Source organism: Centroberyx gerrardi, chromosome 7 (assembly GCF_048128805.1).
Source record: "Centroberyx gerrardi isolate f3 chromosome 7, fCenGer3.hap1.cur.20231027, whole genome shotgun sequence".
Lineage (NCBI taxonomy): Eukaryota > Metazoa > Chordata > Actinopteri > Beryciformes > Berycidae > Centroberyx > Centroberyx gerrardi.
The window spans coordinates 7024028-7095792 of record NC_136003.1 but is presented as its reverse complement, the minus strand read 5'-3'; the positions used below and the strand labels follow the sequence as shown (position 1 = coordinate 7095792).

The window sequence follows — 71765 nt, the reverse complement described above, 5'->3', positions numbered from 1 at the left end:
TAAAAATACTTTTCATCGCTGATCTTCATTTGAGTTCTACTATATGTGCTTCTTCTTCTTGTTAATCACTTAAAGGCACTTCCTGGCAGTGTTCCCTCATTGTGCTATTTTTGATCCGATTCTAATTGATTGATGGATTTTTTGCTCTCTTGCTGTATTGATAGCTCTGAGGTCCTGCAGATTACCTGAACTTTAAAACAATCCCTCACTTTTAATGAATATCAGCATAGTTCAATATATAATTAAACAAACTTAATATGTAATATCTGTTTACAGACTCTCTGAACAACAGCAACAACAACAACAACAACAAAATGTAGCTGCAAACAGCCATAAGTGGGGTCCAAGCCTATGGGGCGAATGATTTGACAGTGAGAATATAAGCTTGATTCATCATTTTGGAAAAATTCTGCTCCAGAATTTACGGTCTCTGAGGTACAGATCATTTTAAGGCAGAAGAAGAAGAAGTGAAAATTGCTTGTCGTCGCTAGTTTCAAGCTCACTGCCTGTTTTGACAAACTCACTGATATTACAGCTTACACCCTAACCTAGCATCTAGGCTAAGCTGATGACAACATCACACAGACAAAAATCAAGAAAAGCCAAGGCAACCTGCATGTCACTTCTTGCTTTCTGAAGGGAGAAAGCAAGAAGTGTTGTGTCACTTCTTGCTTTCTGCCTTCACAACACTGTTGAGTAAGTAAAACTCCTATGAGCTGGGGACCGCAGCTTCTGCTGTGTTTGGAATTGTTATTTTTAAAACAGGAGCTGCAGCTTCCCACTGTCCTCAGTCCAACCTGATCAAAAAGATCTCATTAAATTGTTTTTATTTTTTGAAATGTACTTTTTTTTTTTCCTTTTGACAGTCAGTACCATCTGACTTTCTGCCCCAAGAGTAGCATTCCTTCATTATATAGATTAAAGTCAGAAGACAAGATGGCAGACAGAGATGAAAACCAGAAAAGCAGACAGGAAAGCAAACCGCTATTCGGTAAGTATTACTATTCATACCCAATACCATGAGAGACTGATGGGGCTCATTCATAAAACTGGGGTAACAGTAGGCTATGGCGGCGCGCAAACAGTGACCCGGTAATTTGACCTAATTCATAAATACACCACTGCTGTGAATACTGTGACGGAGCTACATATCCTCAGCTGCTGCCGGGTGACAAGCAATCAAAACCAACATGCTAATTAGGCTTTACATGTAACACCTGTCCACACCTGTGTGTCAGTGCAATGGACTGCACAGATATGTTACCTTCCTCCTCAGTCACTCCTACTGCTGTAATTGCAATGCTGACCATGATAAACCGAATGTTTATGATGTCACTTACAGAAATTATAAATTGACCATAGGTGGTGATCTGATCATGATTTATTTATCTTACAGCGTTTTGATATAGGGACATTGGCAGCATGAGCTGCGTTTCTCTTCCTCTTCTCAGCTACACTCCAGCAGCTGCTAAAAAGTTTATGGGATGTGTGTGTGGTCATCTTCTCTTTTTTATCATGATAAACTGAAACATGCTATTAGAAAGTGGCGTTTAACCGCAAACAGAGCGGTAATTAATAGGCTAATTGCAAAGTCAGTGTGTGAGTCATATTTATTAAACATTTCCATGTTTCCAATGATAATTAGGCTAATACCCTGGGACTTTATCTATTGATTTGTTAATAGACTAATTAGAATTTGTTTTCATTAATTTCTACAATATACCGTCTGATTAGATCAGGTGGTAGCCTATTTTTTATAGCACGGTATGCTTTTTTGAATTGCTTTAATATGTAGGCTAAATGATCAAAAGGGGTATTACGGGGAAAACGGTAACGCTAATAAAGCCCCGGTAATTTACGTTTATGAATGAGAAAACGTGACGGTAACTGCCCCTAACGTCACGCTAAACTTGCCGGTAAGTTTTATGAATGAGCCCCTCTGATTGTCTTACATTTTCATGTCTCTCTCTCTCTCTCTCTCTCTCTCTCTCTCTCTCTCTCTCTCTCTCTCTCTCTCTCTCTCTCTCTCTCTCTCTCTCTCACTCTCTCTCTCTCCATTTAACAAATACAATATATGTATCTTTGTTTTATTGACAGACAAGTTGAGAAAGAGATGTTTTGTGCTGTTTGGGTCCAGAGGAGCAGGGAAGAGTTCAACCAGAGGAAACACTCCACTCAGCAGAGAGGAGGTAAAGTTAGAAGGAACTGCTCAGCGTATGAAGAGACACAAAGACACAGAAATAAACCAAGTCATTGGATTTGATGCTGCAGGAGTTCCCGAGCCATCTTTGAAGTCAGGTGGTTATAGACGCAGCATGCACCTCCCCATAAACTGTGAGTATAATATTCTGAACTACAATCCTAGGAAGGTATAACTAATTACAACACATCTGAGATATAGAAAGAATATATATAAATACTGTATATCAAAAGATGAAAGAAAAGAAGTCTGCACAGTTAGCTAATTAGGGCATCAAGTCTAAAAAAAGACATTGAAGGATAAGTTCAGTCAGAGACACTTACGTCAAAGGAGTTGGACCATTATAGCACTAATGGTTATACAGTTGTATTTGGCAGAAAAAAGACTCTGCTCTTGAGGAAGCTCCCCAATGAATCCAAGCAGCATGCGAGAGATTCTGCGGGGAGCGCAATAAACCCCCCAAGGCATAATAGACATATCATTAATAATAATAAACCAACATAAAACCAGACACAATTCGGAGATAGCTTGCACAAGCATCTTGTGAACAGATAATAACAGGAGGAGGTTGGCGGTGCGATGCTCCATTTCTGCGATTTTGGACCTATATATATTTTTTCTCTTACATACCTGTAGTACCCACAGACAATATTGACTCCAGAGTCAGCTGTCAGTTGAAATGGTGAGCTCCACTGCTAGGCCTCTTGCTGCTAACAATGAGTCCAAATGGAGTTTGTCAAAATATCTAAAAAGCCCAACATTTATAGGCTCCTTTAGGGGAGCTGAGAGTAAACAGAGAAGTTGCGAAATACATAGGCTAACTTAAAATTAGGAAAACAAGTACTACAGGTATGTAAGAGACAAATTACATATAGGTCCAAACTCAAACTCCTTTAAGAAAAGACATTAGCTGAGCTGAGGTTCTTTTAATTTGACATGGTGTATAAAACAAATAATTTGATGGTGTTTTACATTTCTCATTTGCATGCTGGAATGAAAAACAGTGTAAACATCCCCTGCTGTTCTATTTTCCACAGTTGACGGAGATGGCAGAACTGACTCCAGGTCCATGAGCTCAGGATATAGGTCCCTGTAGCACGGATAGGCATACAAAGAAAGTCATCACGGTACTCTTACAGTGGTGAAAACGTTCCCAGGCCAGTTATCACTTGGTCATCTCATGTTGTATGAAAGCATTAAAATCCGTTATACTGTAAAGATTGCACATACAAAATCACGCCTGTGTATTATCTAGTTATACTTTGTGTATGGCAAACCCACTCTATTTCCTTTAAGTTTTAGCACTCCCACCCGATTTATTACTTATTGTGCTAGTTTTATTTTGTCTCTTACTTTGCACTACTTCATTGTCTTCTTGTTGTTCTTGTTGTTTTCTTGTGTTCTTGTTTTTTTGCTTTATTCTCTGTTTACCTTTTTGATCTAGTTCACAATGCTGATGACACTGACAGACTAAGAATTTCATTGCCAGCTAACAATTGCTGCTGCGCTGTACTGTTACTGTACATTTGACAAATAAGCTTTGATTTAATTTGAAGATTTTTCTTACTGTTGACTACTTTATTGTTGTAGCTATTTGGCAATTGTTCATTAATAATAATAAATGATAATTGCAAGCACTACTTCAGTTACCACAATGTTTCTTTTCAACATTTTTCAGGTATAAAAAACTGATTTGTCACTGACATTCACTTCAATTCATTCTGTCTCAATTCGATTAGACGGTTTAATAAAAACACATAATACACATAAATAATAAAACACATAAACAAAACACAATAAAAAACACATAATATAAAACACCTAACAAATAACCACAATGTAGGCCATGCCATCAATTATTGGCATGGCCAATTGTGTCAGAATAGATAATTTCAGTTCAAATTCAGTTTAAACACAATATTTACCATTATATATTGACCCATACTGGATGATATCTTTATATAACTGATACATGATACAAGTCAAGGTCATATAACAATGCAATAGCGGTGGTATATGATAGAAAAATAGTGAGGTCACTGAATTATGCAGAGAAAATCGTTAAAAATGTTTTGTAGTTGCGCATCACCGCCCCTAGATGTCACTGAGCCTTCAGTCCCTTCCAGTCTGAGTTTCCCAGGATGCTTTTCACCCCCCCATACACAATGAGTCACAACTAGGGACAGTTCTACAGCATGGACAACACAGTTCTACTTTCTTGATGTTCTTTTTGGAGTTGCATTACAACACATTTTACTGAAGGAAAAGCAGTTGGGGTATGATGAAATTTGTCATACTTGATCTCTGTTAACTATGACTATAGTTCTGATTGGTTAAAATATTTTCCTTTGATTAATAGGTTGCATAGGGCACGGCTTTAGCAATTTTATCCATAATCTATGGGTTAAAGTTCCCATATGTGTGACTGTATGCTATGCACTTTGCAATGTCGTTATGGAATTGATTAATCTATTTGAGTTCATTTTATATTTACTGAAATGCATATGATTTGTTAACATGAATTACATTTTTAGGACAGCGTATAGGCCTATTATAGTAAAAGCTACATTCCTATGGTAGTTTTTTATAATCAATATTGTATTTTTTAGGTAACAAGTTAGTTATATATAAAGATATGTTCTGTAGATGGATTTAGAAAAGAAATGCATTATTTAAGATGAGAGCTGAAAATGTTCTGTCTCCATGTCATGAGAATGTGTGTTTTACCTTGTTATTAAAAGGAATATCGCAGAAAACCTCTTGTTCTAACTGCAGATTTTTGACAAGTGACCCGCAGCATATTAATTTCTTTCCCACGGAAAGCTGCGGGACCAGTATGAACACTCTAGTACAATATGTTGACAAAACAACATCTCTATACACCGGTAAATCAGATAGGCTTAAAGACACCAGGACAATTCAGAAATGAATAGGCAAGTTGTCAGTCACAGAAAGCAACACTAAAATTGACTAAACTTTCTAGCACTCATTGCGAATCAGCAAATCCGACCCATCAGGTACCACAAGCAGGTTAAACCAGACTAATCATTTGCAAATACTATTTGACCCAATGTAGGTCTGCACTCCACCTGACCAACTTTCTTGACAAAGCTGACACTTCCAACCAGTCACAATCCCAATCCCAAAGTAGCAGGAAGGATGATGATTAGGGGCTTCTATGACTGCTACCACTTAAGCTGCAAGAGTCACAAAGTGAAGAGGTCACTTTCAAAATGAGAAATCCATTTTTAAAAAGGTGACACCTTCTTACAAGGGCTCTGTTTCCAATCCACAGTGATATGGTAAAGTGATACTACAGCTTTTTCCCCAAACAACAGGATCGTCAGCGTGATCTAACCGGTTAGCCCAGAAGCTGTGTTGTTCACAGAGGGAACAGTATACAGCAGCAGACGCTTAGGTAACACTTCTCATTTGTCCTCATGCTTCATTAAGACGAAAGGTATGTAACCATTTGCTTAAATAAATCAGCACATCAGTGTTTTTAACCAGTAATCCAGAAGTGTCTTTTCAAACACAGGTAATATACTGTATAATGAGCCCAGATCACATTTTTTGGAGTAATCCACCCAGCTGTAATTATGATATTTGAAATCTATTATAATTGTCTTTCAGATGTAAAAGTGACCAGAAGAACTGATGCGAAGAGAAGCATGCGCAGTCATGATGGCATCACAACCTGGTCAGTTTGAGCTAAGAAAATACATTTTACATGAATTATCATTGTAAGTTATATGTCATAACAAGTAATAATTCCATAATGACACAGATCATTTGTTTCATTGACAGATTCAGAGACCAAAGACTTGAGGATTGTGCTGCTGGGGTGGAGAGGAGCAGGGAAGAGTTCGTCGGGAAACACCATCCTGGGCGGACAGGAGTTCGGCTTTGGGAGAACAGCTCAGTGTGTGAAGAGACAGGGGGAAGTAGCAGGGAGGTGGGTCACTGTGGTTGACACTCCAGGATGGTGGAAAAGTGCCACTATTGACGAAACGACTGAGCTTGTTAAACAGGAGCTTGTCTGCTGTGCATCTCTTTGCCCCCCGGAGCCTCACGCTTTCCTTATAATGGTTCGGATGGACGCTTCTTTCCTGAGCGAGCATAAGACCTCGATGAAGGAACACATGGGGCTTCTCAGTGAGAGAGTCTGGAGTCACGCCGTAGTGCTGTTCACCTGTGGGGACCAGCTGGGAGACAAAACCATTGATCAGTACATTGAGAGTGAAGGGGAGGCCCTCCGGTGGCTTGTTGGGAAATGTGGGAACAGGTATCACGTCTTCAACAAGAACAGAGGTGATGGCGCTCAGGTCACAGAGCTGCTGGAGAAGATAGAGGAGATGGTCGCCGGAAACGGAGGAAGACATTATGAAGCTGACGAAAAACTCATCCAGCATGTGGAGGAAATGAGGACAGCAGAGAGGGACAGAGCAGAGCAAAGACTGGTAAACGTGCAGACAGAGAGGCAAAGACTGAGATCCATAATGCGTGAGTAATTTCAATCTATAGCAGTGATTCTCAACCTTTTTCATATGAAGGACCAGTAACCACATTAGAGCCACGAACCCCCATTTGATGAGATTTGTCTCTCAAACCCAAATCTGAGAATATTTTCATTGTTAGATATGATTTTGTCTAGAATTTCATGACTGTCTGTAGGTAGAGAGATATCAGTGAAACTATGATCAAAATAGCCTTTCTTCTATATTCTCTAATTGTGTTAACTTCTTGTATATGAAATAATGCTGAAGTTTAACAATTCATCAATTTGCTGAGGACCCCCTGGAACCCCCTCAAGGACCCCTGGTGGTCCCCGGACCCCACGTTGAGAACCACTGATCTATTGGAATCTACAAAGACTTAGGTGATCAATGGGTTCATTGGCAGGGCAGCAGATTGGTTAAGGAGGGTCAATAGTCAAATGTTTACTGTTTGTCTGTTGTCCAATACTGTGAAAGTATCCCTGAGCAAGGGACTCAAAGGAGCATTAAGTAATCTATGACCTGTATCAACCTCTATTGGCAACCCGTAGGAATTGCAACAACATCAGTTGAACCTATCTCCTCCTACACAAGTCTCAGCCTCCTTCACCCTTCCCATCCCTTTGAATGACAGTGACCTATAATTGATATAAAGTCACATCTTCACAACAGAGAGCAGTAAGCTAGCTAATTAAAGCAGAGATCCAACAGAAACATCTAGTGGTGAGGTAAGGGTTAGGGTTATCATCATGCAAAATACTGGAATAATAATACTGCTTTGTCGTTTGCTTTTTTGGCTTGAGAACAAGACTTTTATAGCCTTCAGAGCTGAAATGTCTTGCAACACCGGTCTGTCGCTCGTAGCACTGTCCTCCATCATTGAGCAGTTGAAAAAGTGTTTGGGCTGATGAGCGGGGAGTTTTTGTCCCAAAACAGCGTATGGGCCAGAAATCTCAACACCTGGCGAAATAATCATTTAGTCACTGGTATTGATCAATAACCCTATGAACCCCCCAGTTATGGTCATTTTGTACTATGGGGCAGTAAAAATCTTACTCATTGCTCCTTTAAACCCCATGTATATGTGCACCAACCTGCTTCAAGGGCTAGTAATTGACACTAGCTAACTAGCTAAAAATATTGTGGAATCATACAATGGACAGTTGCAATATCGCCCTTGTGGTTAGGTCTGTTCTTGTAACCGTGCATAGGGATTACACATTACCTTGAAATGGTCAAATGAGAAAAAAAGTACGTATGATTTTCTTCCCAGTTGCACAGAAGAAATATACAACATCAAACCTTTTTGTTTCTCCCTCAGGCCGCTCCTGCCGTCTTTCAAAGCTGAGGATTGTTCTGCTAGGACACAGAACAGCAGGCAAGAGCAGCTCAGGAAACACCATCCTGGGCATGGAGGAATTCACGTCAGGGAGAACGACTCAATGCGGGGTGAAACGAAGACAAACAGCTGGCAGGAAGATCACTGTGGTGGACAGTCCAGGATGGTGGGCGAACGCCTCAGCGGAAGACACCAGCGAGCTTGTCAAACAGGAGATTGTGTCTAGTGTGTCTCTGTGTCCCCCAGGACCCCACGCTCTGTTGCTGGTCCTTCGAGCTGACATCGCTTTCCCAAATCAGTTTGCGGGAGCCATACTTGAACACCTGAGTCTTATCAACGAGCGAGTGTGGGATCACACTATTGTGCTGTTCACTAAAGGAGACTATCTGGGAGACAGAACCATTGAGCAGTACATTGAGAGTGAAGGGGAAGCCCTCCGGTGGTTAATTGAGAGTTGCGGGAACAGGTATCATGTCTTCAACAACAAGAACAGGGGTGATGGCTCTCAGGTCATAGAGCTGCTGGAGAAGATAGAGGAGATGGTGGCTGCAAATGGACGAAGGCATTATGAGATAGGTAGAGAGATGTCACAAATGGTGAATATGAAATGGAGAACAAGGAAGGAAAAAGCAAAATGGAAAAAGACCGTAATGAAGAAGTGCAACACAACCCTTCCTGGTCCGTTGAAAGGTATGCTTCAGTTTTCCTCCCCAGCAGTGAATATGCAGCAAAACTACAAGCGTCATTTTTTGAAGTGTATACAAAAGTGGAGACACTCATCACTGCTGAAGATATCCTCTGTGATCCATTGGTAACTTTGAAATCTTTACTTGTCTCCAGCATGAGCCCAACTACTGGATGACAGCATGTGTCAAACGTGTGTGTGTAGAAATATGCAGATGACACACTGACTTTCATTTCATTTTAGTTCCTGTTGCCGTCTCACCATCAAGAATGTCATTAGTATTTGTTTCAATGGGGAGTTTTAGTATCACATACAATACTATTGAGGCATGTACATCTTGCTGACAAAAAAAATTAGGATAAGACGGGTATGTCGGTTTGCCGTTATTGGCCTTTTATTAAACGTTGGAAGTTTATCAGATAGTCATGCGGTCTACTGCCAACAAGATGGAGGTTCTTCTCTGACCACAGCTACATAGAACTTCTATTAAACCTGCCATGATTTTTTTCTTTGCATCTTTTATTCATTCACTTAATTTTTCAGTAATGTTTTTGTAATTAATTCTTCACTTAGAGGTAGTAACCTGTATCCTAGAGTCCCCCTGACACTGAATAGGTGTGGTGGGTCATCCTGACATAAACAGCTGCTAACCCTACAAGAATTTCATTAGTCTGGGTTTCAGTGGAAAGTTTTGGTGTCACATGATGGTCTAAATGCGGTTTCAGGCTTTTTCATGCTTCCAAGAAAAACACTGAACACTTGTAATTTTGTAATTATAACGATATTGAATATTGGCATTAATATCAGCAGCTTCAATACAAAAATATTAGCATGGGTATCAGACTTCAAAAACCCATATTGGTCGAACCCCAGAAACAATGGCACATTATATGTGTCAACATGTCAGTATGTGCAATAAAGCATTTACTAATGTTATTAACTTTTTTCTCTTCTCTTCTTCTCATCTTTTCTCTGTCTCTGTCACTGTTTATGTCTCTTTCTCTCTCACTCTATGCTTTCTCTTAGAGCTGATAATTGTGCTGCTGGGACACAGAGGATCTGGGAAGAGCTCGTCGGGGAACACCATCCTGGGAAGAGAGGGATTTGCATCAGGGACAGCAGCTGGAAGTGTGAAGCTGCAGGGCGAAGCAGCGGGGAGGCTGGTCACCGTGGTCGACACTCCAGGATGGTGCATGTCTCTCTCTGCTGCACCCGTCTGTGAAGAGGTTCAGCTGGAGATTGCGAGCAGCGCGTCTCTGAGTCCACACGCTTTCCTTCTGTTTATCCGTGTTGACGTGTCGTTCAACGAGAGCATGGAGACGACAGTGGAGAAACATCTGCTTCCTCTCACCGAAAGAGACTGGAGTCGCATGGTAGTGGTGTTCACACATGGAGACTGCCTGGGAGACAGAACCGTTGAGCAGTATGTTGAGAGTGAAGGGGAGGCCCTCAAGTTTCTGGTTGGGAAATGCGGGAACAGGTATCATGTCTTCAACAACAAGAACAGGGGTGATGGTGCTCAGGTAACAGAGCTGCTGGAGAAGATAGAGGAGATGGTGGCAAGAAACATGGATTTGCCACTTTTCAATGCATCAAACTTGCCACAGGGTAAGTGATTAATTCATACAGGAGTTCACAAATTGAGAATGAGTGCATAGATAAATAGTGTAAGGGTAAGTTACATGTTGTTCAATCAGTGCCAAAATGCATTATCAAAATTGGACAAGTGGAGGGGAAGTTACGGCCTTTCAAAGTTAGAAATGTTTACCTTTAATTATAGCACTCCCACTCTTACAAAAAGGTCACATGTGAAAACATGTAAATTCAAAGCACATGTGCTTTTTGGACACATGTTGGTTTGCATATATGTGAAATTTCCCTATGTGAAAATGACATTTGCACCTGTGAATTGTTTGTATGTAACGGCGGGAGAAAACATGGAAAAAAAAAGTTCTTATGTGGAAAAAAAAAACTGAAGCTGAAGCTGAAGTAGTAAGTAAAGTAAGTAGTAAGTAAAAACTGTCACGTGATGTCAGGATACAATGTGAAAAAAAATGACACATGTGCTTTGAATTCACATGTGGGTTTTCACATGTGCATTTTTGTAAGGGATAGGCCAGTGTCATGTTTTTAAACACTGGAACACAATGCAAAGTTGCATCATCCCTCCAAGTATAGTCAAAATCAGACCAGTGGTGTCTGGGATATCACCTGAGATAGCATGTTTGGCGGCAACTCAAGAGGTTGTCAAGCTTGTGAGGTCACCAAATAATTTTTTGGACATTAGAAAATTACTCATCATCATCATTACCAGTAGCAGGAAATAAAACATATATTGTAATTTTGTCTTCACAGGCAGTGGAGATGGCCTCTTCTTCATCACCCCTGCATCTCAAACCTCCCATATGCAATCCAGCCGTGGAGACCCCTCTGACTCTGAGCCCAGAGCATCTCACTGTTCGGGAAGCAGAAACCATGGCAGTAATGCAGAGCCTGGGAGGAGCTTTGGACCAAGGTGGAATCGCCTGCCAAAAATCCTCTGTTTCAGAAAATCCATGGATGATTCAGAGATCCTCCTAGATGAGAAATGAAGGACATGTTTAGTTTAATTAGAAATTCTCAAGACGTAATCTGCTAGTTTCTTGTTTTCTGATTTTGGCGACACCTTTGTTGCTAAGCTGTCATTGCTGTGGTGTTTCTGCACTGCACTTCCCAGAGATCACCTGTCAGTCAAATAGTGTGTCCAATACTGTGATGTCTTCTCCCTTGGATTTTCTGTTGATGCAGTTTGAGTTTCTCTTTTCTTTGTCTGTTCAGCCATGGTGGCTATCACTGCTCATGCTAACCACCAAGTTCTTCTTCTGTTTATTCCAAATAAACTGCTGTACAAACTTCCTTGGTACCAGAACATTTTTCTCGGGAAAGACCTACCCAACTGTTTAGAACAGCAAATGTAAAATGTAAAACTGGCTATAGGTTCAATCAGTATTGTGTTATATGAATTGATGATAGAGAGTAGCCAGATGATATTTCCCTGGTAAGACCTACCAATTAGAACAGCAAATGCAAAAGTTTTCATGAACTGGCTATAGGTTCAATCATTATTGTGATCAAATCAACATTTATTTATATGAAAATTAACAGATTATTACATCAGTGAGGTGAGGGGATGAGAGCCTGCAGGCGGTCTGGCATGAGACACAGTCTTATAACCCTAACCCGGTAAACGCAGGTCGGTCCCCGTTAATATATCAGCTGTCACTGAAAAATGACAGCGGATATATAGATTAGGTACGTAGCCTATTCTGAAAAGAAGGGAGTGTAGACCATGGTGTACACTAGACATTACAAGCAAAACATGACAAGAAATTGATATTTCGAAACATTTGTTTGTGTGGGGCATTAAATGGAGGGTAAAATATTGATTAACCAGTAAAATAGTTAGACGCAAGGTTGAATTTTATATATTTGTAACAGATAACGTAATAAATTGTATTAAATAATCTCAACATTTGTTTGGATGATCAATTCGTGAACTAATGATAAGTATATGCCTAAAATGTGTTAACTGTTTTGTGGTCGACGAAATTATTGTTTATACTGGTAGGGCACATGTGAAGGTTGTCCACATTAAAATATTGTCACTCTAGGTGACGCAATATTTTTGTAATGAGGAAAAAACTAAAAAGTGCTACAATCGCCCCAGATCTCCCTTACTGTCGCAGTCACATTGCAATCAAACTATTTGATCACAGTGTTTCAGACACAGCAAGATAACTGATGAAAGAGGGTGCAGTGATGGGCCAAAATGGGGTCTTTTGCTGATTATAACATTATTTCAAATAAGATGTAGTCATGCTAAGTGACATACAACAATGTTTATTAATTAGTATACACATTTGTTTTTTTGATTGTAGTGATCAAGTGCCCAGAACTTGGAAGTGTGATGCTCGGACCCAAGGGAGCTGGAAAGAGTTCATCAGGGAACACCATCCTGGGCAGAGAGACGTTTAGGCTCGGGAGAACTACCCAGAGTGTGAAGAGACAGGGAGAAGTAACAGGGAGGCAGGTTGTTGTGGTCGACACTCCGGAATGGTGGGTGAACGTGTCTGCCACGCACACTCCTGTGCTGGTCAAGCAAGAGATGTTTTATGGCGTATCTCTCTGCCCCCAAGGACCCAACGTGCTCCTCTTGGTTCTACAAATAGACTTCAATCTGAAGGAAGTTGTTGGGAAAGCTTTTATTGCTTTTGTTCAGTGAGAGGGTTTGGAAGAATAGCATTGTGTTGTTCACCAAAGGAGAATGTCTGGGAGACAAAACCATTGAGCAGTACATTGAGAGTGAAGGGGAGGCCCTCCAGGAGCTTCTTGAGAAATGCGGGAACAGGTATCATGTCTTCAACAACCAGGAACAGAGAGGTGGTACTCAGGTCACAGAGCTGCTGGAGAAGATAGAGGAGATGGCAGGAAATGTAGGACAGCATTTTGAGATCCATAGAATGGTTGCACAGGAATTAGAAGAAAGGAAGAGAACAAGCGAGAGAGCACAAAAGAGACGGATGAATGTGAAGAAACAGAGAACAACGCTCAAGTCACCAGAGGGTAGGGAATCATTTGACATAAGTTACCCCTTCTACCAATGCAATTTTCAACATCGGTATGTCATTGTCAGAATAAGTGCAATACCTTGGTATAATTACTGTAAAGAAATGAGACCACGATCCACTGCTAGTGCCTCTCAAAATTAAGACCACATTTCCTGTGAACTCCCCTGCTTCCTGTCGCAATGAGGATGTTGCTACTTCCTCCATTTGTGCTGAAAGAACAGCACCCATTTCCTGTTTCCTGCTATGAAGTAATCCAGGAAATTTCCCATGAAATCCAGCAGCCAGTCTTCTCTGTAGTGGTCTCATTTGTTTACAGAAATTATACCGATGTCTCAAAAATAATAGGGGTAATGATTTCTTGATGTTAAAATGCTACATGTAGCATCTTTAATATCAATTTTGAAAGTGTAAACATGCGTCTACTAGTGTCATTGAAGTCTTTTCTCATCCTTTCTTTCAGAGCTGAGGCTAGTGCTGCTGGGATGGAAAACAGCAGGGAAGAGTTCATCAGGAAACACCATCCTGGACAGCGAAGTGTTCAAGTTAGGGACCACATCTCGGTGTGTGAAGAGGCAAGGTAGAATGGCAGGAAGGCGGGTCACGGTGATTGACACTCCAGGATGGTGGAGAGATGTCCCTTCTGTCTACACTCCTGAGCTTGTTAAACAGGAGATCGTTCGTAGCGTGTCTTTATGCTCCCCAGGGCCGCACGTCCTACTCCTTGTCGTCTGTGCAGACATGTCTTTCCCTGCTGGGTACAAGGAAGCTGTAAAGAAACACCTGTGTCTTCTCGGTGAGAGAGCGTGGCGTCACACCATAGTGCTGTTCACCTGTGGCAACTGTTTGGGTAGCGCAACCATTGAGCAGTACATTGAGAGTGAAGGGGGGGACCTTCGATGGCTCATTGAGAAATGCGGGAGCAGGTATCATGTCTTCAACAACAAGAGCAGGGGTGATGGCTCTCAGGTCACAGAGCTGCTGGAGAAGATAGAGGAGATGGTGGCAGGAAACAGAGGAAGACATTATATGGTGGACAGAAAGGTGATTAAGGAGACTAGGGCAGAGCAGAACAAACCTAACGATAGAGTGATGGAGGTGCAGAGACAAAGAGACGGAAACCCGAGGGCAGCAGTACTGAGGATGGTACTGCTGGGGTACGGACATGCAGGGAAGAGTTCCTCTGGGAACACAATACTCGGCAGAAAGGAGTTCAGTGGCAGGACAGCTCAGTGTGTGACGGGACAGGGACACGTGGCAGGGAGACAGGTCACAGTAGTCGACACTCCAGGATGGTGGATGTCTCTCTTTTTCAGCCAGGCACCAGATGAACAAAAAAGAAAAGTCATACTGAGCGGTGCGTCTCTGTTTCCCGCGGAGCCCCACGCTCTCCTCCTGGTGTTACGATTAGACTTGTTGTTTACAGAGAAAGAGAGGAAAGACCTAGAGGCGCACGTTCGTCCCCTCGGTGACGCGGTGTGGAACGGCTGCATGGTGTTGTTCACTTACGGGGACTTTCTGGGTGACAGATCCATTGAGCATTACATTGAGAGTGAGGGAAGGGCCCTCCAGTGGCTTGTTGGGAAATGCGGGAACAGGTATCACGTCTTCAACAACAAGAGCAAGGGTGATGGCTCTCAGGTGACAGAGCTGCTGGAGAAGATAGAGGGGATGGTGGCTGGGCAGCCACTTGGACATGCACAAAGCATTGAAATTCCTCTTAACAGTAAGTATCTGCAATTCTTCAATGCTGTTGGATGAAAACCTTGTATCTCCAAAATGTCAACTTTTCAGGAACTAAGAAAAACAGCCTTGTTTTTAGCTTGATGGCAATGCATTTTTGAGTTTATCCAGTGGGTTCTGAAAGGGACTCACAAGCCCAAGAGGTGGGAGAATTTTCTCAACCCATAATGGAGCATGTAATCCTTCAATTTAAGTGAAAACGTGAAAATCATCAAAATTGGAGTTACAAGGTTTTTAGTTTTTTTAAAACACTTTATTTATAGATTTTCAGTTTACAAAAGAAAAGAGTTACAAGGGTTTTACACAAGAGCAGCAAAATTGTATTTTTTAAAGGGTAGTAGGTCTGGTAGTAGGTTACTGGATCCTCTATATTTTAAAAATATTCAGTAAGGACTTCCAGGTAATGTTCGTTTTCCCAAAAGGACTCTTCATGTACTGTTGATATTTGGCCACTAGATGGCCTATTTTACATGAGTGGTTCAGAAGCATTTGAAGAGTTGAACACCATGAATTCCCCACCACAGCAATCTATGAAGTTAACAACACTGACCTATTATTACTAAGAAATTGTAATTCTTTCTCTGCAGTGAGTGGAGACAGCCCATTGTTGACAAGACCTGCTCAGGGATCCCAAAAGTCATCGTCTGACTCCTCCACATCATCGCTGAGTTCTTCTGGTTATGGCACACAGAGTACTGTCTCTGAAGGAAGCTCTGGATCAAGATGGATAAACTTACAAAAATTCTTTCAGTGCAAAACAACAGACCCCCTCTTAGAAGATTACACATGAAATAGTGTGAACAAAAAAAATCTGTAATAATTATCCATCACTTTCACGAATACTTGTAATTCAGGCATTTATCATAATGTACAGCAACAATGAACATATAACAGACGTCCCTTTGTATAACAGACGTCCCTGTAACCTATAATTGCTGATACAGTTTGGTTTCTGATCTGCTGAGTGGGCTGTTCCAAGCCAGCAGAGTGTGTTGATTCATTAGCCTGTTAGTTGCAGGAATGTAAAGAGAATGTAAAGAGAGCAGTAATGGCAGTAGAGTAATGTTGGGAACAAGGGATAAGCCGATGTGTAGGTCTAGTGGAGTGGAAGCACACACTCAACCCTGTAACATTTAGAAGAATTGGGCTTCTGTATGAATGCTCACCTTGGGTTATGGCACAAAGGATACATAAAATCCTGTGTGGCCTATAGGTAAATGCTGGTGAATATGTGTAACCTTCCTTTGCTTTATGTACATGTTTTCCAGGGTTGTTGCATTTATGTCAGGCACAAGGGTAGCCTACTTCAGTTACTTGCTTATGAATTTGTAATCAGCTGTTTCTTTTGTACAGACTGCATTAACAATTGATAAAACTTTTTTCTCTGTTGCTTCTATTATCGTGAACAACCTTGTGATCAGAGCAGGAGAATTGAAGCAATAGTAATTACTGGAAATGGAAAACCCTGTAATAAAGTTTTAAAACTACAGATGTGTCTTGATGACTTTTGCATTTCTACAAAGTTTTAATACATTTGCATAGGCGTTTGGTACAACATATGTAGGCCTAGGATACTGTAGGCTAAATGAAAAGCCCTCACTACAGGTTCAGTGCAGTCATGATCATGGGGTTTTTGGGTTTATACAGTCAGAGACACAGCTGTGTCCTTTACCAATCGGCTGTAAGCTAAATTTTACCCTGAAAATACAGCATAGCTAACATATTTTAAGTTGGAATTAATTTAATTGATTTAGTTTGGCAAGAGCTTTGGTTGAACCAGATATTTTAAGAGATGGTTTAACGACACATAAATACTACACACTCCGATACAGTAGGTGGCAGTGTGCATCTAAAAAAAAGTTGGTTTGCGATCCACCATAAAACTCAGAGAAGAAGAACAAGAGTGACGTAATTTCCGTAATGTAACTGCCACAAACAGGAAGAAAACATCCAGCTGTCAAAGATAGCAAAGGAGGGCTAGCTTAGGTTAGCTTAGGTGTCTAGCATTGGCACAGTAATGAAATGGTCTTGTGAGTAGAGAATAAACTTGTGTCTTATCATGGTGTGTCCGGAGTAGTGACTGTATCAATCGATACGCAAGGAATATCATTTCCTCGACGTTCCTCTGGTCCGAGTGCTGAAACAAGGTACGCTAGCTTAGCAACAGAACATTAGCTAACGTTAACGCTAGCCACCGAGTAAGCTAATTAGCTAGCAGTCAGCTACAGCACTCAACAAGCAGCTACTGTACCAAATCCCTGCATTTTCTCAAGCAAACTGTGTCAGCATTATTTGTGATTGTTAAAGTGTGGTTACACCTACAGGTAGTATGCTGTTGACATAAACAACAGCAGGAGCAACAACAACATCACCACCAACTGTTCAGCAGAAGAGCAAACAATAACGTTTGTGTTTTAACGTGCAGTTAAAACACAAACGTGCAGTTGTACAGCATCAATTGGCGATTTTAATGATTAAGATATAGTTCTGGCTGAATTAGCGTATTGTTGTTTATTCAACAATGATAAATTTAAGCTTGTGCTCGTCGATTAACAGTTTATTAGCTAGAGAAACAGATATATCAACAGTTGAACATGATTTGATATTCTCTACAGACTTGTCAGACTTGTCCACCGTATCTGTTTTCATTTTGCTTTCATTTTCGCTATGAATTAAATTTAGTGCAATAGGAAACCTACACAGGAGATCGCATCAATGACCTATGTGGTCTTCCCTACATTACTCAGCAAGCATTTGTCTTTATCTAATTTACTATTGGGTCCCATAATGTATTTATGAATGAAGCTGTGGCGCCTTCCACGCTGTTGCTGTTCAACAGTTTAAAGTCAAATTTGATCTCCAATTGATTCCTGTGGGTGTGAATGGCTGACAGGATGCCTTCACTGCATTCAGGGAGGACTTGGTTTTAAAAGTCTTAAAGTTTCTTTCAGTATGGTCTCTTATTGGTTTCTTTATATGAGAATGACTGATGTGCCTCCTGTAGCTCTCAATGTAGACTCACCATTGGTCCGTCGCTTGACAGAAACCCGTGTGTGCTCTCTGTTGGTTCTGCAGGTGTGAATGACTGACGTGGTGCCTCCCACTGCTCTCAGCGAAGTCCAGCTCCGGCTCCTCTGCCACGATGACATAGAGAGCGTCAAGCTGCTCTGCGGCGATTGGTTCCCAATCGAGTGAGCATCACTCCCTCCATGAATTACTTCAACTCACAATTTAATGTTTCTCATGCAGTTAATGAGGTTCTTTTGGTCCAGTGTGGCTCAAATGATAGAACGTGGCACTAACACTACCAGGGTTTGGGGTTTCCCACTGGGACACAATAAAAATATATGCACTAGGGATGGGATGACATGGTTATCTCATGGTACAATTTGATATGTGATATGGGGTTCACAATTTGATACAACCATGATACGAACGATGTACTGAATGAATGTTCAATGACAACAATGTGTGACTGTGCAGAATTATGTTTATTTCTGAGCCACAATTCTTTCTAGCAATGCCATTGGCTTGCTAGAATGTGAACAATTTACAGATGTTTAATTTAAAATGTCATTACAAAGAGCAAATAATATAATTTGGAAGGAGAGCTTGTGAAATTGTGATGGTCAAGCCGTCTAATTTGTGATTACTACAGCAGAATAAAATGGAGCTAATATTGCGATTTTCATTTTTTTAAAATTAAAAAAAAAAAAAAAATTTCTGCCTCATGATACGTATTGTCACAGTTTTGTATCGCGATATATTGAATTTCAATATATCGTCTCATCCCTAATAGGCACTGATAGCACTGCAAGTTTCTTTGGATAAACAGAGTATATAGATTATCATCTGTATTAGTGATAGTCCCTAGTTCCTACACTGACATCTCTGACCTTTGGCTCCAGGTACCCAGACTCATGGTATCAGGATATCACCTCCAACAAGAAGTTCTTCTCCCTGGCTGCCACCTTCAAAGGAGGCATCGTGGGAATGATTGTGGCCGAGATCAAAGGCCGGACCAAAGTACACAAAGAGGTACGATGTCCAGGCCACACATAGACATTGAGATTGTACACTGTGTATGCCAGAAATGCCCTCACAGTGGTGGAAAGGTGAGGACATTTTGTTAGCCATCACTTTGAAAAGGAGACATTTTGGAGTTAGTGTTTGAGTTGAAGTTTAAAGTTTGTTCGAGGTTGTTGTCTGTGCCCATGTGTCACTGACTGCGCTTTAGTGTAGTTTATCTCTGCTCACTCAGCTGCCATTTGAAAAAAAACGTCTTAAATGGAACACTGACATTCCAGATTCTGTTTTTAGTCTGCTAATTAGACAGAACCAGATGCCCTTGATTGAGTTAGACTCTACCAGGAGACAGGAGAAAGAAAGGAAGGAAGAAAGAAAGAATAACAGGGTGTTGAGGTGAGACATGAAAGTACTGAAAAGGGAATTGGAGAGGGGAAGGAAGAAAAGAGAGAAGGGTGACGGGGTGGTGAAGCGTGGGAAAATACTGAAAGAAGAGATGAGGGGTAAAAGAAGGAATGAAACGTGTAGAGGAAGGAGAGCGGAGAATGGAGGAAAGGATGGGGCAAGAGAAAGAGGTAGATACTGGAAGGAGAAAGGGTTCAAACTTCAGAAGAGAGGATGAAGAAATGGAGGGAGATGAACAGATTGAAATTGTTTAGGAGAGGAGGATGGAGAGTGGACAGATGACAGAGAGGGGAAGAGAAAGACGAGGAGATAGAAATGAAGATTGAAAGAAGAAAAGTGAAGGGGCAAAGGGAGAGACTGAAAATGTTTGTTGAAAATGCTTTTAGATGTGAATGAGTTCTAGACTTTTCTCTCCTTTGTTCATTAATGTCCACTTGTTGGTGTGAAAATAGGGTAGACCTGTTTGTATTGGCTGTGGTCAGCTGGTTTGCATTGCCATCTTAGTCGGACCTTGTAAACCAAGCCGCTCCCTGAAACCTGAGAATGCCTATAGTCTGCAGCTTCTCCCCATGCTGCTTAAACCCAGTGGATATCAGTGTTTTCTTGTTCCTTCATTAATGCTCAGCAGTGTACTAAACCTGTAGCTTACCTCACATTTACTGTGTCCCCCTAGGATCTCTTAAGTGCCCCACTGAGAACATTCGTGGTCACTTTACAGGAATCTTTACAGAAGCACAAGACTTAAACACTTTATACTTCAATACTTGAAGCATACAGGCTTTTGGGACGTCACATGTTTCTGTGTATGGGATGGATTGATAACTAAATTGGCATTTTATTATGGTGTCCTGTTAATTCTTTGGAAAATTGTCTGCTTGGGACCTATTTGGAAGATAACGATGACAAGCAGCACATGTAATGGCCTGTATTTTGAATGCTTACTATTTTCAAATGTGTGTATTGGTTAGTTAGTGGGTACGAGTCAACTTGAAAAATGGTGTGAAAACTGCATTAGAAACAGTGGTGATATTGAAGTCTGATATTCGCTGTTTTCAGTGTAACAACTGGTTGACACTAGCTTGAATGTGGTTAGTGTTGAGAACTCCTGGTGGCATGTGATCACACTATAGTATTACCTCAAAGTCTAAAGATTATTATTATAATAGATGGTAGATAAATCATAGGTTTAGAGGTTTGTTCCTATACTGGAGTATAATCCTTCCTTACTTACCTTTATCTTTCTTTCTTTCTTTTTTTAATGTCATTTCATTAGACAAATTCTGTCTTGCTTTTGCTTATATTTTTAATTTGTAATGTTTGAACATTTAGCTTTTGCTTGTAAATGTTTTAATCCATTTATTTTATGTAAAGCCCTTTGAGTTGCATTCTATATGTGAATGGTGCTATAAAATTTTTATTATTATAGTATAAAGTTATTACTATTAAAGGTATAATACCTTGCAGTGTGTTTACCCTGAGGTGGTGTTTTAACTATTTTGGGAAAAGTCACACTCAATTCTATTTGAGCAACAAGATGCTTGGCAGTTAGTGGAATTTGATTTATTACGCTTGACAGGTACTTGAAATAAGTGCAAAAAACAAATCACTTATCGCTTTGGGCTTTAGTTTTCATGAAGGGTTCTCTCTGTATGGAGGCTTTGTCTGGTATCAAAGCTTCATTTCCCTTTGGCAGAGCATTTACATTTTTGAACACACCTCCCCAGTGGGCAATTTGCACAGGCGAACACCGTGGCTGTAATGGGCAGTTCCCAGAGGGAGGTATAGATTATGATTGTTGTTAGTAAGCTAGGGCGCATTCACACCAAGCGTGTTTGGAGCGGTTTATTCGAACTCTGGAGTGTTTACTGCTTTTGTTCGGGTTGTTTGGGCAGGTGAGAACAATGCCATTCGAACCGAGATGCCTGAAAATGCAGGTCTCTGTCCTCCTCCAAGAGAACTGCAGTGCGGTTTGTTAGGAGTGAAAATGTAATCCAAACCCCTCCAAACTACAGGAATCAACCCCAAATGCAAGGTTTTATGGGTATAAAGAGACAGATGTTGGCATCTATTAGCCAGCAGTTACTCATGCATGGAAAGCCTAGCATAACAAAATGAACCACAGGCAGGTCAAGCCGCAGTCTCCTGTGTTGAAGGTAAACTACAGAGCGAATCAAAGTGCGCAGACAAGTCCATCGTGCTTACCTAAGGTTACAGGGATCAGATTTATTTTGACTCCCCTCACCACTAAAATTTCACCAAAACTCTGTCTAATAAACGAGCTACGTGACTTTTGTTTACAAGCTGTGGTTCGTTTGTAACTGGGCAGTGTGGGCAGTGTTTTTCCACTATGGTTTGGACCACAGAAAACTAACTGTTGGTGTGATCGCACCCTTAGTCTATCAGCCATTTTGACACCTCTGTGCCATCGCTTGGAGTTATTTTTTCTCTTCCTGTTTGGCTTGTAAAATAATCTATTGTAATTTCCTAGAAAACATCGGAATCCACTATCCATAATTGTCTCTGTCTCTCTGTCTCTGCCTCTGTCTGTCTGTGTGTGTTAGGATGGAGACATCCTGGCCTCCAGTTTCCCAGTGGACACACAGGTAGCCTACATCCTCAGCCTGGGAGTGGTCAAAGAGTTCAGGAAACATGGCATAGGTACTGCTCGCCTCCCACCGACTCACCAACCCCACAAACACACACACACACACGCGCACACACACACACACACACACACACGCCTTCTGTTATCCTATAACAATGATTTTCAGGAAGCCTCCACTTGATGTGATGTTCTTTTTCCTCTCGGTGCCTGATCCTATTTTTAACAGCCAAACACATACTGACTCTTATGGAGTTGTAGCTCCCTACCTGCTGCTCTCTTCCCCCCTCTCTCTTCATTTGCTCTTGCCATTTTCTTTTTTTACTTTGTCATTCTTCCCTCTCTTTCTCCCCGTTCACTGTTTGAAGAAGCACATCGCAAAACCACGGCAACACTTTTCACCAAAACACTCCCTGACTGACACACTCCCTCTCTTCCATACCAATTTGTCTCTCTTGCTCTTTCTCTTCCAGTTTCTCTTTCCCTCCCTCTCTCGGCTGGCTTTTCGTCAAGGCATTTTATTGTTGGACCGTTTGAAGAGCACATCACGACCACAGCCCACACTTTCTCTTTCTCTCATCTACCCTTCCCCACCCTCCCTCCATCCCTCCCTCTCTTTATTGAATGAATACACCTTGACCGCAGTGCAGGTCCTGCAAGACCATCTGCCTTCCTCAGCACAAATAACGCTGATTGGCTTTTTCTGTTCACCGTCTTCCTTCCTCTGCTCCTTTCTCTCTCCTCCTCTCTCTCGCGTATTTCCTTCAGACTCTCTGTTGCTGGACAGCTTGAAGAAGCAGATCTTGACCACAGCCTTGGGCACCGTAACGCTGTCTAGTCTCTCTCACCAACTCTGTATCTGTTGAGCTCAGTGTGTCCTTTACATTCATTTTGATGCAGTGGCTCTTCCAAGCTGGATTTTTGAAAAAATCCAGACACAAGGAGCATTCATCATCTGGCCTTGTTGCTCATCCTGCCCCCTAATAATATCAATTACCATTGCAGTTAGAGCACAAATGTCTATATAAATATTAGGGTTTGACTGAGTTTTTGGCTGATACCGATATTTTTAGACTCAAGTCGCTGATAGCCGAAAATTTTCATGACAAAAAAGTACCGGAATTTTATTCTTGTCAGCATGGAAAAGCCTCTAAAACAGCATTTAGACCTTCATGGGACACTAAAACTCTCCACTGAAACCCAGACTAATGAAATCCTTATAGGCGGTTCAGCAGCACCTTAAAGAAGGGTGACCCACCATACCTGTACTATGGCAGGGGGAACTGTGGGACACACTACTGCCTTTAAGTGAAGAATTACTACATGAAAAACATAATTGCACGATCAAATCTATCAAATTTTATTGCAAGTCTTACAGACTCATATCAGCAGTGGACGACATGACTGGCCGGTGTCAGATATTTAATAAAAGGCCAATATCGGCCCGATATATCTGCAAACCTATATATCGGTCCAACCCTGATAAATATCCAAATAAGAGCCATTCTTAACCTGCAAAACCTACGAGAACTGATCCTGGTATCGGCTCGGGGCGAACGTCTGTCTCAGAACCAAAATTACCCACCACATCTAAAAGAGTTCTGCAAGAAGCACTGCTCTAGCTCTCATCCCATCTTCTCTCCCTCCATTCTTCTCTCTCCCTTCTCTCCCTCTACTGCTGGACAGACTGAAGGAAACATCTCGACCATGACCTAGGACACTGTAAATCTGTCTGCCTACTCTCTCTCTCCGTCACTAACTCTCCTCTCTCTCTCCACCCCGCCACCCAGGCTCTCTACTGCTGGACAGTTTGAAGGAGCACATCTCTACGACAGCCCAGGACCACTGTAAGGCCATCTACCTACACGTCCTCACCACCAACAACACTGCCATCCACTTCTACGAGAACAGGGACTTCAGGCAGCACCACTACCTGCCCTACTACTACTCCATACGAGGCGTCCTCAAAGACGGATTCACATACGTGCTCTATATCAACGGCGGCCATCCGCCCTGGACAATATTATATCCTTTTGGGGCAAGGGGGATAGGAAGGTGTGTGTTTAAGACGGAAGGTCTAGGTGTCGGGTGTTCGTGTGTGTGTGTGTGTGTCTTCTCTGTGCCTGTTGCGTTTTACCTTAACTCCCTGTCCCACTGACTATATCCAGCACATTGGTTCGGCCCTGGCCAGCCTGAGCCCCTGCTCCATCCCACAGCGGCTGTACCGACAGGCCCAGTCCCTGCTGCGCTCTCTGCTGCCCTGGTCCAACATCGCCTCCAAGACCGGCATACAGTACAGCAGAACAATGTGACACAGCATGGTAGGTGGCGAGTGAGAGGTGTGTGTGTGTGTGTGGGAGAGAGGGAGTGTGTACATACTATCCTTTCCTATTTTAGTCTGGGAAGTGTGTGTTCATGTGTTCTTGTCTGTCTTAATGGATATCTGATTCTCTTTCACTCTCTCTCTCTTTGTCTTCTCTGTCTCTGTTTCAGGAGTGCAGTCTTATGTTTCTCATCAGTCTTCCCCTGTACGCACCAGGATACTCACACACACTCACACTCACATTCTCTCTTACACACACACACACACTGGGAACCCGATAGAGACTAAAGGTTCGAGCCCTGCCTATCTTCCTGTCTACCTACTACCTGTCCACCACTGTCACAGAGACTATGTATACTGTTTGTATATGACATATATTAAGCTAATATATAAATTTCTCCATATGTATGTATGTATATTCTATGCTGTTAGTAGGCCTAGGTTCGACTACTCCCCCCTCCCGATCCCCATCCTCTTGCCCTCTCAATGTGTAGACTGAATCGTCCAGACTGAATCCAGATTCAGAGTCAATTCCAGTTTGTGAAACATCAACTCAGGAACGAGTTAATTAAAATTGGATTGAGAATTGAGTACTTTTAATAGCGTAGTACCGTAGAATAAAGATAAGTATACACAGGAAACTTCTAGAAGCAATGTAGATGGGCAATATATTCAGTAGCAACAGCCATTTCCAAATGGGAAGAAATCATAATCTGAAATTAAATTGCCAAGTGCAATAAATTTACTGGAAACTGTCTTGGTGACATCGGTGCAGAGACATATGGACAATTTAGAGAATATGACACAGTACTTACTGAGACACGTGGTACAAAGACAGCAGGACCTCACCTACTGTGCATAAATCTATAAAAGTGTTATGGAAACTCAGCAAAATGGCCTTTCTACATTGTGTCAAAATGTTGCCCATGTATCATTCATATAAGAGCAAGGGAGAGTAGTTTGAGTCCTGATTTAGAGGGTTTTAATGGTAATTGGCTCCAGCGCTGGCAGTCTGCTCCACGGCTGTAATGTTGCTGCTAATGTAGAGAAATATCCATCGGTTTGTCCAGGTTTTTAAATAACGGCCCAGATTAGATTTTTATGTCTGCCTGTTTGTAATAGAGAAGAGAGGAAAGGTAGTAACGCTCCCAACAGGAGGGTCATACTCCTTGTGTGTGTGTGTGTGTGTGTGTGTCTGTCTGTTTGCAAGAAAGCGAATGTGTGTATGTGTGTACAGGATCTGAAATTAACGCCCACCGAGTGCCAATGCTGGTAAAATTTGTCTTCACCCATCACACTGGCCGGTAAAATTTTCATACGGTAACAGTGAGGGGGCAAGTTTTATATGAACACACAGTACTTGATTCTACAGGTGAAATAGCACTGAACACTTAGGGTGACATAGTCTATGAAAAATGAATATTAATTACTTGGCCGTTGGCAAGCGAGCCAAAAAGTTAATTTCGGGCACCGTTTATACACTAAACTTGTTGCATACATGAGTGTGTGTGTGTTCTTTCATTTGAGTGAATGTAAGAAATGAGTCTGTCCGTCAAGCTGCCCCTGGAGCATTTTATAATTTCATACATAAACCCAAGCCTTGTTTTCCTTTCACGATATGCCATGGTTTCAGTTGTCACGTCCTCAGTACATTTCAAAAGGCTTCCGTTGTGTCCTTACCACCGAAAACCTCAAGGTGCCACATGGGCACATTCACAGCATGAGTGTCCTGCTGAAACTATGCATCTCCAAACAGCACATTTTGCCATTTAGACTCATACATTTTTAATACTGAGCGCATGTGCAGTGGCTTTGCTCGGTCCCAGGATCATGAGCGTTTTCTGCACACGGTGAAAACGATGTCCAAAAAAATGTTGAAATTGGAGATGCAGGGTTTTTGCAGGACATTGCAAGGAGAATTGTGAGCTTTTTCTTTTTTGTCTAAAGGAATTGAGATCAAAGACTTCAGAGATCCAGCCGTAGTAAAATAGCTTCTGAACAGGAGAAGGGGCAGTGCGGTGAATCCTACAGGAGTAATGAATGTAGTACCGATGCAGACAGGTCCCTCCACAGATCTCATGGGGTTTGTGTTGTAATACCGCAGTGGGTTCACGCTGTTAGTACACCGCCTATCTGTGTCTTATCAGGCTGCACACAATGGTTTCTCAATATTTTAAGTAGCAGGGGGAATCGAACCTGTGACCTTTTTTGTGTAATGGGAATGTCACTCACCATATATACACACCTCCATAGAAGTTCAGGAGCAGTCAGCCTCCGATGTTTAGCTGCCCTGGGGATCCACTGACACCACCAGATCCAGGCTTTATCCTCCAGTTAGCTGCAAACAGGCAAAATTACTTCTCAAAAATGATGACGAACACAGAATGAAAATGAATGTATCTACTTTGTGGTATATCCGACTGTTTTTGTAGATTTGGTAGAACTTTTAGACTAGATTTTCATATTGAAGAGATGAATATGGTTCCCCAAAGCAGCCAGTATTGGTGGTTGACAATTTATGAACTCCTGTAGAGTTCTGTGCACTACAAAAAAAGAAAATGTTCCACTGTGCTTTGAGAAACCAGTCCCTGATCTAACCTGTGTAGTAGTGTGGTATTTCTTAACCAGAGCCAAATAGGCTAGAATTATACATAAGGATAGAAAAGCTAATTTTACCTGTTATGTCGGCTGTTTTCAGCAATGAAAAGCTCACACTGGGTTGACATACTTTTCTTTTTTTCAGTGCTAATCCAGCATTTAGTACTGCAGAATTCTCTTAATATTTCCTCTTTAGGAAAGGAGCAACAGTGCAGCAAGTATGTAAAGTGGAACTTCCCATTGCAGCCCAAAACAAACAGGGATGTAAGTAGTGTAAATAAGACAGATAATAGATTATATGTACTCTTTGTCAATGGGAGGATGAATAGATGGTTTTTAAAACCAATGTTTTTGGTTGATTTCTCTGGTTTAACATACTGGGGTTTTTTTTATTTTGTCTTTTTTTAAAAGCCCTGTTCTCTTTTTAAGTTTGTGGGGGCAGGAAAGTTACTTTGTATGCTGAAGGTGTCTTTTCATAATTATGGAAGAGGATTAGGGCCACATGTAAAAGAATTTGAGTTTAATTCTGAGAATAAAGTCAGAATTCTGAGATTCTGAGAATAGTCAGAATTCTGACTTTTTTTTCAGAATTCTGAGATTAATCTCAGAACTCAAATACATTTTTTACATGTGGCCCTAATTCTCTTCTGCACACAATACTATCAGAATCTTGTTCATATTTTTTGTCTTTTACTGTAAGGGAATGTTTGTTTTAAGATGACGGATTTGTACACTCCATCGCAGACATTTCAAAATTGTGTTCCAATTAAGTTTGGAGAGGACTAAGTTCTTTTTTTCTAATACAAAGCTCATCCTAATAATACAAAAAAAGAATTCAAATGTGAACAGTGCGTCTTTACTGCTTAATGCCACAGATCCCAGATCGTCATGAATGCATTTCCTACTGATAGCCGCTCATAGATTTCACCGTAGAATCAGACTGAGCAGAGCATGGATTCTTTTACAAACTTGTATGCTGTGATCTCCAAAGGCATGGTTTCTTAAACTGTGGATCAGAACACAAAACGAGCTGTGGGTCCACATCTGTCGGCATGATAAAGAAAAGCAGCGTGTTTAAATGAGCCCATGGGTGTACGACTGAAACTTTCCCTTTGGGCTCAAGTTTTAAACAATTTAGAGAGTTATCTGATGATTATTATTCTTCTCCACTCTGCATGCTCTGAGCCAGCACATTTACTACCAAATATATGGAAAGTGAAGAGTGTGTCTGCATCGAGGTAGTTCATTGAAGCCAGGCACTCCGGCTACTTTGTTTTGGCATAGAGATTAAACCAGGGCAGATGTCATCTTCCTTATCGGCACAAATTATTCTCCGCATCTCCCGTTTTAGCTGTAAATCTGCAGGACAATTAGGAGATGATCATTTCTCACCAACCCCCTTTGTGTGTTAAGTTTGTCCTCTCACTGTCTCTGGGTGTCCTGTAATACAAAGTCAACATCAGTATATGTTTGTTGTACATAGTAGAATTCCAGGTTTTTACAAAATGTGATGTTGCAAAGGGGTAATGTGTGTAATCAGCACATTACATTGGGTTGACAATGAAAACTTGAACCCATGTTCAGTTCCCATTCCTTACAATAGAACTCAAATAAAAAAAAAAAAAGTGTTATGTTGCCCTCTGCCGACCATGTGAAGAGGTGCTTCACATTAACTCTGTCATATCCCAGCTGTCCTCTCCTAGCCCATGCATTCTTCTGAGTTTCACATACTTTTAATTATGTTTATTTATTCTCGTCGATTTTTAAATGCATAACAATAGTGGTTCATATTTTCTTTTTTTTAAGAATCATCCTTTTGTTTTTCTATGAGAAGACTTGATTGTTCACACATGCTTGATTATGTGTACATGTACCACACACACACACACACACACACACACACACACACACACACACACACACCAAAATGTTTGTCTTGAAGGCAGAAGAAAATAAACACATTTTTGAAATAACTGCTGGATTTTGTGTGTGTGATGGGGAGTTTTGTTCATATGAAACTGCGTATTAATTCATCATGCAATTGTTCCCTCTTGAATTTCTCTGGTAATTTGCATCTCATGCAAATTAAGGACCACATTCTCACATATTTACACCTGCTGAACAGACATAAATTATATTGAGGTTACTGTTACTCTTACTTAGACAGTTTCTCATCCACTTGTAGGGTTTTAAATGATCATGACTGACAGTAATGATGATTCACTATGTTCAGGTGAAATAAAGAAACTAATGTGAATCTATGCTGATGCCAAAAGGAACTAAGCTATAGTACATTTTAGAAAGGTACTATAAACTATATATAATATCCAATAGGAATATTATAGTGATAAAAAAAATACCATAAAGTATGATAAACTCACCATTGAGTACCACAGACACACTATAAGTCAACATAAGAATATGATAGGAATATTGCTGCCCTCTGTATTTGACAGGTTAAAACGATGTGTGATGTGTTTTAGCCCCATTTTCATTGAAAAGTGAGGGAAATCCCTTTGCGGAGTGAGGTCTTTTGTAAGAGTTACGGTATCTGTGCTTTCTTTGGGATTGAGGGCGCACTGCGGAGTCAGTTGCGGTAAAGGACACCCCCCCCCCCCCTCCCTGCGTGACGTCACCCCTTGATGGGTAGGTCACGCCCATTCAGAGCGAGAGCGAGTGAGCGAGAGAGAGACTGAATCCCACTCACATCCTACAACTTGAGGAAAAACAACTGAACAAAACTCTACTCAAAGTTTTTTTGTAACGTATATTTTACCGCTTTCTTCTTCGGCTCGAGAGGAACATTTGTCGTGAACTTGGGGGGAAAAGGTGAGTGATGCGCCGCACACTTCAAAGCCTGCATGCAAACACCATTCATGAACCAAGTGCATCAACAAACAGACATAATGTGGGATGTGCTCAGTGAATGCCATACAGTTGCTTGCTAGGTGTTTTGTAGGTTGTGGCCGCAGTAAAAGACCGTTAAATTCGAATTGAAAATACTAATTACCATTACTACATCACTACAACATTACCATATGAGTTGAACGTTTGTGTAACTGGTCATCACTTGGGTGGCATAATAGTTTATTCATATTAAGTCCAGGACAATATATTTTTGAGTCAAAAGGTTGCTCCCACAGCAGTCTTTTGGTTTCTTTTTGGTTTGACTTATTACTAGTGTTAAAGTTGACTGGTTTCCTGCATTGAGGAAAGTAAGTAACTCTTTCCTTTCCATTACGGATTGTATTTTCCTGGCAGAAGTTGGTGTTCATCATTTCCAGTGGGAGGGGAGAGGGAGCTAACATGAGCCCACAAACTGGGAAGCCTGAGAAAGTGTGTGTGTACTGCCTGTGTCATCCAATTACCTCTTCTCACAAGTCCGTGTGTGTGAAAGAGAGAGGGAGGAAGGGAGGGAGAGACTTGAAAAGGTTTTCTCAAAACACAAACCCTCATTTTGAGCTAATGAAGAGCTGGAAGAAAAGCTTCGTGGGTGTGTTGCCAAAGAGCCAAGGAGCTCCAGGATGTTGCCAGTATCTATCAGCAGCACATTAAGTCTTGGGAGGGTGTGTGGGTGTGTGGGTGTATCCGTTAACCACAGAGGAGAGGTGGAGGTGGAGAGAAAGACCTTGTTTTTGCTGCTGGGTGATTTGAGCTGGTTTAGGCCTGTTGTTGGTTGAAATAGAAAACATCAGCTGATGTGATGGGGAAGGGGTGTATGTGTGTGTGTGTGTGTGTGTGTGTGTGTGTGTTTGTGTTTGTGTGTGTGTCTGATAAAAAGTCCCGGATTTGTAATGAAGGGCAGTGACTGTATATGTGTACCTTGACACATTTTCACTCAGGATGTGGCTGGCTGTAAAAAGTCAAGGTTTTTTTCCACTTCAGAAGTGATTGCAGCTAAACTGAGGTTAGGAAGTAGTTGTTGTTCAGTGTGACACAGCCAGTCACATATGAAAGAAAGAACAGATGGATTGACAGACTGAACTAGGTTGTTATCCACAAGTCATTCCCCAGTTTGTCACAGCATGTTTTGGCTTGTTCGGGGATGCGCAGAGCCTGATAAGACCTTCTGTCAGTAAGTTCCAGGCCTTTTGTATCCATAGTTCACAAGCTCAACAGGATCTAGGCTTGCATTGACGTTTACATTTCAGGCATTTAGCTGACACTTTAATCCAGAGCGCCTGATTGTGAATGAAGCAGTAGCTTAGTAGTGAAGCTTACATCCACGTTAACTAGGGGTGTCACGATTCTCCAAATCCATGATTCGATTTGACTTTCGATTTTAAGGTCACGATTTGATTCGATTTTCGATTTAAACTTTTTTTTTTTTCAGCACTGACGGCTATACCATTGTTAGACTATCAAGTCTTGATTTGTAAAGATCAACAGATCATTGGTTTTATGCCCTGACAACTGTCATTTACATTTTTAAATTCTTCTTTAAAAAGATGGTATCAAGTGTGATATAACTGCCATATTTTTTTTTTGGAATGTACCACACTAAGGCCATATGGTCAAATTTTTTTCAAAGTTTTTCCATTTAAAAAAACACAACTTGCCCTTTAATTTGTTAGCCTACCAAATACATGGCAAGGTGATTCAGGGCGTCCTTACTTCAGTGTCAACATTCACAGTATGACAACAAAACAGATCCTTCCTATCTTGGCTAACGATAAGCTTTCAAAATACATACAAAACCTCCAGCGATTCAGCCCACACAGTAATAAGATCAGACAATAATAGTCGCCAAACAAATATGGAAAAAGTCGCCAAACTTATATGGATAAAAGTCACTGCAACCCGACCAGTCCTCCTACTGACTCTTCGGCGCACTGCCTCCTGGAAAACAGCGTCCGTCTCGGGCGGTGAGAGCCAGGTAGGTCCCGCTGTTTAGTGAAGGTGATCTTGTGTCTTGTTTTATCGAGCAAGAACAAGCGATTTCCATCAAAAGACTTCAACTCACAATGTCTTTGTAACTTTCCACTACATACGGCGGGTCAGGTTCTGTCTCACAGCACAATCTGACAGCTTCCAGAAGGTTTTAAAAGCGTGACGCTTAGCCGGCGAAGCCATTTTTACCGGTGGAGGACGACTAAACCCGGGGAAAATCAAACGTCTCAGTGTCACCAGATATACAGTATTTTCCCGTTCCGGTTCATTTTATGACAACTTGAAGTATATATAAAACAAAGCTGATAACTTGATTTTCAGTTTTTGGCACATTTTAAATGATTTAAAAATGACGGGAGCTCTAGGGCGCTATAGTGAAATATAGAACGGGCGCTCTCTAGCAGCTACGCTGTGTCGTCATTGAAATGTTTTTTTTTCTTCAGACAAGTAGGCAGGGGTGGAGAGAAAAAAACACTGGGAGAATCGTGAACCTGCTTGTGATTTCAAAGGTCGAAATCGAACTCTCATTTCGATCGATTTTCGATTTAGAATCGAAATCGTGACACCCCTAACATTAACACACAAACAGTGTTGCAGTTGGGGATGCAGCTTGCATATCTGGGTCCATTTTGTTGTTTGGTGGTGTGTTTTTCTTCTTCCCACGGATAACTGGCCAATCATAGACAACGTGACGTCACATTGAGATATTTCCAGCAGCTACAGCAGCTTGATAGTAGAAAATATTTCAGCGATATAAAACATCAGCGGTAAACGTCAGGTTTTGGTGTCAGTCAGACAGCAGCCTCAATAGGGGTCGAGAGAGATGCCTCAATGTTAAAACTAGCTAGTTATATTTATACACCCATACACCCATCTTTGATTGAAAGCAACAAGTTCACGCAAATTTACTTTTTTGGGTTCACCAAAAAAGGGTAAAAACCAAAGAGCCCAGGCATTTTATGTAAAAATTGTTTCTATGTTCTTAAAGTGACTGTATCTAATACTGGGGTCAATTCGGGTCATACTATGCACTGTTTGCCCTCAGTTGATTTTGTTATGCTAGGCGTTCTAGGCTTTTCCATGGCCCTGCAGATGCTCAGGCGAGGCTGCGGCATCATAACAAAGCCAGCGGCGTCGCCATGCCAATTTCAACACAATAATTTGTGTTTGCAAAAGCTCTACCTTTTTATATGTGTGCACTCACCATAAATGCTTGTTTTCAAACCACCTACATCACACTAATTATGCTGTTGTGCCGCATTTAAGATTGTCAAGAAGGCTAATTGCACTATTGGTGTGGCTCCACTTGATGTTGTGGTTCACAGCACAGTGGAAAAGAAGACTAGGGCCATCATGCAGAATTGTACGCATCTAGGGCTGAATGATATGGTTGAAATCAATATCACAATAATCACATGGATTTTTTTTCAATATCGATATATATCATGATATAGCTTATGTATGCAAAATTAAATGTTAAATAATCAAATTGATGTTCATGACATTGAACTGCATGGTAATGTTAGGTGCGATGTCAAACAAAACACTGAAATACCTCGATACGATTCCACTGAAAGAAACGATAATATTGAATTATTATTATATTGAATTATCATCGTTATTACATGTGATGTTGACTGCTGCTATTGATTTATTTGTGTCTGTCTGTCATGTCAGATGTGTGTTGCACAACCTAAATTCCCTTGGGATTAATAAAGTACCTACCTACCTACACTCACCATGGTTTTATGGCCATGCATTTTACAGCCGTGGCGTCAGGAGATAGAGCTTGTTTTGAAGGCCTTACATGCTGTTGTGCAATATGATCTGCTGTAATCGTCCCTGGTGAACGCTGATGGAGGCAATAAGGCAATGATAATGGAAGAGGGAGAGAGGGAGGGAGGGAGGAGAAGCTGATGCTGAGAGACGCATGGATAGTCGGAGTGTAAGACCGGGAGAGGCGACGGATAAATGGACGGTGCTTAGATGGAGAGAATAATTGGATGTGGATGAGAGGAACGAGGGCGACGGAGAGAACAGGAGGCAAGGGGAGAAGAGAGGTGCTAGAGTGATGGAGAGCGATTTAATTGAAGAAGTGAAGGAGGAGAAGGTAGACAAATAAAAGGAGAGATGGACTGATGTAGAGGAAGAGCGAGGGAGGAGACAATGAAAGAGGGAGAGGACAGGAGTTTGTTGCTTTATTGAAAATATTTCGGGAACAGAGGAATATTCTTTACTTATTCTTAGTCTTGGCACTATCTTTAGGTTTGTGACACGGGAAATTCCCACCTATTGTACTGTTGCACTTACTGTAAGTTGCCCTAGATAAGGCCGAAACAATAACAAACCCGAACACAAAGAGCAAAGGAAAAGTGTCACTGGGCAGGAGGTGACACCAGTGCAAGTCCATGGTAGCGAAGAAAGAACGTCAATGGCAGTTGGTTGGAGAGAGAGAAAAGAGGTAGTGAAAGGAGAGATGGAGCGGAGAGATAAAACAGGAGAGAAAGGAGGGAGTTATGTTGTTGTGACCTGTCCCCATCCATTCTCCTCCCCACCCTGTGTATGGTGAATACATTATGTGTTTATGTGCATGCTTGTGTGTGTGTGTGTGTGCGTGTGTGTGTGTGTGCGCTACCTAGCTGATCTGTAGCCAGTTTGTCCAAGGGGCAAATTCCACCTTCACTACTGAAATATGACTGGAATGACCCCCAGAGGCATATCTGTGCTTATCACCAGATCACTCAAGGTTATACTTAGGGAAGTATGTGTGTGAGGGGAAACCAGACAAGGTCACACTATCTTGAACCAGTACTTGAAAGCAATAACCAGTGAAATTTTCATGTAAATAAATGGCCATTTCGCAACTAAAAAAAGGTTGTGTCTCGTGTTTGCTTCTGTCAGAGAGATAAATGAATGAGTGTGTGAGTGAGCTGGTGTTGGCCATACGGTAGGTTTGTCCTACATACATAATGACTGAGAGAGAGACGGGGATAAAGAGAGACAGTGACAGGGAGGGAGAGAGGCGTGTGCATGCATGCATGTATTATAGCAGCACATATTAGGCCTACTTGTTGTGCATATCTGCTCATTCCAACTATTGTTGTCCAGTTCGGAAGAGCAAAACCCCCTCCACTAAAAGAAGCACAATCCAGTCTTTCAGTGGGCCACAGAAAAGAGGACATGAACAATACTATTAAAGGTGTCGGGTTGCACTTTGGCCAAACAGGCTCAGCTCTTGGGTTATACCTTTCAGTGTGCAGAAGAGGAAGACAAAACATAGATCAGGTTTACCGCGTTTTAGTTTTACTTCTTCTTGACCTGAGTTTTATTTTTGATGGTTCTGAAGAGAAAACAAACTAAATACTCTTTGTGTCTATCTCAGACTGTTTGTATTTTGTCTTTGTTTTTAGATCCCAAGACCAAGTAAAGTAAATTTGTGTCCCCTGCATCTTTTCATTTGATCTAACTGACCTGTCACAGGTTTATAGGTATACTGCAGCATTAATAAAGTCTTTTTAAAAGAATCCAAAAGAACATTTAAAGCTATTCTGTCCCAACTTGTTCCAGTCTTACACTTGAACACCTCAACACAATGCTTCAACACTTTTACTAAGGTAGAAGTTTGTATTTAAGACTTTTACGAATTTTATCAGGTTATTTATAGTTGAAAAGCTCTATTGCAAAACGCATTGCAAAATCATTAAGTTTAGCATTCAATATCTGTCAAACATTGATGATACAGTCTGTAAATGTGTAGGTAACCTACAGTAAGAACTTGGGTGAACTACTATCCTTTAAAGACACCATCATTACAGGCTCAAGCCGGTAAGGCTGAGATCCTTTTGTTTTTGTGCTGGTTTATTATTGGGTTTAATGTTGCGTGCCATAGTAGGCGCCACATTTTTCAATTGTGGAACAAAACTCCTCACTTGTAGACCCTGAGGTTTAATACCATTAGAGGTGTTGTATTACATTGTGAGGAAGGAGGTAGTGCTCTCTGTACAGCAGGGTGTAAACATATGGACATGGTGTAAATGAGATGTGAACATGGTGACAGTACTTCTGATAGTAGCCTGTAAGACAGGACAGGACAGGACACACACAAGATCGGGTTTCAGTGTTTATACTTGGATCGTGTGGGGATCGCTGTATTTGTTGGCCATCATGCCTGTCTGTCTGCTGCAGGTGCAGAAATACACAAATCCTGCGCAAAAGTAGGAATACTCTGATGGAATTGTGCTCTGAAAATACATTCAAATTCTGTTAAAATATACACCGTTAAAAAGGAGGTGTCATTTTCAACCTTGTGTCTAGTTTGGAGCAACTTGCATGTTAGGTTTCAAAATGTTTTAAAGCTGCAGAAGGGGAGATTTGTATGCAAAGATACACCCAAATAGCAAAGTGGGGCCGTCCCATCAGACCGTGTAATTTGCTCAAATTAAATCCTGATGCGTGGAAGTAACAGGAAGTAATGAATCTAAATTGAGTGCAAAATACAAATATTGTCTCCTAAACAGCAGTGAGCAGCGCTCTGTCCAGAGAAAGGTAGATCTTTTATCTCTCTAGTCTCTTTGGTTTCCTTTGGTATAAAGCATCACAGACTGGCAAGGTTGGTAAACATGAGCGAGCAGTGTGCAGTTTGCTGATGACACCTTACAGTATTTCTGGGTGCTGAAGTTTTACACCGTTTTCAGACAGTTACTTCTCTGCCATTTGGAGCCGCAAAAGTGTGAAGTTGCCTGGTGTAGATTGAACAACAACATATGTCGACTTAGTCTGAGTTGTTACTGGCATATCTTGTGTCACAATAATGTACGCTTGTTCCAAATTAGATGCATCAATCTAGGATGGATTGTTGTTAAATGTATTAAAAGGAATAGTACATGTTCAATATGATGTCTTTGTTGAGATGGAAGGGTGGAAATTGAACTCAACCAGTGGAGAGAGTGAATGAGAAACTGAATGTCACCCTGCCCTAAAACTCCTAAAAGAGGCAGATTCAATGTCTTCTGTTCTCCTGTCCTTTTTCTCTCTCTAGTTTGATCACTTTTTTTGGCTGGCAGTCTATCTGTCTGTCCATCTCACCCTGGTCTGTCTTTCTCTTTCACTATCTGCCACACTGTCACCTACTTTTTCAGTCTTCACATCTGATCTCTCTGGCAAAGAAAACACATTTCTGTCTGAATCTCACCAATAGGGCACCGGATACACCAGGGTCCTGGTCCTCGTTTCAATAGACTTGTAACAATTTGCCAGTGGTGTGGCACCATGACCAGTAAGTGACAGGTCACTCTGTCTTCGGCATAAAACCCCAACACGGCGGGGATAGGGAGGTTTCACAACCCACACTGTCTTAAACATTTATAGGAAAAGAGGATAAAAAAAACTTTTAAGATTCTTTCTGTGTTCCCTGTCAGTTTGCAACACATTTTGAAGTTGCATCCAATAGGGTCAGAGTGCCATACTTCTGATGAGGGGAATTGCAACTTGAGCTCCTATGCTGCCATAGAATATGAATAAGGAACCTGGCTGAAGTTTGCATCAATGATATTGAAGTCCTTATTCTCCCTTTTAACATGCTTCTGAATGATTTTCATCAAGTACCTCTTTCAGAATTGTTTGCAGTCTAATTGTCTTTTAATTAACAGGTTGTAGTTTCCATTTTTTGTGGTCAGATTACATTTATTACTCCCATCATCCCAGTGAGCATGCACAGGGTCACCCTGCCCCAGGCTTGACAAGAGTCCATTCAGTGATGATGCACATATTTCACAACCCATCACCACTGTAGAAAAATGAAAATGGGTGTTTGTTTTTTTGACATTGTGAAAGTCAGTAAACAGTTTTGAAAGAAAGAGGTTAAAGTGACACACAGACACTTGCAGGTCACATTAAGTTTTGGGTCAACTTGTTACATTTGGAGTTATCACATATCTTTCAGTGAGATTGATGATCACTAATCTGCACTGATTTCCTTACACTCGTAGACTCACCAAACTGGACATTCCCCAGACACTGGCTGAGCCTTAGATATCCTGTCCATGAATGAAAACATTTTTACAGTGCAAAAAATGGCAGTTACCAGCCCATGCAGGCTCTAATTAGCAATACCAACATCTTGTCTCATTGTAGACCAACAATGCTGAGGAGGAGAGAGGAGCTGTTGTCATTTTTAGCCAGTGAGCTGGGTCCGGTGCCAGATGAGACACTCTGTTGTTGATACTGCTGCAACAAACACCCCATTGATTCTCAACAGAGGGGATCTCTCTCTCTCTCTCTCTCTCTCTCTCTCTCTCGCTGATGTGTTTTCCTTCTTTTCATCTCTCTCTCTTTCTTAACTCTGTGTCTCTTGCTCTCTGTTGCCCTCTCCATTGATGTTTCTCTATCTTGCCCTTTTTCCCTCAGAACACCATGTTTTTGGCAGCATCAACTCTTCTCGCTATACAAAAAAGCCTGTTGTGTTTTTCACTTGTTGGTGTTGCTGATCTGTATCTGTGAAGCCACTGCAGAATGGGTCTTTGGATTCTGAATGGCTCCCAGAGGCTCTAAAGTAATCTCACTTTCCTCCGGTCAATGGCATTGCAAGCAACTTGAGACACATTTTGTCTCTTTGGTCTGAGACATTGTATCCTTGGATTCAAATGTCCAACAACTCTAAAGTAAATTCTATTCCCTCTTCAGCATTTTGGTGTGACTTGTGGCTCGGTCACCTTAGTTCAGTAGCCTAACAAGAGGCAAAAGAATCAATAATTCCACTCCTTTCCTCAGATTTTTATCGTCTGATGTGTGTAATGCCTCTATTAGCTAGTGGATAACTACAATGGATTGTAATAAGAGAAAATTATTAAATTGTCTAAAACATCAAGAGCCGCCATTTTGCACCGATATTGAAAAATCATACAGGGAGAAATCCATCGTAGAAGAGGAGAGAGACCAATTTCTCTACCCACGGTAGCCTCGATAGACCAGAATGCAATGCAGCCACAAGACATGATGTGTTTTGAGTGGTTTAAGAGTGCAACTCTCACTTGTTCTTGATTGAAAAAATCTGTCGCTCTGCTGTCACCACTGCTCTCTCCACCTACACGTATAACACATAGCTGAAACGATCAGACAGACACGTTCTCTGGGGTTGTCGAAAGGCATTCTGGGAAATTTAGGAAATTGCTAACTGAAGTAGAAGTGGAGAAGGCAGAATAAGGGAAAGTGGGTACACATTGTAAGAGTATCTGAAGGTGGAATTTTCCTTTTAATTTTCAATCTTCTTCTAACATCATGCTGGTCTTATTACCATCATGATGTTTTGCCCCAGATTGGCTCCTGTCTCTTGTTGGTCTAATGATCTGCGGTGTCTTTAGTGCTGTAATGGCTCTGCAATGGTTCAGCACAGCCGCAGTTTCCTCAGTCTAATGCAGTGTAACATTATGATGGAAACAATCCTGTAAAGCAGTGGCTGTCAACCTTTTTGGTACTGAGACACAGAGCCTTATATTATCATAGCAGAGGGCTAGCTTGCACAATGAGTTGCATGAAATTTCCCAAATTGCATTAAGCTTGAATTTCCTCCTTTAAACTGGATTTATTGAACCAAATGCAGTAATTTTGCTTGACATTGACATTCACGACAAGTGAAGCAAAGCACCCTCCTCAGGATGCATTCAAATTATCTGTTATCTTTCCTTGTAACTTTTTATTGGACGTCACAAGCAAATGTTTCTGAGGAAAGTTAAGGGACAGTTGCAAAAGAAGGATTTTTTTTTTGTTTTGTTTTTTAATATCACAACTTTTGTTCACTCTTAGAAAGAATGTGTCATATTTAACACACTTTTGTGTATTGTTTGTGTGTAGTTTGGGACAGCACACATTTGTGTTTCTTTTCTACAAAACATATGTTCGTAACGAATGTGTACGAAAAACATTTAACAGTGTATACCAAGAAGCAAAAGACTTCCAGTATCCACAGACCCCCTGAGGATTGTAACCAAAGATTGAGTTTTAAGAGAGCACCAAAACAACTAAATCATAGTTAAAGCATTTCCCCTCTCCGGTGATTGGACAGGATGAGACCTGGCTACTTCCTGCTTCCTGCTGTATCCAGTAAATAGTAATCATCCCCCCTGGTTATGACACCCTGAGGAGAGGACCAAAGGATGACATAGGAGAGAAGGGGAGGAAAGATCAATTTGTTATCGCTAATGATATAATAGTAGAACAATATCATATATATTTAAGACATAAAAAGCTGGTTGAAGGCCAGGGATGCATACAGAGTGTGTGTGATCCTGTGCATGTGTGTGTTTGTGTGTCTTGACATCATTGTAATAAGAAGATGGGCGGAGGAGGAGAGAGAGATTGTCTATGTGCCTCCGTTTTATTCTTTAGCTTTGTTTCAAGTCGGCTGAAAGGAGTTTAATTTCCATTCATTCAAAGGTAAATAAAAAAAAAGAGGTAAATATAGTTTGATCAAAGGCTCTGCTGTGACTCCTCACTCCTGTATGAATAAATCATCTATTCAAATGAACTTTGATTTACATGTATGAAGTGAATCATTCTCATCCATAGAATTACAACAGATAGACTGCACTTACTGGTGGATCATGGTAATCTCTGTTGTAGAAGTATGGATAATTCAGCGACTTTAGTGCTAGATTTAGCTACTTTTCAGCACCCCCATATTGAATTTCAATATATCGTCCCATCCCTACTTGCTTGTCTATTGCAAAGAGGTCTGAGGATCTGACATTGCTTCCCATACACAAGAGCTGGGGGGCTGTAGCAAATATATAAATATGCAAATTAGCGTATGACATCATCTGACGCCTTCTAGCAACTTTTTCGGCAGCCAATAGCTACTTAAATCCTCATTTATTTTACATATCAGATATTTGAAGGGGCATTCGTATGACTGAAAGACGGGAGACATCACACTGACGCACACTGGAGGGTGAGTCATCAAAGTGTAAGATCGCGACCGTCTCTTACTGTCATGCACTCAGCCAGTTAGCCCTCCCCCGACAACACATTTGCACTTGCACATGCACACACATACACACAGATACACGCCCACACTGACTTTTAAGCACACGGACAGCTCATATAATAGGTTCTCTGTGTTTCAGGTTAAGGCTCTCTGCTTTTACATGACGAACACATACTGCCTCTATTGTCAGTCTGTAAATATTAAAAGGAAGCAGCAGTCGCTTTCCCACTTGAGCACTCTCTCTCTCTCTTTCTCCCTCTCTTCCTGTCTTTCTTTCTTTGTATTGTATCTCTCGCTCTCTCACTCTCTCTCTCTATCTCTCTCTCTCTCTCTCTCTCTCTCTCTCTCTAGCCTTGACACTACCAATCCCCTCCACCTACTCATATTTTCAACTGCTCAACGATGGACCGACCATCCGCTAAACGCTTAAAGGCTTCGTTCTCGAGCCAAAAAAGCAAATGATTATTATTACAGTATTATTATTACAGTATTTAGCATTATAATATATACTCTCTTCACTTGACGTTTGTTGGATCTCTGCTATATTTATGCAGCTTACTTGTCTTGATTAGAGGCCACCGTAGCTCAAGGGGACCGAAGGAAGTTTTTGGTGTTCAGTATAGTCACTGGTGGGAAATCTTTTCAGCGCACAGAATCAAAACTTAAGAGCGAAATACAAAAGTGTCTCCTAAACAGCAGCGAGTGAGCTCTCCATCCAGAGAAAGATAGAAGTACAGAAGTCCTCAAAATCCGAGAGTTACCTCCCAAAGTTGCTTAAATGCAGCTAAAAGGGAGACTAAAGGGGAAATTCTTTTCACCTGGAGTTTGTTTCACCTAACCCTTAAACAGTAAACCCCTTGCACCCTGTGTTTCCCCCTAAATTTCCCCTTAAGTAGCTTCAAAGTTAGAAAAAACAATTTTTTTTTACTGTACGAAAATGTCACATACATATTCTGTATCTGCTCATTCCAACGCTTCATTGAAGCTACAGCACGCTTATATTGAGTGAAATACTTAAACTCAAGACTCAAGATTTATTTGTAGCTGCACCATTACATCAAATGGAAAAAATCTAGACGTCTTGTGCATCTTTTTCTACACATTTCCCTGTAATTCAGCATGACATATTTGGTATCTTTGGAAACCTTGGGATCTCGACTAGAATTTAAAATGAAGTTCTGTGGGTTTGAACAAAGCTGGGACTGGAAGGGTGGAAGAGATTTTTAAGGAGAGGGGAAACAGAGAAGGGAACGTTTTGTCTTCTATCACCTGGAGAAGGTTGTCGCCCCGCAGTAGCAACTCTCCCACGCTGACTGCAGCCTGGAACAAAGAGTTCCTCCAACCTCTCATTACGGGAGACTCCTCTAGATCGAGAGAAGAGGCAGGAGATAAAGGGATGGAGAGCGGAGGATAAAGAGGTGAAGCGAGAAAGAGGGGACGACGCTGATCTTGTTAGGAGTTTCGGTTCCTCACGCGGTCACCCTGTTCTGTTCCCTCTGTCCTTTTTGTCACAACTTTAGTGTCCTCTTCTGTGTGTTTTGAACTACACACTAATGGCTACTGTGTGTGTGTGTGTGGTGGGTGTGGGTGTGTGTGTTTGCATGCGTGCTTCACCTTAACCATCTCAGCAGACCAGGATAGCCTGTTCAGCAACATTTATTGGCATTTAACAGTGAGGGCCATATAACTATGAGCTAGTGAAGGTTAACAGATTGACAGTCAATGGATAACAGACCCGCGTCAAATAGTATTCTCAAATACACTGAATGTACCAAATATTAGGAACGCTTACTCTTTTCATGAAGCACACAGATGAGGTAAATCCAGCTAAAAGCCATTATCCCTATATATATTGATTCCCCTTATTAAATCTAAGCCAATCACAAAGGAGGAGATGGAGATAAAGAGAAGCAGAGAGTTAGAGAAGCTTTGAGACAACTCGGATGTGGATTGTGCAAAAGGGCAAAAGCTCAATATCAGGAAGATGTCATATTATGTAAGTCATAGTTTTAACCTGCTTGGAGTACCAGATGGGTGGGGCTTGCCACATATGACAGTACAATGACAGCAATTTTGCAGCACTATTGTGATTTACAACTTTTTTCTACACTATCTCAATTGTCCTGATGCACTCAACCCTACCCATCTTCGGGATTATCTTCATGGGAATCATGCCACAGACAGACATTGTCACTGGATGGCAGGAAATTACACCAAGTTCAATTTATTTAAAGTGCATTATCACAAGTCCCAACGCACTTTACCAAAGATACATTTAAAAGAGCAGTAAAACAGCTTATATCACATATAATATAATATCATATCAGAAACAAGGGGAGAAAGAGAAATTTAGAAAGGACAGTAAAAACAGCTCATATCACATTGAATATGATATAATGTCATATAAACAAGGATGAAACAATATCTGGAAATAAAACAGTACATAAGGAAGAAGAATGCTATATGATATTGGATATCGGACCAGCTAGACTATTTAGGTTACATCATAGAATTTAGAGAGTATGTTTTAAGTTTTGCCTTAAAAACAGAAACTTAGCAGCATTCAGCTAGTGGCTGGTGGTTTGATTGTCGGTCTAGCTTGTAACCAGTCATAGTCTTGAGGTTCTTTTCTACCAATTTGTCTTGTGAAAAAGGGAAAGTTTTATGTAAATTTTGGAATCCACCTGTCACTGTGGCTGATTGGCAAAAAGGTTTTTCAGCCCTGTACAGAACAATTAAAAAAAAACACTTAAAAGTCACATAGGAGCTGGAAAAATGATGATGATATCACTCAACAGCTAGCTATAGGTGTTACAGTGGCTGATTGAAATTTACCCAGCATCTATATTCATTTTGGGTGAAAAACATAAACTTAAGTAAACTATTCAGTATATGTGTCATCATTTTGTCAACCAAGGACTTAATTTACCTTCTGTCCTTTAGAAAGCACTCCTCACTGAAACTTAAATCTATCATTCTCTCTGCATCTGCCCACTCTTGTTTTTCTTCCTCTCCCATTCTGTCTCTATTCATCTCACTTTCTCTGGCCTTCTCTCTCCATGTCTCTCTCTCTCATGCTTTCTCCAGCAGTAACCTCTCAACAGGATGGGAGGTGAAAGGACTTCCTGCTATACAGAACCACATTCAACAGTTGAAAAGAGTGCGTGCGTGTGCGTGTGTGTGTGTGTGTGCATATACATGTGCTCCTTCCTTTGCCTTCACCCACTGTCTCTCTGCCAGGTCTTTTGTCATTTTCTTTGCTGTTTGGTATGAAATCTGTATTTGTGTGTATGCGCTGTAACCCTCCCATTATTTTGATGATGTCAAGTCAGATGAATGTGTGTTAAATGGCCGGGATCACACTCAATCTGTAATGTATTTCTACTTCTGCCAACTATGTATAGAGATCCACATATCCCACGGTGCAAACATACTGAGATGAAACTAACTCGTGCTAACTACCCAGTTCTTCTTCTTCTGTTTATTCCAAACAAACCAGAAATGTAAAACGCATTGCTTCCCGTGCGGCAGAGGATTTTTACCGGGAAAGAAATACCAGACACCGGCTGTTTAGAACAGCCAATGGAATAAGCAATATAAAGTAGCGAAACAGACATTTAATTATATGAAAATGTCACTGATTAGTGGAGTTGTTGTTGTTTTGTTTCTGTGTGAATGCAGCTTTAGATGAATGGGCCCGGTCTGGGAGTGGGTGCCAGACTGAAGCACTACACCACTAAATGGAGTCTGGATGCTTTCATGAAATGCATCATCCTGCTAGAGGAGAGGCTGGATGTAGCTAGCATCATACAGTACAATACCCCAGCACATGATCTGTTTGTCTCAGCAAAGCCGTGTGTGTGGGTGTGTGAGCAAATGTATGCATGTATGTTTGTGTGTCTGATTAAATGTGTGTGTGTGTGTGTTGTGTCCCATTGGGCTGGTATTTGCTGTATCAGCAGGATCTCTGGGTAGCGTGGTGGTCAGAGAGCACTAGCATGGAAAATTCCATAGGACACTAGAGGACCGGCCTTACTCTGTGTGTGTGTGTGTGTGTGTGTGTGTGTGTGTGTGTGTGTGTGTGTGTGTGTGTGTGTGTGTGCGTGTGTGTGTGTGTGTGTGTGTGTGAGAGAGAGAGAGACAGGGGATAGAGAGTCAGATCCATGTTTATATAGAAGGCAATGAAAAGAAAAGAAGTCATTTATTTGTTGTTACCAAAGCCCCAGATCCACCTTTTATAATAGTCACTGTTATAGTTAGTACAATAGGTGCTGATACACAATACAGTACAGGCAGTCAGACAGATTGATGTTGTTCATAACAAAAATACTTCACACACTTCAACCCAATTATGACTTTGTTGTTTTCATCTTTTCTCTGTGTTCTCTCACAGCTTACATTTCTGTATTTACTATATTTTCAAGTAATAGTAGTTTTCTGTAATTTTGGATAGGTGTTTGTGTGTGTGTGTGTGTGTAGTGTAGGTGGGTGGGTGGGGAGGTATGGGTGTGAATGGGAGTTTTTTATATAATATTTTGTATTAATTGTGGATATAGGGTGTTTCCTTTTTTTGCTCTGTGGGTTTTCATGCATGATGTTTAATTAAAGAACAATTGAAGAATCTCTCTCTCTCTCTCTCTCTCTCCTCTGCCTTCTGGTAGATTACCAACCACATGCAAACTAATTATCACGAAATCCAGTCATAACAACAGTTTGTGTAACAAGAGTGGTTTCATGAAGGAAATGTTTTTGTGTGTGTGTGTGTGTATGTGTGTGTGCGCGCGCACTGGGTTGTTAGTGTGAAGTTCTGTGAAATTCTATAATGTTCCTAGTCACTCATGACTCACAAGGATTTGATCTAACCTGCTCTGTCTCTGGTCTGAATGAAATACTGTGATTTTGTAGATTAATAATCCATACAGATGATTAATTTTGTTGGATTAGCCTCCACAATAACCCATATTCTTGGTTTGATGTTGAATGTACAGTATTTTGTCAGCAAAATGGCAAGAACTCAAAACTAAGTGTGTTAATAACGGAAAGCAAGTATTCCCCTATCAAAGATATTTTATGACTATTTATGCTTGTAATTTAAAGTCATCAAATACAAAAAAAATGGATGAGATCATTACTTTTGAAGAAAGATAGAACAAGCAGTGTTCATTTCTGAAACACTTTGGGGGGGAAAAAATCATCACCTGAAGTTCATTGTTAAATATTATACTATAACTTACATGAGTAGACTGACAACAGTAGTACAATTTAGACAACTTTTCCTCTAAAATACAAACAAGTGTTTAGGATGAATGTTTTTTATCAAGATAAATGAACTGCAAGTCTGCACTAGAACCAGAACTGGGAGCAAAACAGACTGGGACATTTTTTCAATGTCCTCCTTGTATGTTACCCAAGAGGAAAATTAGACAGCAGCTGTAACGTCAACAGAGCAATTGTGGTTTGAAATCCCACTCTATAACAGTTTTGTGTGTGTGTGTGTGTGTGTGTGTGTGTGTGTGTGTGTGTGTGTGTGTGTCCATTTTCCTAAACAGATTCAATAAGTGGTTGCAGCTTTCTGTACAATAGCCTTAGGTGGCCTTGACTCCTGAACACACACGCACACACACACACACACACACACACACACACACACACACAGTTTATCATCTCCAGCCTTCTCACATTCTTCCTCTCCTTATCTTCAACTCTTTCCACTCCTGCCCTTTTATCTCCATGTTTTCCATTTTACACGTCTCAAATGACTCAGCTTTTCTAATTACAGCCTTTTTGCATATTATTGTAATGCAAAAATAATATATATATATATATATATATATGTATATGATCTATCTAATATGGGCTTACTGCAAGTCATCAGTGCTTCTTTTTCTCTGTGTAAAACCAAACAGATATTTTGGACATGTATGAACGACTGATTCACATATACATTCCTCATTTAGATCAGTCTAACCAAAACTCTAATCCTAATTCTAATTTTCCAAACTGTTTTTCTTGGCGGTAGAGCAAAAATTGTAAAGTACTTAAAGGGGCATTAAGCAATCTTTCTATCTATTTAATTTTATCGACCTCTATTGGCGACCAGTAGGAATTGCAACAACATCAGTAGAACTAATCTCCTCCTACATAATTCTCTGTCTCAGCCCCTCCGATCCCCTTGAGCTACAGTGGCCTGTGACTGAGATAAACAATAAAGTCAAAAACTATACGGTGTAATAAATAAAAGTTCAATGACGACAAAGTCTGACTGTGGAGAATTGTGTTTATTTCTGAGCCACAAATCTTTCTAGCAACGGCATTGGCTGCTAGAATATAAACAACAATTTAAAAATGTCATTACAAAGTGTAAATAATATAATTTAGATGGACAGCTTGTGAAATTGTGATGGTCAGGTGTCTCATATGTGATTACTACAGCAGAATAACATGGAGCTAATATCATATCATTCATTATCAATATCTCGTCCCATCCCTAGTGAAAACCCTACTTCCTTACTTATTGCCCCTTCTAGTAAACAAGCAGTAAAAAGTGGGACTTCTACACCGGCTAAATCTGTACTCGCCCTGTCATGTTTTGCAAGCCTCCCTCATGCATTATCTTTTACTTATCGGCCACTTTTCCATTTCCGTTTCACTTTTCCCTCTCTCTCCCTCTCTCTCCGCTCTCTTTCCCTGCTGCTGTTCTCATCCATCTATTTTCTCTCCAATCCTGCTCCTGTTTTTGTCTCACTGTGTTGTCTTTCCTGTTTTATTCAAGTGTACTCATTCACAGATTTTCAACAGGATGATCATTTCAGCTGAAAACACTTGCTGATTTTGTGTGTGTGTGTGTTTTAAGTTCCCCATTAGCTAAAACTAAGCTGCAGCTATTCCGTCCCTGTGACCAAAATTACCTTCATTGCTCATGTCCTTATGCCATTTCCTCTTTCATACGGGCATAAATAAACAATTCAAATGTGTGCATGTGCTAGCCAACCCATTGGTGTGTGTGTGTGTATGTGTGCGTGTGTGTGTGTGCATCCATGTGTGCAAGCAAAATTATTTGACTGCAACCTCAGTGTTTGTGTCCTTGTGATTTAAGTGTGTGTGTGTGTGTCTGTGTGTGTGTGTGCATTGACAATGTAAACCCTGCCTCCATCAGTGAGTGTGTTGTCCAGAGATGCTGTGATCAGATTAAGCCCGTGTTTATTGTGTTAAGACGGTTCACAGTGCAGCTGCTCAATAGCCACCAGCAGAAGACAAGGTTGTTCTGGGCAGCTCCCAGTGTGAATGTGTGTAACTGTATGAATGTGAAGCAGGCTGGTGTATAATAATATAACATTTGCTGAGTAAATCTGAGTAAAGCAGTTCTCTCCCAGAACATTAGGAGATAAGAGAGTAAGAGAATAAGAGAGAAAAAAAAAGATAATATCTGCGTAGTTGGAGATATCAGGACTGGTTTTCTACCTTCAGAGGAAGCCGTTTGCAGCCTTTAATTCTTGCACGGTATGAAAAGCAACTTGCACAGACTTGAGAATTGCCCGAGGAAGGTAATCCATCACAGTAAACACAAAACCTTAATTTGGTTTTGCGAGAATTTCTGTTTTATTGCTGTTTCATTGCACCCGACTTGAGCGTTTTCATATGCTGCGTTATGTAATATGTTACGCTCTGCCTGCTGTCAGTCACCTGACACCCACAGGAAGAAATGAAGTCTGCCAGGAAAACAAGTCGCCTTACAAACTTTATTGTCACGTCACATGTCTTTTTAATTATGGGTGTCTTTGTGAGCCTGGAGAGCAGTTAACTTAAAGCTAAGTTTTACATTGTAAATGTTAAACCAACTAAAAGTGAGTAAATGTTAAAAAAATTCTAATTGCATATGGCATGCATTGCAAAATGATTGTGGCAAATGTAAACTAGATATAGACAGTAGAAAGTGGGCTATAACTTAAATTGATACCAGTATTCTCCTTTTGAAATAAATTCTCAATTTAATGCTTTAATTGCTCCGTGCAATGACGGGTTTCTTTGCACTTGCTTTTCTTAGATTAACACAGAACAGAGTTAGTAGTTCAGTAGGCAAAATATGTTTTGTTTTTCATCCTATCTGCTTTAGTAAACATACTTGGACACTTCATGTCCCTTAATGTCCTGGTATCTTTTTCCCTCTACTGCCGATTGATCATTTCAGAACTTTAATTAGCTATTGAGTCAGAAACAGGCTCATTTTGCCAGCTTTGTTTCTTTATTTTGATTTTTTAAATTGGCCTTAAAGGAATAGTTCACCCAAAAGTGAGGTTTTTAGGTGAACTATTCCTTTAGATTTAGTTCCAGGTAGCATTAAAAGTCTTAAATTCGGCAATCCCCAGGCCAGTGTGGAAAATCTGCCCTGCCTTCTCTCTACAGCTGTGGAAATACTGTCGATTAAGGCTCTTCACCCCCAGATCCTCCAGTATCGCTGCTCACTGACCTGCTTCTGCTGCCTTTGTTGCTCTGTTTGCTTTTATTATATTTGTTCAAACGTCAACCCAATTCTCTCTCTACCCCTCTCTCTCTCTCCCCCCCCCTTTCTCTCTGTTGCTCTCTCTTAATAATATCCCAGTAATGGATGGGGAAGAGATAAATGGAGGTTTTCTATTCTGCCTCTCCCTAATTGGTTGCTAGTGATGTAATGGCTGATGATGTAAGGCCAGGGCCTAGGTGAATGAGGAGTCTGTTCTCTCTCTCTCTCTCTCTCTCTCTCTCTCTCTCTCTCTCTCTCTCTCTCTCTCTCTCTCTCTCTCTCTCTCTCTCTCTCTCTCTCTCTCGGGTCGCCGCGGTGCCCCGGCTGCCCTCTGATTGGTGTTGCCATGGTAATGATGGTTCTGAGAATGTTGCTCGCAGGTCACTGATTCGGCAAAGGAGGGGAGGGGGGGGTCCAGGGGTGACAGTACTGAAAACAAGTCATGTTGTTAAGTGATGCTCAGCTGATGCTCTCATATCAGTGTGTGTGTGTGTGTGTGTGTGCTTGCGATGAATTCAAAGCCTTAACCAAATCTCCCCTTCTCCTCTTATCAGGCCTTTCGCAAACTCTGCTGTGTTCCCTCCTGAGTGCCCCTCCTCCTCAACTCCCACCAGTGTTAGCTTCCGCCCTTCGACCCCGCCTCCTCCATCATGTCCTCTCAGGCCACGCCCATCCAGGGGGCGCGACCCGTGACCCCTCCACTGCGCTCCGCAGGCTCCCCAGGTTCTCACATTTCTCCACTGTCTTCAGGTAAAAGCTTTTTTTTTTGTTATGTCTTATGATCAAATGATAGGAGACTTTCTGACTTCACATTGACAGGTGATCTCTGGGAAGAGCAGTGCAGAAACACCACAGCAATGAGCACCGAGCAAAGACGTCACCAAAATCCAACATAGAAGAATCTTGCGTATTGCCACTTTAACTCTGCATTGATTGTTTGTTTGGACTTTATTGTTGATGGAGTAACAGGGTGTTTTCTCCCACCAGGGGCCCTGCGGCCTCCAGCCTGCAGACACAGAGACCGCTCACCTTCCCCCATGAGAGGCTACCTCATCCCCAGCCCCCTGCCCACACGCAGAAACAGGACCTGCTCAGCGTGAGGACACACACACTCATGCAGAACCATATGGGATGAAACTTGCTGATCAGCCAGTCATAGCAGTGTCTCTTTAGTAATGGCTAATGGGACCTTTCCATTATTTAGTCGGGTACCTATAGGCTGTAGCTGATGAAATAATGGATTGGGTTGGGTTATTGGACGAATACATGGGGATTCAGTCTGTCGCCAGTGTAAAATCTCTTTTGTGTGTGTGTAAATTACCTTGTTCTTTGGCAAGTTCTCACTTATTCTCATGGGTTTTGTCATGCAAATGCCACCATATTCATCAGTTCTTTTTCTTGACTGCAAGGACTTTTAAGATAATTTAAAATGTAAAAATTCCCCTCCCTTGTGCATTTAAAAGCTACAAGTCATCACACATACACCGCTATATATGATAATGATTGGTTGACAGGAGGATGTGCACCGTCCGACGCTTATGGCTTGTCGAGCAAGCAAAGCAGTTTTATCTGCTAGCCAAGCAAATAGCTTGTTATATGTTCTGCTAAAGCAGGGATTAATCAATAACGGGTGGATATGACTGCTGTGATGATACATTTACAGAGTTTGACTCCCTTCCTCCCTCCCTCCCTCCCTCCCTACAGGACGGCTCGTGCGTCGGAGGGTCCGTTGTTTAGTGGTGTGTGTAAATGTTTTTCCCGCTCCAAAGGGCATGGCTTCATCACACCGTCCGATGGGGGCAACGACATCTTCGTCCACATCTCAGAGTAAGGGTGTGTGTGTGTGTGTAGGGGCCAAAAGTGTGTGCGCTGGTAGATGTGTACTTATGTGTTGTGGGGACAGAAGTGTTTGTGTGTAGGTTGATGTGTGTAAGTGTGCTGAGGAAGTCGTGTGTGTGTTCTTCTGAGTGTAGGAGGTTGGATGTGTGTAGGTGTGTGTGTTCTTGCACTTGTGTCCTTGTGTGTTAAATGTGTAATATTTACTCAGGAGTGGGCCAAGGCTGTGTTTTTGTTGTTGTTTGAAGGCCCTCTTATCACGCCAAAGTCCATTCAAAAATCGGGAAATTTGTTTTTGCCTTAATTATCGGCAAAAACACACATGGGAAAATAGAATTTGTGACTTTATTACTAACCGGTAGGGTGTTCTGGTAAATTCGGCATGTATATAATCCTCTAAACAGCTCGATTTTTACCACCTTTTAAAAATGTAATCACACAACAGGTAGTTTAAGCCAAGCCATCCGATTTATCATTAATGCCAACCAGATGATGCCCACGGCTCTTTATTGACTCCTGTAGTAAGTAGGCAGCTAGATAATGATCTTTCTGGTTTCTCCTGGGTTTTTTTTATTCATACCTATGTATACTAGTATGAAGTACACTCTTACACAGTACACATGCCTTGGTAACTGTTGCATAAAAGCCATAATATCCTTGAGGACAACCTTCACTGTGATTATGGGTACTTCAGTGCTGCAGACGGTGCCTTGAATCTGTTGTATAATTACTGTAATAGAAACTGTGAGACATACTGTCAGGGTAATGGCTCTGACCATGGCACTTTTTACTATTGCTGCCAATGATGGTGATGTGGAAACTGAAGCTTATTCTACTGCTGCACTCTTAAGTCTAACTTTGGATCATCAGGTCATTTTTTAAACTTCAAAATGTAAATGCAAATATTAATGATTGAGCCATTTACCTCAATTCTTTATCAACCGGTTGAATATGTGTGTGTCGAGAGAAGTGTGTGTGTGTGTGTGTGTGTGTGTGTGTGTGTGTGTGTGTGCTGCTGTGGGTGTAATTGGAGTTGGACAAACAAATAAAGCCGCTTTCCCCTCTTTGAATAACGAGTCTGCCCTTCTCATTTTCAGTGAGTAGGTGTTTATGTGTGTGTGTGTATGTGTGTGAGAGTGAGAGAGAGAGAGAGAGAGAGAGCCACTTCAGATTTCCTCACTGTGTCATCAGAGTTGCAGGGCTCTGTGTAGGAGTAGAGGGAAAAAACACACACACACACACACACACACACACACACACACACAGGGATAGCAGTGGCCTCAGGAGTGTGTAGGAGGACAGGAGAATATCTGATGACCTTCACCAGGTTGCCTTTGTTATCACCCACAAGCTTCAAACATGTCGACGTCAGCAACGCTCACACACACGCACACACACACACACGCAAGAACACAGGCAAACACAGTGGCACAATGTAAACTGTAAATCAGGATGCAATATAATCGCTCACTCTTTATTTCTGTCTTTCTGTCTTAGAGAGTCTGTTTGTGTCATTCTAGTCACAGTCCCTTTCCTTTATAACCTGCCAAAAGGAAACTTGCAAGTCTGTGTGTGTGTGTGTGTGTGCGTGTGTGTGTGTGTGTGTAATCAAGGTTGATGGCAATGGAGAAGGAAGCGAGAAAGAAAAGGAGAGAGACTAAGAAAGGACAGAAAGAAGGAAAAAAAAGGGTGGGAAGGAAAGAGAAAGAAAGTGACGGAAAGAAAGGAAGAGTGACGCAAAGGAAAGAAAGAAAATGACGGAAAGAAAGGAAGAGTGACGCAAAGGAAAGAAAGTAAGTGACGGAAAGAGTGACAGAAATAAGTAAAGAAAGAAGGAAAGGGAGCGATAGAAATAAAGAAAGAATGATAGAGTGACAAAGTGACAAAAAGAAAGCAATGGAAAGAGAGTGGCCAAAAGAAAGAAAGCATGAAAGGCAGTGATGGGAATAAAGAAAGAAAAAGAAAGAGTTACCAAAAGAAAGAAAGAGTGAGAAAATGACTGAAAGAAAGAGAGTGAGTGAAAGAAAGCAACAGAAATCAAGAAACAGTGATGGAAAGAAAGTAACAGAAAGAGTGACAGAAAGAAAGACTGAAAGAAAAATAAAGGAAGAGAAAAAGAATTCCTGATGAAAAAAAACATCAGAATCACTTCAATGTCTTTTCAATGTCTACTCTCTTCCTCTCTCTCCCTCTCTTTTTCCCTTCCCCTCTCCCCATCCCTCCCTTCCTTCCCATCTTTCCTTCCTCTTTCTCTCCTTTCCCACTGTTTTTTTTAAACCACTTTTCCTCTCTCCTATCCTCTTTCCCTTCCTCTCTCCATTGCTCCCTCTACCCCTAAAATCCCCTCTTAACCTTTCCTCTTTACCCTCTCCTTCCTCCCTACTCTTTTCTTTTTTTAACCCATTTTCTCTCCTTTTTTTCTCCCTCTCCTCCTCCAGCATCGAGGGCGAGTACGTGCCGGTGGAGGGCGACGAGGTGAGCTACAAGCTGTGCTCCATCCCTCCCAAACTGGAGAAGGTCCAGGCGGTGGAGGTGGCCATCACCCACCTCAAGGCCGGGAGCAAGCACGAAACCTGGGCGGGGATCGTCATCAGCAGCTGAACATCGCCACGGAGATCTGGGTGGGGTGGGTGGGGGGGTGATGGAAAGGGAAGGGAAGGGAAAGAGGGAGGGATTGAAGTGAGGAGGTGAGGAGATGCAGGAATGGAAGGGCGAGTTGAACGGAGGATGAGGGAGGAATTGTGCGAAGACGGTACAAAGTTCCGAGAAAAAGGAAGAAAAGGGTGAAGAGAGGGAAGTGATGGAAGGAGGGATGATTGGATGGAGAGAATGGCAATGGGGGTTTGGGATGGGGTCAGTGATGCCACCATTTTGCCTGTTTTTCAGCTTTGCAACGTTATTATTCATCACCATTTAACACTTGGAGACAGCCAGAAGTGTCGAAGGGGGCAAAGATTTGGGTTGCTGAGAACATGGTTGGTTTGGGAATCTGGGCTTTTGCCACACTAGTGTGTTATTTCCTGCTTTTCTTTCTGATACTCGGTGTGTCTGTGGAGGGTGAGGGAGAGGTGGAACGAAGGAGGGATGAAAGCGGAAAGATCCCACAGTTCACTTGTGTTGACGTGTGGGAGACTTCCTTTACGCTTCCTGGGAAATGGGTAGGCCTTTTTGGAGAAGGGTATGGTTGGTTTGAGTGGCAAATGAATTTATCATTATAAGAGATGTTTGTCATTTAAAGCTTAGATTAGTTGATTATTTTGTGAGACACCCCATTGGCCTTATTCATATGGTGGCCATTTTGAACACTCAGGCTAGGAAACGCTACCCGGATGATTGCCATTTAAATAAAACTAATGTTACTTCAACACAGAAGTGAGGACTTCAGCTAGACCCAACAGTTATCAAATTAGCAGCAATCTCAGGAACAACAACCACAACATCTGCTTGAATTGAACAGGGAAGTTAGCTAGCTAGCTTACTTGTAGGTAATCTACTAGACTCGTAGTTAGCGATAATGGGCCAAATATATTAAAATGTGAACCAATATCCCTCCTGATTCTTAAGATCCATTTGTTTCGTCAGTTTTTTCAGTGGGGAATCTGTGAAATGCTAAATGTTTGCATGATGTGCAGCTTGGCTCACAACAGCAGGACAGAGCTGGGCAGAGTTTCCCGCCCAAAGTGTTCAAAATGGCCGCTGTGTGAATAAGGTCAATATAGAAATGTGATTGTATGATGTTTGAAATTGCGTCTCTTAATACTTAATTTGACCAGTAAAAATTCAGCTCAGCCACAATTACTGGTTTCCAGGAAATTCTGGGTATCAAAAGGTTTCTCTTGAATCGTGTGGAGAGACAGAATCCACAAGTAAATCTGATTTCACAGTTTAGCTCTGGATCCAAACGCTGACTATTTATTCTATCAAATGTATATCAAACATATGCAGATATTTGTTTTATCAGTTAAAAATTATTAGATCTATTTTTTTCCTACAAATCCACCAAGCTATAATACACCATGCATAGTATCTAGTACAGTTGTAGCCAATAGAAGTGGCACTGGTTTGATTTTCAGTTCACATGGAATCATCTTGCAGCTCGTCATTACACATGTTCAGGTCTACTTTGCAGCATTTGAGAATAAGCTACAGCAGTACTAATGCATGGGTGTTGAACGACCATTGCTACTGTATGTGTTTGCCATGTTCCATTTTCAGCACCGTGAGTTTATGTTTCAGGTATACTGTGCGTGCCTACATGTGCCCAGAGAGCACACAGCTCTGTTTGTGCCTACTTACACCAATCTATCACTTTTCCCCCCTGTATATCATACTGTTTGGGTGGTGATATGAGAGAATTAAAGCATTTTCAAAACTTACTTCATATTGGTGTCTGTGTTTTAATGAATTAAGCATATTCAATTCCAAAACGAGACATCCACCATTTTGAAAAAGTGAGTCCTACTGTGACAAACTGATCATTGTCATGCAAGTAAAGGTATTCCAAGACTTTTGTCTACAAATTGTCAACATTTTGAAGATGGAATATACATATTTTCAAAGTACTGAGTGAATTAAAGGTAACATTTCTCTCAAAATCGATACACCATTTTGTAATGACACCATTCAAGTATAATATAAGATAAAAAGATAAGAAGATAAAATTACATTTGCTTCATTGAAATTAACTTAATATGTTGAACTTGAGAAGAAGTATAGATGTATCATGACCATATTGTGTATCTGCTGCCCTCTTGTGTCCCCAGCTGTCTATTGCAGCTGGACTGGTTCATATTAAAACAAATTCTGCTACTTTTTAAGGCATTGTAGGTAACACAGGTCCATGATTGACAAAATAGTTGCGCTTTTACTGACTGGGTTCTTTATATTAAGGCAATTTTCGGATTAATTTCATGTACTCATGTCTTCCAAAATGCTAATAGCTTGTGCTCTTTTCTATCCCTATATAAATGTTACTTCGAGAGGAAGGGCAGAGGGTGAAGGTGGACCACTGAATACATGAATATAGCCTATTTAAAAAATAACTAACCTAAAGTCTGCTGGCAGTGAAGGATTTAGGTCACCTTAGGTCATATTAGGGCTTGATGTCTTTCCTGGTGTGGTTAGGATTAGGGTTTTATTTTCTAACCCTAAAAGCCATATTAACTTGCTTTAGGAAATGTTGATCATGGGTCAGACAATAGCCCCCAAAAAGTAAATTTCTGTGTACAATAACTTCTTTGTGGAATGTCTGGTGTTTTTTACTTCTTTATCTTATTGAGGAATAGTAATGACCACTATGTACCACTGTTTTGTCATTTTACGTCCTAAGCATTAGCTAAAACACTTCAATATATAGGTACCATTTCGAGCAACCAATAGTAAGGAGTTTTGACCCAGGGAACAGCTACAGGAACATTATGTGAAATGCAAACAAGAGACTGCTGCGAATTGAGAGTTTGAGTCAAAAATGAGATATCCAACAATAAACTGTAATAAAACGATTGCTGGCATGGAAGTCAAACGAGCATCGATTGAAGTTACAAGTCATCTCAAGGGGAGCTGTGAAGGCCTAATGCTTAGTGTGGTCGTCTCCCAATTGGAGGGCCCGGTTTCGATCCCCTGTGGCTGTATCCTTGAGTAAGATACTTAAAAAAACCTCAAAATAGTTCTCTCTTTGAGGATAGATCCATCTGTGATTTTGAAATACTGACTGATGAATTTCAATTAGTTTTTTTTTTTTTTTCAAAATGGATGTCTAGTTTTTGAATGAAACCCCTCAAATGCACCACAGAGGATCTCTATGGCATGTTTTGGGGTGATGAACCAGTCATTTGCAGTCTTTCTGAGGTGAAATCCACAAAAATCTGGGGACTCATGTATCAAAGACACATTCTTTTTATTATCAACAAGAAATATTTGTAGCTGAATGTCTATATTTGGATTTTGAAATGATCTCAAAGTACTCTCACGTCACGTTATGGGACTATAGGGAGAACTGAACATATACCTGAAACTCATAACCTCATAATTTATTATCTCCTGGTGGTAAACACATACACATAACTTATTGCACAGAAAGCTATCAGGCTGAATAGTAGTGTACAGTTAATAATTGACAGAACAAGTAGTAAACTCATGGCAAAAATACTCTATTAACTCTAAATCTGGCTGAATTTACCTGACTGCAAGATTAATTTATCTTTGGGTATAATAAAGTATATCTTGAACCTCTGTAAAAGAGGAAAACATTCTGGTTATATTACAGTGGAAGTAGATTAAGGAGATTATTTAGTTTCCATTGTGCAATGTAAGGGAAAAAAAGGTGTAACTCCAATGTTTTTTTTTACACTTTTTACTACATCATTACACCAAAAAATGCATATATTTTGTTTATTTTATAGGGTTTACACATTTTCAATTGTATGACAAATTTCAGTCAAATTTGGTTTAGTAATTCTAACCTTTCTATTACGATTTATGAATGACATTAAATGAAGTATGATCATTTATGAAATAGACTCAAATACAACTAAAACTGAATGAATGAATTTAAATGTATGCAATCTGTTGTATACATTGCAACATTGCTACATTGCATTGCCAATGCAATCTGAAATGCATTTCAATGCATCTCAATTACAAATTCCCATCCAGCTGGAATATTTAAACTCTGTCTGGTCACATAGATCCAATAACAGTCAGACACTTAACACTTCTATTTTTTGATTTTTTTTTTTCCTGTAACACTTTCTTGAAATTTTTGAAATTTGGATTAAATCAACTTAATCTCTTTTTCTTAATTACAAAAGAATTAGAATCTGAATTCTAGAATCAGCAGCATTGGGAGCAGAATTGTGATTCTGATCAGGAAAACTATTTATAACTCTGCCTGGCTGTCACCGCTTGATGACATCATGCTTCTGTCTCTGTTTCTCCACTATCTCTGTCTGTCATCAACTTGGTCACAGACGACTGAGACTACCACACACACACACACACACACACACACACACACACACACACACACACACACACACACACACAGATATGCTGTACATGTGGACACACACTCATGAAAGTAAACACATGTATACATTCTCTCTTTCACCCTGTCAAACACACACACACACACGCACACACACACACACACACACACACACTATCTCTCCCTCTCTCTCTTTCTCTCTCTCTTAAGTGCACACACACACTCACACACACACACAGCGAGGGCAGTGCGGAGGTGCACGTACTGTATAATCTCCAGGAAGCGATTAGGGGGTGTGAGATCAAAGGTGGTGTGCGACGGGAAAAACATTCCTCCCTCCGTTCCCCCCCCCCCCCCCCCGGGGGCGAGAGGGACGGACAGCTTCCTCTTCTCTCTGCCTGGCTCTGCCCCACAGACACTGAAACAGCTGCTAAGTAAAGCATTCTGCCACAAACAAGGGCAGTCCATTTCAAACTATTTGATTTTAAAAGCTTTCAGTATTCAAAAGTGTTTCAAATTTAATCTCCTTGGATTTCAGTGACAGGAAGGGTTTTTTAATGTGTCAACTTCCTTCATAGGTGAAGTAAAAGTACCTCAAAAAAGTTTTTAAAAAGTGAAAAAAGTATCTTGTACTCATATAAACTCTTAATACTTAGGCTGCCTCCTCTCTGACCCTTGTCTCTACCCCACAGACATTAAACCATGCAGGCTTTAACACAGGCATCCTGTTGCCACATGATAAGTTGTGGCCAGTCCACAGCTATTTTAATGATAGCTTTATTTATGTAGCACCTTTCATACATGACATGCGGCTCAAAGTGCAAAACATAGACATAGAAGATGGACATTAAAATGATATGAAATTGTAAGACATTAAATACCGTATACATACAATGAAAAAGAAACAAAAGCAAGTGCACAACAAAACATACTTAAACTTAACAAAGTGTGTTTTCAGCTGCTTTTTAGAACTATTTGCAGAAGAAGCATGACAAATCTGAAGCAGGAGAGTGTTACAAATCTTAGCAGCATAAAAACAAAGAGCAGCCTCTCCACTCTTCTTTTGCTTCACACTAGAAAATGTTAAGTAAATCAGTGGCTAAGGTGGTTTTGAAGCATTAGTGCCTTAAAAACAAGTAAAGGAACCTCTGAACAAGACAGGAAGCCAGTGCACATTGGCCAATACAGGTGTGATGTGTTCACTTGGGTTACATGGTGTGTGGGACATTATGTTGTTATGGTGGCGTCTGTTTCTTGTGAACACAATAACTCAAGAACAATACATGGTAGAAATGTGAAGTGGTGTGTGAAGACATGTATGTTGACACAAATATTTGCTAATTAGTACATTCATTAGCTTAAATGATGACTTAATTAGCATATCTAGTTATGTTTAATACATCATGGTGATTACATCAGGACATTAGGCAGCTCAAGTGCCTCTTGTTAGTCCTATAAACTCTCTAGCAGCAGCATTTTGTACAAGTTGAAGTCTGTCCTATGTCTTTTTAGGGCAAACCAGTACAGAGTGCAGTACAATAATCAATATTTGGGAGCATGATGTTCATTATCAGCAGTGGATAAAGAACACAAGTCATTCACTTTAGTGTATCACTTATTTCGACACCTGGTAGTCCTGTAATAATCACATGGGACACGGGAATATCTGTTGTTTTGTTGTTTAGGCCCTTGCAATCCTTACTACTGGTTGCTTGTAATGTGGGTAATTTTGGAATTACAGTTTATTCTACTGCACTCACTGTCAGTTTGTCTGGATGAAACCATCAGCTAAATGCCTGAAGAGTCTTTTACTTAATGCACCATACAGTACCATATGCATATGTGCATTTTTCGATACAAGTGGCACTAGTGGGAATGTGATGTTAGTGCCATGCTCTGTTGGGAAATACACAGAACCAGGTGAAAGTATATGAATTAGTAAACTCTGGTAAAAGTAAAGATCATCCATTCAAACTCACATGTAAAATGTATTGAAGTGTCTGATTAAATGTGTTTAATTGTAAAGGTAAAGCATACATGTTTAGTGTAACTTCCTTGTATTTCAGAGCTAGGAAGTGTTCCAAAAGTACATGAGTCACAGATCTCTTGATGTTGATTTTTACAGCTTGCTTGTTCAGGAGAATGATATTTATAATATATCAGCCCTGCTCAAGCCACCAAAACTAATTTCATGATGGCTTTGGTTTCTGTTTTGGAGAATGCTGATAATACATTCTGATCAGAAATGTCATTGTATAAAACCCAGACTTGATGGGTTTGCTATGTTTATATGATCAGAGAAAATAATGATGATTTATTTTTCTGCCCTCATTCACTAAACCACTGCTGACTGAGATTCACACTACGAGCAGTAGAGGGCAGTAGACACAAGGGGCTGCTTTAAAACCTGGGCACCTTGTGTGTGTGTGTGTGTGTGTGTGTGTGTGTGTGTGTGTGTGTGTGTGTGCATGCACGTGCGAATATGCACATGAGTGTGTATGCACATAAATCAGTAACTGTGTGTGTATCTGTGTGTCTGTGTGTGTGCAAGCGTGCATGCTTGCATGTAGGTGTGTATGCACGTGTAAAAAGCCGATGCACGTGCATAATGTGTGTGTGTGTGTGTGTGTGTGTGTGTGTGTGTGTGTGTGTGTGTCAGCTGCACTGTCTGCAAATCCTCTGCAATCTGGCCCAGCGAGTGTTTGACGTGCAGCAGGAGGGAAAGTCCAACGTCAAACCAAACCAACATCATCATATTCCTCATGTTCATGTTCATCATCATCATCAGGAATCATATTGAAACAGCTGTGGAAACTGTTTTGAACTGATATCAGAGAGATATTCAGCGCCTGGTTTCACAAAGCGATGCAGGGAGCAGATATGGACTTCAGCTCAACTTTCATTTTGGTTCAGAATATTTGAGAAAACGCACAATAGGACTCTCCATGTGAATAATTTTATATATTTTTATTGTATTTTCCTGGATATTAAACTTAACAGTTGCAACACTATTGATCACTCATTACACTTCCCTCACACACAGCTATAAAACATTGAATGTACTGTACTTATTATATTACATTAAATATGTTCTACTTTTATTTACCACTGCTCTGGTTTTGAAATGAAGTTTGGTTGAAATCTACAAAACTGCAAACAAATAAAACTCATTCTCAAAAATATGATACAGCAACATTTGTGTTATCTGAGACAAACTGGAACAAGCAGGAATCAATTTGGTTTGGTTTTTCCTGTACAAACTAAAGCAAAATGACTCTCCCTAGACAGATTTTACTACTACTACTGGTGAGAGTTTGGTCATAACAGCTGATTTCAGTTAGGAATGCGTCCGGTCATTGCAGTAGTTGAATGTGTGGAGGTGTTTGAATTATGGATGGGCGGACAGAGATGTTTGTCATAGATGGAATAATGATGGTGTGGGGATGAGAGGAAAGTGGAGAGGGGCCCAGATCGAGTCCCCTCCTGTGCGTATGGCCCATAATTCCTAGCTACGCCCCTGCTTCCTGTCAGTGATCATCATAAGGCAAACAACCACCAATATTAACAAAAATCTGTTATATTTTCAGAAAAGCATTCAACTATTGTTTTTCTCCTTAAAAGACCCTCTCCTCATATAACGTACATTAGCCAGTTAAAATTAAAGTGAAAATCATATCAATCCATATGTATGTAAATGAAAAAGTGCTTCCATAAACTGGACTTTTCTAGCCATTGATGTCATCAAGCAGCAGTTTCTGGACCTATTCCATTCACAATGAATACAAGGCTGACTTTATATTCACAGTGACAGTACCCAGGTTCTGCTCTGGGATAAGGGTTTACATTTACTGGTTTAGATCTGTTAGCAATACTATGAAAGCAAGTTCTTCTAAACCTAAAAGCTCAAACATTCTGACAAAAAATGATTGAAGTGTCTATACTGCATGTTTACCTGTCTGCCTGTCTGTCTGTCTGTCTGCCTGCCTGTCTGTGATTTGTCTGGCAGATTGGAGTTTTAGTTCTACAAACATTTCTCGGAGGCAGAGCTGCTCTGGAGGCAGAAATAATCTCAATCTCATTAAACCTCCGTGGGCGGAGCACAAGAACCACACTGTTTCAGAGCGCAAGTAAACTAATTGGCAAACTTGAATGGCAAAGAAGGAACTCTGGCCAAAATATAAATAAAAAAATATAAATGGCAGTGACTTCTTTTTTCCATTTATTCATGACCATGGATCTGTTTGCCTATCTGTTTGCTTGTTTGACTGTTCATCTGCCTACCTGACTGCCTGTGTGTGTGTGTGTGTGTGTGTGTGTGTGTGTGTGTGTGTGTGTGTGTGTGTGGCCAGTTAATGGCACGCTGCATGTGGTCCTTCCTCCCTCTGAGGGCCAGAGGACAGATTAAATTAGAGCTTTAGAGCTTCTCTAATTAGACAGGCCCGCAGGCTGTTTGTGTACAAATCCATCAACAAGGGGTGTTAAGGTGATATTTCATTCTGTTGCAACATTTTCATCTAAGCCTCTGACCTCTGACCTTTGCTGAAGCACCATTTCAAGTCCTTTACTCAAGTCAAAGTATAAAAGTACATGGTGTTAAATTTACTTAAAGTCTAAAAGTAAAAGTAGTCGTCTAAAAAACAAATTTCTAAAGTTCTAAACTGGTTCTCTTGAGTGTTCCTCTGAATCCCAGATGAGAAAGAGTCTGCAGCTCAAATCACTAACGTTAATTCTCTGCTCTCTCTCTCTCTGTCCCTTTCCCTCCTTTCTGGTGTCGCTTTGCTGAACGAGCAGCCAATCACATTTGGCTCTTGATCAGCTGTTTCCGGGATGGAAGCCGTCTGATGCGGAAAATGTAAAAAAAGAATAAAATCAGTTGATGATTTCCCGAGAGTAACGAGTCTGTTTTGAAAATGTAGCGAGTAGATAAAGTATAGATTTTTCTTTTGGAATGTAGTGAGTAAAAGTAACAAGTCTTAAGTGAAATAAAAATTGGAGTAAAGTACAGATACTTGAAAATCTTACTGAAGTACAGTAACACAGCATTTTTACTTTGTCACTTGTGCTGGGAAAAGAAATAAAAATGGATGAAGGATGAAGAAATGGGTTTTCAGAAGATGAGGAATGACTATTCAAATTGTTGTGTTTTATACTGAAGTGAGTTTTTAAGAACAAATATAGAGGATCACAGTTAGTTTTCTTTAAAAAATGTATACTTGATGCTATATATTCTCTCCCTGCTGCATTGGTAAGTCATGCAAATAAATCAACTGTAAATAGATAAAGGCTATTTACAGTTTTTCACAATTGCTTACACACAAAAACTGGAACTTGAGACACAATCACTAAAACCTGAACTGCATGTATCACATCTCTAAACTGAGTCTGCAAAACTACAAGCACATTTTCTGCTTTTCACTCAGTTTGAAATTCTCAATGGCACTTTTTGCAGAAAAAGAAGAATTCGAATTTGGAGAAAATGAGCCTTAAGTTTCAGAAAACGTGTGTAAGCAATTGTGAAAAACTGTAATATGTCACTGTTTAACCATCAAGACATAGTCAGCACTCATCCATACTTCATATGATGCTTCAGTCATATTCACTGCTGTCACTTGTACAGAAAATGACCCAACTGTTAAAGGGTTAAAAACAACTTTAATCAGCAGAAGTGACAGTGTGCAGAGCACTGTATTTTTGCAAGCAAACAAAATGAAAGACTACTTTGAAGCGTGTGCAGACAGCTTGTGGGCACATGCCCCCCTGGCGATGTAGACACCCACAAACCCCAGCGGTGCCACCCTGCCACCCTGCCACCCTGGTGCCACACAGAGACTTAAAACGCTCAATTACAGTCAATTGGGTCGGCGGATTTGGATGCAAAGTCAGGGTGGGCCCATTGGTGTGGTTGGATGTGTTGGTGAAGCGCGGTTCTGTGTGGGTATAAAGTATTTATTTTGGCGATATCAGGCTGTGTGTGTGTGGTGAGTGTGTGTGTGTGTGTGTGTGTGTTGAAAGCAGGTCTAGCCTCCATGTCCAACCCTATGATCTCTTGATTAGAATGTCACTGCTGGAGATGGAGAGCTAAACAGGCTGTCAGGACTCTCAGATTATAGCAGGGATTTTATTGCATTGCGCTCTGGTTTTAGTTTCTCATTAGTTTCCTCGGTCTGTTTCACTCCCTGCATCACAAATTTCACCTTCTTATCTGTTTTTGTCATGTTGTGATTCTGACATTCTTTGAATTTAAGTTTATTCTACTGTTAATACTCGTGTGTTTCTCTGGATGAGGGCATCGGTGAAATACCCAAAATGTAATTGTAAAATATCTCTCAATAACATTTTTTTCATTTCAGAAATCTGTGTTTCAGGATACAACTTTGAGGAAGTATGTTGTCTGACATCGAACACTATTTTGACTCCCCACAGATCTGCTCATTTCTGCCTTTAAAGGAAAAATCCACTCTGAAACTGTTGCATATAATAAATACACATTTTATTTATATAGCACTTTCTCAATAACTCAAAGCACTTTAACAACAAAACAGCATTAACACACATAAACACACCATTAAAAACAGTTTAAGTATCCTTAAAGCTAACAATGCAATCATAAATGATATGCTTCTCTAAAAAGGTAAGTCTTGAGAAGTATCAGTGTGATGAGAAGCCCTCGCGCTTTGATTCTGAGGGACTGACACCAAAACCTGACGCTTACAAGTTGTTGTTTTTTAGATCACTGAAAACAATTCTCTTATCAAACTCCATTGTAGCTGCTGGAAATGTCTCAACATGACATCACAGCCTGGCCAGTTATCCGTGAGAATAAGAAAAATACACCGCCAAACAACAAAAAGAGCCCAGAAATGCAAGCTATGTCACCAATAGTTGTTTTTTTTTAACTGTGTTGAAGTGTTTTAGGGTGTTTTTTTATTTTAATACAGGGGATAAAATAATCAAAAAAACCTTGAGTGATCTAACTAAGGAGGAAGAAGCTCCAAGTCGATCAGGTAAACAGCAACATCTGCAAAAAACAGAATCAGAATCATTTTTAATGCCAAGTACAACAAATGTACAGGAATGTGTCTTGGTGGCATCGGTGCAGAGACATATTGACAATGTGCAGTATAGTTTCAGCACATACTTCACACCATACCAGGTACAAGGACAACTGAGCCAGTCAGAAAACACCTTGTCGACATTCAGTGGTTTTCCCACATTGACTCTGGGCTTTTTTACAGGTCTTTGTCACAAAATGTAACCCTTTGTATGAGAGGCCATATAGGACATAATTCAAACTTTGCTGTTCACACACACACATATGAAACACTCGCAAATACACGCATACTATTAAATACTCACATAAATATATGAAATACGCACACATATACATGTGAAACACTTGCACACACACACACACACACACACACACACACACTCTACTAATGAAGTCTTGAACTATATGTGAGTACAGTATGCCTGTATGCGTGAGTGGTTCATATGCGTCTGTCAATCAATCAATCAATCAATCAATCAATCAATCAAACAATCATTATTATCCCAGTTGGGAGATTTGTTGTGCAGTCAGGTAAAATTTGTATGTAAAAATGTATGAACAAGGTAAACACAACAATGAACACATAAAATATGTGCAAAAAGGTGTCTTTAAAAAATGCTGAACTTAAACTGAATTGAGCTGTAATCTTAAAGATTATATATTATATATTCATTTTGAAAAAACAAACCAAAAACATGGTGTTCATCATTCAATTTCTCTAAAATAAAGAGGATCCAGTCTGTAATGGCGTCATCATTTTATCCACCAAATATTTACATAATCTACAACATTTTCATATAAATAAATGTCTAATGATGTATAACACAATTGTGATTCAACCTATATCCAGTCCATGAAAGCTTTTACATTTGCTGTTCTAAACACTATAGCCAGAACAAAAATCCTGGGTAGTTAGCATGAGCAGCGATAGCCACCATGGCTGAACAGACAAAGAAAAGAGCGCCACCTACAGAAACTCAAACTGCATCAACAGAAAATCCAAGCCCCGCCCACACTGTTTGATTGACAGGTGATCTCTGGGAAGTGCAGTGCAGAAACACCACAGCAATGAGAGCTTAGCAACAAAGATGGAGACAAACCACTTTACCACTTTAAGTTAAAACTACTAACTAAACTAACTATGGCAGCAGAACATAGCAACTTTCCAGTAAAGAAACATCACCTGTTGCTACAAAAGAAATCCATTTTAATCTCACGAACAAACTGACATTGGCTCTCGACAGTTATTGGAAAACACCCTTTACTTACACACACACACACACACACACACACACACACACACCATCCCCTGCAAAACACCCTCCTGGTATCCCATCTAACATTTTTCCTTTTTTTTTTTTTTACACTCCGAACACACACACACCCGTCTCTTTTGTTTTTGCCTAAAAAGACTCTGGTGGAATTCCAGCACGAGGCGAGCGGGGAAGGAGAAGGACGGAGGAAAAACATGTTGGAATTTTCTCCTCCTCTCAGATCTTCAGGGTTTCTCAGCAGCAATTACAGAGAAGTGTTACCAGATGCTTTTCTCGCCCATTGTCAGACCCGAAACCACGTATCTGCATCGAGTCGGTCAGGGAGGGAGAAGCGAGAGAATGCTTCTTTTCTTATGTGCGCCGGTGCCGTTTCGAAATTTCACAATGGAATCTTAAAAACAAACGGCTAAACTTTCATTTCAAGAAAGAAAAACGCTTAAAAATCGCAGTTACGTGGTTTTTCCCCCGACGGCAGCGTTGGGTTTCTGCAATCTTATCTTATCCTTGAGCCTTGCCTCGGCTCCTAGCGCTCTCCAATTAGTAGAAGAAAAACACACTTACATGCACACACACACACACACAGACATGCTCGACACACTGTGCACGTGCACGGCAACGCACGTGCACACACATAAGCACGTGCGCGGACAGAAAGAAAGGTTACAGAGTTGGATGTTTTGTCGCACATTTTTACCTGTGTAGAGTGGATACACACACACACAGGTACGCAGATAGCACACACACACACACACACACACACACACATACTCATTCTCTCACACACCACATTGCTATGAGCCATTAATCACCCGCAATGTACTGTGTCATCCGTTATGCAGCTAAAACAATACAGATTAAGCATAAACATCTTTTTTTTTCCTCTTTCCCAGCTCCTCTTTCTCTCTCTCTCCCTCTCTCTCTCTCTCTCTCTCTCTCTCTCGTTCTCTCACTTTCAGCCCCACATTGGTATCATTTGCATTTGCATGTTTATATTGGGCTTTTATTAAATATCGGATATCGGCCAATCAGTGTCTTCCTTCCACACTGCAAAAAAAGTCCATCTTAACAAGTCATGCAGTCTCATATTCAGCCTTCAGATCTTATTTTTCTTAAACCAAGAGAAACATTCTTTAGTGAGGAGAGATAACTCCACTTGTTTCAGGAATGTTCTAGAAATGAATGTCAATATGTTGAAACATTCATGAATTGTTCATGAAACAAGTTGATTTGCATTGGAAACAAGTGAAATTATCTCACCCACTTTTTCACTTATTTTACGAAAATTCCGATTTTAGGACTCAATAAGACTAAACGACTTGCTAAGATGGAGATTTTTTGCAGTGCAATGCATTTTATTTTTCCATTGAATTGTTCAATAATATTTTTTCATTAATTAATTCTTCATTTAAAGGCAGTAAGTGAGTTTCACCTACTACTGAATAGGTGTGCTGCTTTAAAGAGCTGCTAACACTAAAATAATTTCATTATTATGGGTTTCAGTGGAGAGTTTTAATGTCCCATGATGCTCTCAATGAGAATACAATTCTGGGGGGGGGGGGGGGGGGGGGGACACTGCATCCTTGCCATTTTTTGGGGGGCATAAAAACGGTCAAATTTTAAGTTTTGTCGCACAGTATCAGCTATTGGCAGCTCCAATAGAAAAGTATCGGTATCGGCCTTCAAACACCCATTTCAGCTGTAAAATAAGATAAAACAAACACTCTTTTTTTATTTGCAAGTCCTGAAAATGTAGTATTGAACTACAATCCGTCTCAGCTTTCCTCTGTTACAGATGTGTGTGTGCATGTGTGTGTGTGTGTGTGTGTGTATGTGCATGTGCATCTACGCTGACATTCCTGAATGCAAATGGACAGAGTTCAGAAAGCGGCAGAGCCAATGACTGATCCCCCCTCCCCCCTCTGGGCAATTTGACCGTAATCCACCAATCAGGCGGCTCGTTTCGCCCACCTCTACAAAGCTAATGGCAGAAACGCACGATTATGACAAATCATATATTTCTGACACCGGTCGCCGTCTCGCTGGCTTAACCTCCGAGTGTATCGGCTTTCAGTCTTCATATGGGGTGGGGGGTGGGGGGGCGGCATTTTTAAGGGGGAAACTAAATACCTCATGTGGGCACGCGGAGGGATTATGGGTATTTTCGGTTTTGTGGGGGAGCTCAATTTTCTGACACGGCCGCTTTGGGTTTTTGATTCATGGCAGAAACGCGTTTGATATGCACACACACACACACACGCGCCCGTGTATAAAGACATGTTCAAACGCTTGCCTTGCCACACACACACACACACACACACAAATACATACTGTACATGCACACACATCCCACCCACACACACACACACACTCATACCCGCTCATTCATACACACACAGAGGAGCAGCCTGTGCTCGGGGTTACTCCCGGTGTCTCGGGGGAAAAGGTAATTGGTGCGGAAGCCGAGCTACTGAGCGCCAGCCGTCTGTTTGGTTGATAGGGATCAGCGGGCAAAGAAGTGTGGAGGCTGCCCAAACACAGCTCTTCACTCTTTTCTATAAAACTCTTTTCTACCTTTTCTGTCTTTCCATACTCAACACTTTCTATCAAATATGAACATCTCAGGGACATTAGGAGTATTTGTTGTCTCTGTTGTCGGGGACGGGTTTGGACACTTGCTTGTGATGTTGAGTAATTCTGGATTTGAAGTTTATTCTACTGTTGCACTTATTGTTTAAGTCACTCTGTATAGGAGCGTCAGTTAAATGCCTATATGGAAGTGTAAAATGTAAAATGAGAGCAGAAATGGGTGCAAGCCTAAGGTTTCAGCAGAGTCTGAAAAGAACTTTTCAAAATAAAATTCACCTGTGAGTGATTACTTTTACCAGCCAAAATAATAACAAAATTTGTCACTCTACCTGTTTTCAGTGCTATTTCATGTATAGAATCAGGTACTGTGTGTTAATTTAAAACTTGCTCACTCACTTATACAATGGATGAAGTTTGTAATTCATCATGAAGTGCAACAGAATTCAATATAACCAAGGGATTCAAATGTTACCGTATGAAAAAATGTAAACCTTTATTGATCTATCAAGACAAATTTTACTGGCATTTGGTGCTTGGTGCTAATTACAGACCCTGCATTTAAGATTTAATTTTTCCTACATTTAGGAAATCTGCTGTGAGAATTGCAATAAACATCTCAGACTGATTCCTTAGTGAAGGAATACTGCAATACTAAGAAGTTTGCCACAGCAAAGTTTAAAGAGATTCATGTACTTTTTATTTATTTTGGCGACACCTTTGGTGATAAGCAGCCATTGCTTTGGTGTTTTGCACTCAGTTTAGACACTGGCCACATCTGCACCGCTCCTCATCCTCTCTCCTCATGTTGGAGCATTTTTCGTCTTTGGAAGGCGATACTCATGTTCGCTCTAGTTTTGGCTCTGAGGCGGTCGCTTTTCCTTTTCAGCAGCTCTGAGCGACTAATCTGTTTCTTCTTCCTTGGATTTGCTGTATAAGTTTCGGGCCAAAAAATGGATCGAGAGCCTATTTCAACAGTTTCATGCCAAAACAAGACATACAGCCATTTGAAAAATGTGACACCTGAAATGATTCCTTCCATGGAGTTAAAATTCACTCCTGAATATTACTGATATTAGCTATCTTGAGTTGTTTACTTGCAAAATAGTAACACTTAAGAAGATGCAATCAACTGTGGGGTTTTTTAAATACTGAGGATTGCATTTTTTCCCCAAAATGGATACTGTTATGTTCATGGGAAACACAAGTTCAGTCAAGCAGGCTGCAGTCTGGTCCGCCCAGCAGAATATCCACTGTAAACAATCAATCACACACACTCTCCACAATAGAGCTGACTATTTAAACCACACTGATACTCCTCCAGTCTGTGGAGTTTATGCTCCCTGTTTGGTAACTCATGTTCATATAAGCAGATCTATTCACAAAAACCAAAGGTTGTATTCCCATGTCGTCTCATCAAAATAAATTGTTTCACCCAACTGAAATTTGTTAGAAATTAGTTTTGCATCCATACCTTTTAGATCCTTAGAATGCCGACTGCACATACTTGTAAATCTGTGTTTCTCGGACCCAAAATGGATCATGAGTCTGTTTCTCTTGCATTCCCAAGTGACAAGATTACTAGTACTATTATGTGTTTTAATGAAGGTCCCAGAGTGAGACTGAATGTACTAAATTTGTGTCCTGGGATAAAAAAAAAAAAAAAAGCTGGAGGAACTACAGCTGACCCTGTAGCTCTCCAGAAGGAACAGGAGGGAAAAGAAATCCTGTTCAAAATCAGTCTCAACATAGTTCACAGGAGTTCACTGAACTAAATGACATACATTAGGAATGGTTTTGTTGAATAAAGGACAACAGTGCAGATTATGGCAGTGCATAGCTGAATGATTATAGCATTGGTAACACTGTGAAGGTGTTTGATTCCTGCTGGAGCCGCCCATGCTGAAAATGTATGCACTGTAAGGTGCTTTGTCAGCCAAATGTCATATGCTTTAGCTGCCTTTCCCATCATTATAATGAGAAAATGACAGTTAATAAATGATTCTATACACCTACCAATCAGCTTCAGACCTTGACTGCATATGTGATTAAATTTAAAACATTACAACAGACATTACAAATACAAAGCAAATCAGTGCCATCTTCCCATCTTCCTTCATAGTATCTGTATTATAACTCATAATTCACCATACTGCAATTTATATCTGGTTACTGCCTGATCAAAGCATGATTAGGAAAATGAGGGAGATGTAAACAGATGATGAAAAAATGAGTATTGGCACTTATTAATAAATTTGGATCAAAAGTATGGAAGTGCCCCTGTGGATTTTGTGAAAGCGCAAAATTATTATCTCAAGTGTAGCTTCTGTTTTGAGGCAGTGATGTTTTATGGAGGCATAACACCACTTATGAATGAGTTATAATACTGGCTACCAATTCATATCTTGTTCCAAGTGTGATGGTTTTAGTTATGAGCGAGAGGGCATGGCTGGCAGGCTGAGAGTGAGAGAGAAAGTAAGAGACTCGAGTGGCCAATAAAGAGAAAGAAAAGAAAGAGGAAGAGAGTAAGAGTCAAAGACAGATGAAGTGAAAGAGAGTCAGAGAGAGAGAGAGAGAGAGAGAGAGAGAGAGGGAGAGAGATCATGAACAAGTTTTACCTCCAACACTGAGTCTCATGGGAATTT

General features: G+C 40.7%; 3 protein-coding genes and 1 pseudogene across 6 annotated transcripts; all 4 read left to right on the top strand.

Annotated features, from left to right (window-relative positions):
• Positions 1–4394: 4394 nt before the first annotated feature.
• Positions 4395–11611, top strand: LOC139914735 (GTPase IMAP family member 8-like). 3 transcript variants are annotated; one of them, XM_071903119.2, is made up of 7 exons: positions 4395–4470; positions 5496–5618; positions 5834–5900; positions 6008–6703; positions 8018–8725; positions 9747–10328; positions 11076–11611. In XM_071903119.2, the coding sequence occupies exons 3-7, from the start codon at positions 5858–5860 to the stop codon at positions 11309–11311; spliced, it is 2265 nt and encodes a 754-aa protein (XP_071759220.1). In that variant the 5' UTR covers positions 4395–4470; positions 5496–5618; positions 5834–5857; the 3' UTR covers positions 11312–11611. The 3 variants fall into 3 exon arrangements, with proteins under 3 accessions (XP_071759220.1, XP_071759219.1, XP_078140625.1); XM_071903118.2 differs by lacking the exons at positions 4395–4470; positions 5496–5618 and adding an exon at positions 5623–5660; XM_078284499.1 differs by lacking the exons at positions 4395–4470; positions 5496–5618 and having other exon boundaries at positions 5795–5900.
• A 1031-nt stretch (positions 11612–12642) lies between these two features.
• LOC139914733 (GTPase IMAP family member 8-like) lies at positions 12643–16556 on the top strand (annotated as a pseudogene). The gene is made up of 3 exons (XR_013504971.1): positions 12643–13322; positions 13788–15050; positions 15655–16556. The product of XR_013504971.1 is annotated as a GTPase IMAP family member 8-like (transcript).
• Positions 16557–17029: 473 nt separating this feature from the next.
• Positions 17030–25850, top strand: naa60 (N-alpha-acetyltransferase 60, NatF catalytic subunit). Its single transcript, XM_071903120.2, has 7 exons — positions 17030–17214; positions 18143–18258; positions 18976–19105; positions 22060–22156; positions 23891–24125; positions 24256–24421; positions 24594–25850. The coding sequence occupies exons 2-6, from the start codon at positions 18149–18151 to the stop codon at positions 24410–24412; spliced, it is 729 nt and encodes a 242-aa protein (XP_071759221.1). The 5' UTR covers positions 17030–17214; positions 18143–18148; the 3' UTR covers positions 24413–24421; positions 24594–25850.
• A 3840-nt stretch (positions 25851–29690) lies between these two features.
• Positions 29691–53847, top strand: carhsp1 (calcium regulated heat stable protein 1). Its single transcript, XM_071903127.1, has 5 exons — positions 29691–29850; positions 49946–50141; positions 50379–50487; positions 51096–51218; positions 53666–53847. The coding sequence occupies exons 2-5, from the start codon at positions 50042–50044 to the stop codon at positions 53826–53828; spliced, it is 495 nt and encodes a 164-aa protein (XP_071759228.1). The 5' UTR covers positions 29691–29850; positions 49946–50041; the 3' UTR covers positions 53829–53847.
• The last annotated feature ends 17918 nt before the right edge of the window (positions 53848–71765 follow it).

Coding starts and splice junctions, on each gene's coding strand:
- LOC139914735 (XM_071903119.2), top strand. CDS start 5,858: ATGCGAAGAGAAGCATGCGCAGTCATGATGGCATCACAACCTG. Junction 6,704..8,017: donor AAGACTGAGATCCATAATGC/GTGAGTAATTTC, acceptor TTTCTCCCTCAG/GCCGCTCCTGCCGTCTTTCA. Junction 10,329..11,075: donor TGCATCAAACTTGCCACAGG/GTAAGTGATTAA, acceptor TTGTCTTCACAG/GCAGTGGAGATGGCCTCTTC.
- naa60 (XM_071903120.2), top strand. CDS start 18,149: ATGACTGACGTGGTGCCTCCCACTGCTCTCAGCGAAGTCCAGCTCCGG. Junction 22,157..23,890: donor GTTCAGGAAACATGGCATAG/GTACTGCTCGCC, acceptor CCCGCCACCCAG/GCTCTCTACTGCTGGACAGT. Junction 24,126..24,255: donor CATCCGCCCTGGACAATATT/ATATCCTTTTGG, acceptor TCCCTGTCCCAC/TGACTATATCCAGCACATTG.
- carhsp1 (XM_071903127.1), top strand. CDS start 50,042: ATGTCCTCTCAGGCCACGCCCATCCAGGGGGCGCGACCCGTGACCCCT. Junction 50,488..51,095: donor AGAAACAGGACCTGCTCAGC/GTGAGGACACAC, acceptor CCCTCCCTACAG/GACGGCTCGTGCGTCGGAGG. Junction 51,219..53,665: donor ATCTTCGTCCACATCTCAGA/GTAAGGGTGTGT, acceptor CTCCTCCTCCAG/CATCGAGGGCGAGTACGTGC.